Consider the following 72,089-nt stretch of genomic DNA (forward strand, 5'->3'; position numbering starts at 1 on the left):
CTGGTGTTAGAGGCACTTTATTCCAGCAGCATATTTGGAGCGTTTTTTACATGTGTGCAGAGGTAGACTGACCATTGGGGAACTCAGGCACTGTCTGAGGGCCCGGGGTCAGTAGGGGGCCCCATGGGATGTCCCTGGTACCTTTCATAGGCGTTTTTGGGTGTGGTTTGAGTGTGGGCAAGGACACAGGGGCCCCATGATCCCCTATTGCCCCCTTCTACTACTACCCTACCTACCCCTACTACTACCCTACCTACCCCTACTACTACCCTTCTATCTTATGCCAACCCCCTCCTTCTACCACTACCCTACCTACCCCTACTACTTTATGCCCCCCCTTCTTCTACTACCCTACCTACCCCTACTACTACCCTTCTACTTTATGCCCCCCCCTTCTTCTACTACCCTACCTACCCCTACTACTACCCTTCTACTTTATGCCCCCCCCTTCTATTTTTTGACACTTTGGCTACCTGGGTTTGACAGGTACCTGCTCCCACTTCTGGTTGAGTTACCACAGTGAATCCACCAGAAGTTCTAGATGGCCCCCCTCCTCCTTTTTGCGGCTTGTGCCCCCCCTCCTCCTTTTTGCGGCTTGTGCCCCCCCTCCTCCTTTTTGCAGCTTGTGCCCCCCTCCTTTTTTTTTTTTGCGGCTTGTGCCCCCCTCCTTCTGGGACAAATGACAAATCCCAGAAGGCTGCAGGACCATTCACAAAGCGCGAGTGCTTCCTCAATGGGAAGCTGGCTGTGAAGTAGCATGGAATCACAGCTGGTTTCCCACAGTAAACCTGCCAGGGACCCAAAGTCTGGTGAAGAAGCAGTACAGGTAAGTGTCCTTTTATTAAATGTCAGCAGCTACAGTATTTGTAGCTACTGGCTTTTAAAGCGGTAGTAAATCACGCGAAAACAAAACACAATGGGCCCCTACAGGTCTAGGTCATCATGTACTGGTATGCACCGCACCACAAACATTATGACTTATCTGTACACAGAACCCTCCAGCGCTTCGCTGTCACAGCTCACCGGCACAATTTTCATCCGGTTTTACTTCCAGGTTCATGAGCTCCTGCGGTATGAATGGCCGGAGCCGCTATGACGTCTCTCTTGTGCATGTGTGTAGAAGACCTCAGTTGCAGCACAGAGCTCTCTGAAGGTCTACCATGCTGTGCCGGCCCGTATGCCCCAGTGCCATCACCAGCTGCATGGGGTGTGAATATCTCCTAAACCGTGCACCTGTGGGAGATATTCACCCTACCTTATTATAGGCTTACCTGTAGGTACAACTTGCAAAGTGGACTTTACTTCCACATTCATTTCTTGGAACAAGATGAAGAACCAATTTACATGTACATATAATAGGGCCATAATGATAGATATAGTATGTGCGTATTTATAGTTTATGGCCATAATGAGGCCCTAATGCACTGCACACTAGTACATTATTTATTTCAGGTACTTGTATAGCGCCATCAATTTACACAGCGCTTTACATACATACACATATATATATATATATATATAGTACATTCACGTCAGTCCCTGACCCTCAAGGGGCGTACAATCTAAAGTCCCTAACTCACATTCATACATACACGTACTAGGGCCAATTTAGACAGGATCCAATTAACCTACCAGCATGTCTTTGGAGTGTGGGAGGAAACCGGAGTAACCGGAGGAAACCTACGCAGGCACAGGGAGAACATGCAAACTCCAGGCAGGTGGTGCTGTGGTTGGGATTCGAACCAGCGATCCTAGTACTGCCAGGCAGAAGTGCTAACCATTTAGCCATTGTGCTGCCCATTATGACACACTTCCCTTTATATCTCATGCACAGGTGAAAAAATGCTGCTGCTAAGGGTATCTGGCCTTCTAGGCCATAGAATGAGTTTATGCTCATGTGCATCTGAACGCAATATGGGTGTAAAAATGTGGCCTTAGTGGCATTATTTCTGGCAGTGTATTTGGAGCATTGTCATATGCCGTGTGCATGAGGCCTTAAAATGGAGCTCTCCAGCCCTGAGATGTCACCGGTCTTGGCACTAACATCTTGGCCTCCCCCAAATCGTCAAACTACCTTTTTTTTTTTTTTTTTGGTCCAGCTTCCTCTTAAAGGGTGGCTATGTTCATTCTCCATGGTCCCACTGCATGGAGGGACATAGTCACCCTCGCTTGCTGATGGGATGGACTATGACGGGCCTTACTAAATGGCGGACCGCAGTCCGAATACAGACCGAGTGACAGTCCTGTCCGGACCACAGCCACACCACTTAGCAGCCTGAGTGGACTCCTCTCCTCCTCCCGTTGCTGCAGCTATTAGTAATTGGGAGGAATGGCAGGGTGGACTCCTGTTCTGTATGTACTCTTCTGCTGCGGGTGTCATTGCAGCTACTGTTGAATTCCAACAGGGAAGAGGGCAGGAGGTATGGAAGGAAGGACTCCTCATCTGAATGTACCTGCTGAACTCAGACCAGGGAGGAGGGTGGGAAACACAGCAGGTCTACAGAGGAGCGGGGAAGTGGAGCGAACCTTTCATGCGGGTCACTTGATTTTTACCAAGAAGAGTTGGGAAGCTCCCACCCTCAGTGGAAACCTATGCCTGACATCTTCCCACCTGCTCTGAGTTCAGCAGCGGCAGGCCAGTACATTTCCTTCCATTCCTCCTGCCCTCTTCCCTACTGCGACTTCAACAGCAGCGGCGGCAGATGAGTACATACAGAACAGGAGTCCACCCCGCCATTCCTCCAGCCCTCCACAATGTGTTAAGGTTTGGGAAAGATTATGGGGTAGAGGGGGCTGTGATATGGGGGGGCTATGAAGTGAGAGGTGGTAGCTGTGATATGGGGGACTCTGATGTGAGAGGTGGTAGCTGTGATATGGGGGACTCTGATGTGAGAGGAGGGAGCTGTGATGTCAGGAGAGGGGGAGCTGTGATGTGGCGGTGTTGTGATTGTAAAGGGGGCTGTGATGGAAGTGGGGTTATGTTGTGGGGCTCTGATGTGAAAGGGAATTGTGATGTATGGGGGGCTGAGGACATTAATATGAAGGGGGCTGTGATGTGAAAGACTTGAGTAATAGAAGAAAAATTAGTTTTGGACCTCTGCAGAAAGAAAATGTTACCAACCGGACCTCCAAGAATCTTATTTCAGTACCCCTGGACTATGGGATCTGTAGTGTGTAGAGGAGTGCATATGATCCTAAATATTGTGCACTGGTGGTTTCAAATGTAAGTGAGGGGGAGGAGAAGAGGCTCAGGATCTCATAGAGGAAGTTACAAGTGGGCAGGGAAACCACAGTAAACTGATTTCATGAAAAACAGTTTAGAGGGCAATTGTTTACTGTCAGAGGGACAGATTTCTTTTTCTTTTTCCCTCAATCAAGTTGATGGTGCTGCTGTCTGGATATAATGTCCTAGTGGGGAAGGGGTAGATGTATGGGTATCTACCACTTTAATAACTGCAGTAAAATACCTCTTCTTTTCTTTCTTTCTTTCTTCCTTTTTTTTTTTTTTTTTTAACTAGCATTTAAAAACAAAAACAGCATGCCCCCCCTTTCCCAAATCCATACCAGGTCCTTATCTGAGCATGCTGCTTGGCAGGCCAGCAAAGGAAGGGACAGAGGAGCGAGCACCCCCCTCTTAAACCATACCAGTCCATGCCCTCAGCATGGGGTGGGATCTGGGTGTTAAAGAGGGCTTCCAGATTCTGATATGCACCTTCCCATATTGAAGGCCTGCAGTCTGTTATGGTTCGGGGGGGGGCTTGCTAATCTGTCTCGCCTTTCCTGATCTACTGGGCTGCATGCTTGGTTAAGGGTCTGGTATGGATTTTTGGGGGGACCCCACACTTAAGTTTTTGGGTGTTTTTTTGTTTTTATTAATCAATAAGTGTAGCGCTCTGTGAGAACAAACTAAATCTCAACATAAAAAATATGTGACATAATAGTAGAACAAACGGTGAATCCTAATGATATAAATGAATGCTACAACAGTGCAACGTCCCAAGATACTGTGCATATGGTGGAAGTGACTGATATTAAGCCCCCTACTACGGGGGATATACCCTATAAAACAAGTGCTCAGTGTCAACACACTATTCATAACCATGAATAAACCGCTAAAATCAGAAAAAATGCATATGTAACAAGTGAATATGGATGAACAGATCACTCAAAATTATATCTTCTATAACAAAACGTGCCACCAGTGTCCACAACAATAAATGCAATCATGCAGGTGAGTCTTGTGCGTTAGCAGGCTCCGGTGATGACCCCACACACAGCTAGATTGACTCCTCACCTCCTTGTTGCGACCCTAAGAGGGCCTAAATGCCTTATGGATCACTCCTGGATCCCCCTGGGTTAAAGCGTGTCCTCACGGAATATCCTAAATGGCTCTTATTCAGAAAAATCCGCTCCCACATGGTCCACAAAGAGAAAAGCCTCCATAGTGTATTATCATTTTATTAACGCAGTAATTAAAATTATATACACACAGGACACTCGCATGATACATCTTCTTGTATACAGCATTAAGAACCTCATGTATGGGTGTACTTGCATGGGTTCTTTAGGGAGTCCAAAGATGGTGTCCACGCCGGAAATGACGTTCCCCCACAACAGTAAAATCGGTTTTATATGCAGTAAAGCATGCTTGATATATTCACTGTGAAACCTAACCTTCATTGTGTGAAAAGGTTGTTTGATCCGGACTTCTCTGATATTCCCCTTCTGTTACTGTGACAACTCTGCACATGCTCTGTCTGGTGTGTATTGCTAGATTTTTTTTTTTTTTTTGGGGGGGTGCATATGATTGGCACAGGGCCAATCGGCACTGTCCTGACAGAGGGTCAGGGGTCATGCAGCCTCATAGGACAGTCGGAGGAGAATGAGACCACCTTCTACTGCTCGGCTGGACACCGATAAAGTCGCAAGACAGCTATATACTGCTAATGAGAAAAGATATTTAGCAGTTTATATTTTGACAGTTACCCGCTTCCACCTCCAGCTCAGTTTTGCAGCAGCGAAGTGATCCGGAAGTTCGACCCCCCCCCCTTACTCCTGCAGTCTCCTGAGAACTTTCACAGGGCCCAGAAGACTGCCGCAACAGTCAGGAGGCGCAACTCACTCATGTAGTGGGCACCAGGCTGTAAAGCCACACATCGTGGAGGACAGAAGGAGAGAAAGGAAAGCGCGGTTGAGAACATTGCTGGACCCTGGGACAGGTAAGTGTGTGTTTATTAAAAGTCACCAGCTACAGTTTTTGTAGCTGCTGACTTTTAATAAACACAAAAACGACCAAAACTTTGCTCTAACACTGTTTTTTTTGTGGTGTTTACCAAGAACATTTGCTTTTTGAGGTAAATGCTGCATAAAGTGATAGTGAATTGACCTTTTCAGCTTCGCATGTGGTATTTGGGGAAAAATGTGTCAGATCACCTAAATAGTGCATGCGATATGCTTTAGTAATTTGAGCCCCTAATGAGAATAAGGAACATATGGAAGGCTGTACAGTCACATTGCCACTAAGTAAAAGACCCCCAACAAGGTAAAACAATACTTTCCATTTATACATTTATGGGGCCAAACACTTGCTTTACAACTCTGTCCTTTAGGCAGTGTTCATAGATACTAAAACCTTTTTTTCTTTCTTCCAGGAAGTTACGGAGATCAACAGACATGGATGAGTATGCAAAAATAGAAAAAATTGGAGAGGGTAATTTTTTTTTTTTTTTTAAAAACGAAAAATCGGTCGTTCAATCAGCCGACATTACCACTATTGGTAAGAAAAGGTCGGCTGATTTTCGTCCCGTCTACGGCCGGCAATTATATAGAATATATGCAGAAGAAGGAGAAATAGAATATGAAGAAAAAGTAGAAATAGAATATGCAAAAGAAAAAGTTGCAACATTGTATCTATTTGTATCTATTTTGTATACAGATGTTTATATTTGGATACAAATAGATACAGTGCTGCTATACTTTTTTAAATGTCAAATATAATATCGGACTGAAATTCTTTTTTTTTTTCTTCTCATTCATATTCTATTTTTTTCCTTTTCTCCTTTTCCTTCTTTCATGTCACTGCTCATGCGCATTTTTAAATATCGTAAAAAGATCAGCAAATTTGTCCATCATTGCCGTGAAAATCGGCAGAACGACAAATTTGTCCGATTTTTATTTTCCAGCAGAACCAATATTCTAAAAGATCAAAAAATGACCGACCGATTACCGCACTAACGATCCAAAAATCGGCCGCTTTTTTTTCTTTTTTTTTCGGTCGTCTCTCATCTCGTCTATGGCCCACATTAGAGAGAAGCAGTCAGAAGTGTAAAGGGCAGGGGATGGTGGTGGGTGGAGTCAACCATGGGGTTTCAATATTTAAAAGTCTGGATATGCAAAAGCGGGAGCCGTCACGACTCCAGTAGGTGGCGGACAAAGACTTGTGGGGAGGTATTTAAGATCCATGGTTCCCAGACTCAACAAAATGTAGGCATGTTGCCCTGAAATGTAGCCGTCAATTTCTCATTAATCAAATCCCAATAGAATCGGGGTGTAACCTCAGACACCGATCTTTGTTTAGAAAGCCAGGCTTTGGTGGTAGTGAGGAAGATTAAATTACGATATCAACAACTCAGGTTTATGATTGAGAAGAGCTTGAAGTGGATTCATTGGCATTGCTTTCTAGAAAGAGTGTGCAGAAATCTATATACTTGCTGCCAAAGAAGCTGTACCATCAGTGAGGACCACCAGCTGTGGTAATTGGAACCAGCTTCCTAACAGTTATAAAGCAATGAATAAAGGAACCAGGGCATTTTTTTTCCAAAATCAGGCTTGGGGGGGGGGGGGGGGTATATTAGTAATGTGATCCACCTGCTGAAGTGAAGATTGTAAGTAATAGGTTGCAATCTGGAGACACTGCATTTTCAAAGGGCTGAGGACTCCCTGAAAGCACTGGGTGCCTGATTGGCCAGATGTAAAAAGGAGGGAGGGGAGTCACATGTCTACCATACCCATACGTACTAGGTACTTCTCTTCACTCCTGGCAGCTGAATGGTGGTGCTGGGAGTGATTGCTGCTAGAGGGGCCCCATGAAAGTGAAGATTTTGCTTTACCCTGCTTACATTTATAAGCCTGAATGTTTGATCACCCCTTTGCATTGGGCTATTTTCTGTTTTAGTTGTAGGGCCAATTCCCACTATGTGCGGTGACAGACGTTTTACCACATGGGACACACAAAAGCTGGTTTCTTTTGTGTCCCTAATACACTGCAAAGCAACCTAGTGCTGCAGGATGCAGTGGTAAAATGCAGACATAATACATTTTCACAATGCACTATCAACAATTGCACTGTAATATTGGGCAGCGCATCGCACTGCCCAACATTGCAGTCAGTGTATGTTTTGTATGCTTCAAATAAAGCTCATACAAAACAAAGGAGCTGTGTGATGCGTTGAATTGCCCACCACACTGCTCCCTAACACAGCTGGTAACCTAGAGCTATTGCAGTGGTAAAACGCTGTGACAGCTCCCCATATACTGTGCATTTTCTCTTAAAAGCTTATTTGGACATACTTTTTATGTGGATCACAAGAGTGCACTTTTGCTTTCCTGTGACCCATAATCGGCCAACAGCAGGCTAAAACTGATGCCACAGACCCGTGCCAGACTCTGGAGGGATCCCAACAATATCTGAATCCACTCAGATGCCTTACAGGCAGTTAGCTCAGCCTCTCAGCATGCTGCCAAAAGCCCCAAGCCGGCCGCTCCCACCCTCTCTCCTGCCTGAAGCTCCGGTGAGCATTGCAGAGCCAGAGCAAAGTCAGCGCTCTCTGCTCAGTGAAGACCAAGAACTGAGTTATCAGCAGTCACCTGATTGCTTAGTTCCTGGGCTTAGAGCTGGTGGGAGACAGCTTGCGGCATCGGATCGATTCATGCTGCGTCTTGTGAATGGTCTTGCAATCTGTGACGACCTGTGACATGTCTGAAAAGATTGCTGTGGGAGTGGGGAAGAGAAATTCTGGTAGATCGTTGCAGCAAACCAACCAGAAGTTGGAGCAGGTACCTGTCAAAATCAGGTGCTCTTTCCCAAACCAACCCCCACCATCCTCAAAGAAGTTCCAAAAATAGGAGGGCATAAAGTGGAACGTCTCCTTTTGAGGTACAAACTTGTACGAGGAGTTTTCATTCTCCTCTCACTGCCCTATGAGATTGTATAACCTCTGTCTGGACGGTGCTGATCACATGCACTCTCCCAAGATTAAAAAAATAAAAACCCTCCTTAGCAATACACACCAAACTGATGATGTGCAGAGTGACTCCACACATTGTCTTATTAGGAGATAAGAGGGGGACATTGGAAGAAGGGGAGGATCAGAGAAGTCTGGATCAAACCGTTTTTACAAATTGCAGAGGAATAAACCCTTAGGTTCCACAGTGAGTATAACAGTAACACTTTAACCCCTTGCTTACAGGGCACTTATACCCCCTTCCTGCCCAGGCCAATTTTCAGCTTTCAGTGCTATCACACTTTGAATAACAATTGAACGGTCATGCAACACTGTACCCACATGAACTTTTTATAATTTTTTTGGGACAGCTTTTTTTTTTTTATGGAATTTAATTGCCTCCTAGGTTTTTTATTTTTTGCTAAACAAACCAAACACACCTGAAAATTTTGGGAAAAAAACATTTTTTCTTAGTTTCTGTTCTAAAATTTTGTAAATAAGTGATTTTTCTCCTTCACTGATAGGCGGCACTGTCTGGCATTGCTAGGTGGCACCGAAAGTCAGCTCAGATGGGCACTGATATGTGGCATTGTGCACTGGTAGGCACTAATATGTGGCACTGATGGGCGGCGCTGACTGGCATTGCTAAGTGGCACTGAAAGTCAGCTTAGATGGGCACTGATATGTGGCATTGATGAGCACTGAAAGCTGGCATTGATGGGACTACACTGATCATCAGTGCCCTGATAGTCAGTGTACATGTCCCTTCTGAGGAATGCCAATTACTGGTTCTCCTCTCCTCTGTCAGCGTGACAGCTCGTGAGGGGAGAAATGCCGATAACCGGCATTTCCTTATTTACATGTGATCAGCTGTGATTGGACACAGCTGATCACATGATCGAGCTGATTTCTTTGGCTCTTTCCGCTGATCGGTGATCCGCTGTGTCCGAGGGACACAGCGCACCACCGATTGCAACGCTGCGCGCCCCTGGAGCCATGCATGTGTGGTTAGTTAGTGGGAGGACGTCCTATGACATCCTCCCAGATCGAGAGAACCGCCTTGCACCCGTCATTTGCTTATATGGTGGGTGGAAAGCTGAGCAGGTTTTTCACTCCCTCACAAGTCTATGGGAATGCAAAACCTGCTTAACCTCCCTAGCGGTATTCTCGAGTGTAGCTCGGGGTAAAGTTTCAGTACCAAAAGCGGTAACCCCGAGCTACACTCGGGCTTACCATGCAGCGCTGCACAGGGATTCCCTGCAGCGCTTACCTTGTCCTTCGCTCCTGCGATGCGTCCCCTGCAGCGTCCCCAGCCATCTCCTCTGGCCGATGCTGGCTTCCGTGTTCCGGTCCCTGTGATGTCGGGACGTACGGGCGCGGAACCGGTGGCTAATTTTAAAATTTAAAAAAATGAAATTTTTTTGAAAACTATTATTACATAGTAAAACATTGCTGTTTCAAAGCATTTCACATACATTTTGTCCCTACTGCTTTGTCCGGCGCCCTGCCTGCATTTTTACTGTTGTTTCTGCCTGGAAACTTAGAAAAGTCCATGGCGTCCAAAAAGCGTCCCTTTTATGTCAAAATCGGTTTTAGACCGGCTAGAGAACAGCGATAGTAAATTAGAACTACTTGCAGAATTGAGTGATAATGATTTGTGGGGAAATTGGTCATCAGACACTGAAAACGATTCTGCGACTTTGCTCAGTGATGTGCAAATTTGGCACTATATTTCAAATTTCATTGTTTTTGGTTTGATTATATTATTGAATTAAATTTATTATAATATTTTTTAGGATTATTTATTAAATTATAATTTATGATTTTGTGTTTCAAGTTTTATCATACCCGGGATGTTTACTAGACTCTTGTTCGGACAGATTTCAGTGAGTTATTCCTAAATTACAGGCCTACAATAAAAAAACTACATATTTCCATGCAAAAACAATGTACCGCTTTCAGCACCAAAAATCTGAAATAATCATACCGCTAGGGAGGTTAAGGAAGTATGGGTTTTTATAACAACAAACCCATGCTCACCTCTATGCTGCAGCAGTCCCACACCAGCTCCAAGAACAAAGTGATCACATGACCACTGATTGCCCAGTTCTCTGTCCGCCTGGAGTGGTGAAAAATTACTGTCACTGCTCTCAGATCTGCTCCTCAAGTGCTTACTGAAGCACAAGGCTGGGGGGGGGGGGGCAATAGTCAGTTATCACTGACAACGGGTCACAGAATGCAGGCAAGTGCACTCGTGACGAGACATATGGCCAAAAAAGCTTTATTCAGACTCTTGAGGGATAGGTTACACTATATGCAGCATGACTGCATATCCAAGAAGAAAAAGTATTTCCCTGAGCCCAGTGCTTTCATTAATACAGCAGGCTGCGTGGTGGTTTTTTTTTTTTTTTCCTGTTTTCATTGGAAAGTAAATGCGACCCTGTAAAAATTAAAATGCTGTTTGCACTGCAATTGCAGTATGAATACTGTAATAAAAGTCAGTGTGCATGGATTCTCAAACTGATGCCGTCAACACAAGCCCAAAGTCTATAGACACAGGCTGTAACCGTCGCTTCCCTGTCAACTGCCTTACCTTGCACACTTGTCAACCTTCAGTATGCCGTGTTTCAATCTACAGGATATGGTGTTTGAATCCTGAGATGCTGAACTTTGGCTGCTCCTCAAGTAAACATGTAGTTGCCATTGTAAATTATATAGTGTTGTAAACATTAGCACATTATCTGTATTGTTTTAAAATGTTTCATAAATGACCGTACCATTCTCTTTTCTAGGTACTTATGGGGTCGTATATAAATAGGGCGACACAAAGCAACTGGTCAGATTGTTGCAATGAAGAAAATTTGTTTGGAAAATGAAGAGGGAGGAGTTCCAAGCACAGCCATTAGAGAAATCTCTCTTCTTAAGGAACTTCAACACCCCAATATTGTATGGTAAGGGGCTGCTTCCAATTACAGCTGAAATTGTATCACAATAAGGTCAGGCATATGAAAATGATATAAGGCTACATGCATACGTGCAGAGAAAAATGCTGCTTTTAAAAGGTGTTGGTGTGTGTGTGTGTGTTTTTTTTTTTTTTCCCCCCCGTTTTCTAAACTTAGATCCGTATTAGTCAATGTGTCCATGCACATTGTAGCATTTTTATATTCATATTTTAAAGCAGTGTTTAGGGGTATGAGATGGCTAGAGCAAATGAACATAGGCTTCTTTTACTGACCAGAACATGCAACAAGTGAACTTTCTTTTTGTCAAGAAGTAATGATGCTAACTAAAATTGGCATGGCAGCCAGACTACTGTCATTTAAGAAAAAAAAAATTGTTTTTGTTATGCTACCCTAAAATGATGGTAAACCTTCAGATTTTTTTTTTGAGCACTTTCAACGGCTGATCAATCACTTGCTGAGCCTGCAGCTTATTAATCTTTTATTCCTTTCCTATGTTTGTTTAATCTGGTGCCATGATTGCTGCTCCCAGGTTCAGGGTGGCCCTTTTTTGTTTTTGAGCTACGTCTCCCTGCACGATGTGCATCAATAGAGCTCCCCTTCCTCGACCTGGTATACATTTTTATTTAGGGGTTAGGTGCTTGACTGTAGCCAAAATATATTGTAGCGTGTACAAGCTGGGTGGACGAACCATGACGTGTTGTGGGGGAGCCTAGGAAAATACATGCAGCAGCCAGAGGTCAGGAACATGAAGCAGCTTTTAACAGGGAAATACACTTTTGTTTTTGTATTGTATAGTGCTTTCCTGAGTTGAATATTGTACTATACAAGGGGTTGGAGATGGCATTACTGGTGTACATCCATTTATAGGTGAACTAGGGTGTGGGTTTTTTTTTTTTTCCACCTAGCCTTCTAGATGTTCCAATGCAGGATTCAAGACTATATCTTATATTTGAGTTTCTTTCCATGGATTTAAAAAGTATTTGGACTCCATCCCTAGTGGTCAGTACTTTGACACTATGCTTGTTAAGGTATGTCTCTGTTTATAATTATTGCAAAATATATTCTGTGCTATGTCAGGAATATGCCTTCTGTTATGTTGTGTGTTTTGTTTTTTTCTTCTGCAGAGTTACTTGTATCAGATTCTGCAAGTCATTATATTTTGTCATGCCAGAAGAGTTTTGCACCGGGACCTAAAGCCTCAGAATCTAATAGACAGCAAAGGTGTCATAAAACTAGCTGACTTTGGGCTTGCCCGAGCATTTGGAATCCCGGTCAGAGTTTACACACATGAGGTATGTTGAACATAACATGAATACAACTTTTTGCAATGCTTGATGTTTAAATTATTGGGTCTCAAAATAAAACTTTAAGACCTGCTAGCCCAGTTTCACCTTTTTTTTGGAGTAAGTTTCAACAGTCTGTTTGCAACGCTAACTTCCTCTCCAGCAGTCTCCACTACCAGTCCTGGCCACCACTTTTTTGATTTGTATGACACTCGGGGGTTTATTTACTAAAGCTTGAGAGTTCAAAATCAAGCTCACTTCTGCATAGAAACCAATTGGATTCAAGGTTTTATTGCCGAAGCTTAATTGAACAAGCTGAAGTTAGAAGCTGATTGGTTTCTATGCAGAAGTGAGCCTAATTTTGCACTCTTGCGTTAGTAAATAAACCCCTCAGCATCCAACCCACTTGAGCCATTGCTGATGTGCAAATGACCCGTTGTGGTTGCATCCTCACACTGGCCAGGATTCAAGGTGCTCACAGACAGTGCAGCACTTGCCCATCCTTACATGAATCTGTGAGAGAAGTATAGCTTTTTTGGCTTTTACTTCTCTACTGGGTCACAGGAGTGTACTTTTATTTCTGCACTCCTGTGACCCAGATTCAACAATCATTGTTGGTCTGGGTCTGGAAGGATCTGAACTTTGTTGAGATCCACCCAGATGCCTGATGGACATTTAGGCTCAGCCTCTCAGAATGCTGCTGAGAGCCTGAGCCAGCTGCTCTCACCCCTTCCACAGCCTGTCACTTCAATGAGCGCTGGAGGGGTACAGCAGTTGGTGACTGATGGTTGCAATTCTGGTCATAGAGGGCCGAGAGATCAAAACTCATGTGATCGCTCAGATCTCAGTCTTTTGAGGCGGTAGGGGACAGCCGCAGCATCAATGATACGGTCATATAGGTGAGAGTGTTTATTTTTATTTCTCAGGCTTCTTTTAAATGTGTCCAGTTTGTACCTCAGTTTGACGGGGGGGGGGGGTGTATCTACACAGCTGAGCTGGACTGAAGAAGGTTCAGTTTAGGCAACCATTAAGTGTTTTTTTTTTTTTGTTTTTTTTTTGTTTTTTTTGTTTTTTTTTTGTACGCTTACGAGTTGCATGGTGATGAGAGAGCAGAGTGAGATGAGCTCATTTGTGCTGCTTCTTTCACTATCTAGTCAGACTGTAGGTCAAGGGTGACCTGGACTCAGAAGTGGTCGTAAACGATGCTGGCCGTCAGTCTGAGGACTTCTACGGAAATGATTGGAGATAGAATGCAGTAAGGTGAAAAACCACCTTAATCATCTAATGTGTTTTATATTCAAATATTATTTATTGAAGGTTTTTCAAACATACAAAGAGAAAAAAAAAAAGGTAAACATGTTAACATGAAATTAAAGGTTTCACTTGAAGGGTCTTAGCACATGAAAGGTGAAACAGGAGTGGAGGATCCCCACCATTAGGCCGGGGATATTTTAGATTCCAGTTGCTTACATGAGAGGTATGCTCGTTGTCCGGTGAACCTTTCTAGAGGTCAATAGTTTATAGTTAGGGAAGAAATAGGAATTGGGAAGAGGGAAGGAAACAAGAGGAGAGGGCACCAAAGGAATAAGAGTTCCGTGTATTAGACTGGTTCGTATTAGTAATCATTTTACAGAGCAGTTTGGGTGTTTTAGCCATCGAGACCATTGGGTTTTAAATTTATGGAAAGATGAATTGTGGAAAGCTATTCTTCTTTCCATTTCACATTGGAGATTGAGGTCATGAAGGAGGCGAGACAGAGGAGGGGTAGTGGTAGAGCGCCATAATCTGGTAATATTGGTTTTTGCAGCTGCTAAAGTGTGTAGAATGATGATCCGTGTATTTATGGGAAATTTATCTATGCCAATGTGCAGGAGAGCCAAAGCGGGGTTTGGAGTTACTAAGGTACCTGTAATTGAGGAAATTATTTGAAAAACTTTGTTCCAGTAAGACTTAATTGACTTACAGTTCCAAAGTATATGGAGAAGTGAACCAGACTCTCCACAGTATCTCCAGCATGCTCGTGAATGTTATGGATAAAATAAAGATAGCTTAGTGGGAGTTAAATACCATTCATGTAGGATTTTTAGGTATGTTTCCCAATGGGCGGAACATTTCGAGGCCTTGTAGGTAATGGTGAATGTTTTTTCCCATATATTTGGGGATAAAGATTGGTGCAAATTTTTCTCCCAATTGGTTAAGGAGGACGTGTACGTTGTAAATTGCTTTTCGGTTATAAGAGTGTAGAATGTAGAAATTCCTTTCTTTGGGTAGGTGATTCTATGGAAGAAATGGTGAGCAGTTGCAGAAATTTCTATGGTATGCGAAATATTTGATTTGCGGAGTGCGTGGGCTATACGCATATAAGTAAATTGTTCGTTATCAGAAAGGTGGAATTTGCTTTGAGTGGTGTAGAAGGTATCTAATGTGTCTGAGGTATATATGTCTTGAATATGAAGTATGCCAAGAGCTGTCCATTTTATTAGGTTTAGATGGGGGATAATGTGATGTAGGAATGATAGTGGGGTAGGGGTTAGGACGTTGTGTTTCCCTGATTTTTTATAATCAACAAAATCATACCAGGCTATTAAGGAGGCCTGAATACATGGATGTTTGTGGGGCATTTGATTCTGAGTCACGCGGGGTAGAAACAGTATGTCCGTTATAGCGTGTGGATGATACAAAGATGTTTCCATGGTGGTCCATATTTTTTCAGGTGAGGGATGCCACCAGAAGAAGAGCTGGTCTAGTAGAACAGCTTGGTAGTAGGATTTCATATGTGGGAGGCCTGCTCCCCCTCTGGAGGTAGGGCGTATTAGGAGATTCGTGGTGCATCTGGGTTTTTTTGAATTCCATAGGAATTTATTTACTATCGCCTGGAGTTTGGCAAAAAAAGAGTAGGGGACTGGAATAGGAAGTGTTTGAAAAATGTATAGTATCTTAGGAAGTATGCACATTTTTATGGTTGCTATTCTACCTAATGTCGATAGAGTAGTAGTGCGAAAGCTTTTGAGATCTTGCGGGATGGTTTCGAGAAGCGGTTTGTAATTAGCTGTGTAGAGTTGATTAGTATTAGCGGTGAGTTTAATCCCCAAATATGGGATGCTATACTTTTCCCAAGTAAAAGGGAACTGTTTAGAAAGTAAGTCCTGTGTTATAGGTGGCGTGTACAAGTTTAATATTGATGATTTGGGTTCATTAAGTTTGTAGTATGAAACCGCTGCGTAGTCACTAATATGTGTACGTATCGTCTGAAGAGATTTATATGGATTCGTGACTATCAGTATAATGTCGTCTGCGAAGAGACTGATTTTGTGTTCAGTAGTACGGTATTTGACTCCCGTGAACTGTGGGTCATTTCTAAGCTTGGTCGCTAGTGGTTCTATTAGTAGGGCGAAGATTATGGGGGATAGGGGGCACCCTTGTCTAGTTCCATTGGATATGGAAAAGGGTTGTGAAAGCGTGCCGTTAGTTAATACTCTAGCAGAAGGTTTAGAATAAAGGGCGAGAATCGCCGACAACATCCAGCCAGTAATGCCAAATTTTTGTAGTGTAAGTGTCATAAATTGCCAATGAATTCTGTTGAAAGCCTTTTCCGCATCTAATGATAAAAAGAGGGAGGGTTGTTTGTCAGTTTCTAGGTGGTGTAGAAGAGATATAATTCGCCTAGTAGCATCGGGAGCCTGTCTACCGGGTATTAAACCCACTTGGTCTGGGTGTATCAGTGTAGGTAAATAGGGGAGTAATCTTTGGGCAATTAACTTGGCGTATATTTTTATGTCTATGTTGATTAACGAGATCGGTCTGTAGTTCTGAGTGAGTTGGGGGTCTTTACCCGGTTTCGGGATAGTGGTGATTATCGACTGCAGCATGTCAGGGGGGAATTTTTCCGTTGGATGCAGCGTGATTGTAAAGGGCAGATAGGTGTGATTTAAGGTCGGGTGCAAATGTTCTGTAGAATTCATTAGTGAATCCATTGTTCCCTGGTGATTTGTTTAAAGGTAGAGTGGATATAACTTTTTCAATTTCTATGGATGAGAATGGTGCCGATAGAGATTCAAGTTGAAAGGGAGTGATATGGGCGAGGTTGGAATTATGCAAGAAGCTTTCAATGATGGGGGTCGTTGGTTGGGTAGTGTAAGGGTCGTCTTTTATATTATATAGCTTTTGGTAATATGCTGCAAAAGCATTGGCTATATCTTGAGGGTTCGAAAGAGGAGATCGTGTGGTTGGGTGTTGTATCGTAGATATTTTGGTTTTAAGTCGTTTTTGTTTAATGGTCCTAGCAAGAAGAGAACTTGCTTTATTTCCAAGTGCATAAAATTTGGTCTTTGTTTTTTGGAGATTTGTGTCATATGAGTAGAGTAAAAGGGTGCGTAATTTGTTTCTTTCTTGATTTAGCGTCGCGGAAGTGGAGGGGTTAGGGTTTTTTTTATTAATTTCCTCATTTAAATTAATGGAGGTTAGGATTCGGTCAATTTGTTGGGAACGCTGTCTTTTTATGCGAGAGTTTAATTGTATGAGGATACCTCTCATGTAGGCTTTGTATGTTTGCCAAAGTGTAGTGATTGAGATATCCGGAGTGGTGTCGGTAGCAAAAAATAGGTTATGTGCTTCCAGGATACGCTTTTGATTGTCCGGGAATTTCAGGAGTGAAGAATTGAGTCTCCAAATCGGCGGGAGCGCCGAGCGTCGATCGTCATCCAGGGATAGGCTGATTGGTGCGTGGTCTGACCAGGATATGATTCCAATGTTGGAGGAGGTCGCTTGCTGTAGTGTCCATTTATCAGTGATAAACATATCTATTCTGGAATATGAAAGATGTGCGGGGGAGTAGTAAGTATAGTCTCTCTCGGAACCGTGATGGCATCTCCAAATGTCATATAAGTCGTGGTCGTGTAGAAATTGGTTGAAGGTGTATTTAGTAGAATGTTTTTTGGAAGATGAATCCACAAGTGGGTTGCTCATAATATTGAGATCTCCGCCAATTATGAGTCTGCCTTGTTTGTGGGTAGAGATGGTCTTGTGGCAGATTAAGTGTATTAATCTGCCAAATGAGGATGAGAAATCGTCCAAATGGGTCAGCTAATTTCGAAATGATGCGGAAAGGGAGAGAGTCGCTAATGGCTGTAATAACCCCATTTTTCTTCTTGGGGTTGGTTGCCATAAATACTTGTGAGAAATGGTGGAGGTGTAGTTTAGGCGCTTTTTCAGTGGCGAAATGGGTTTCTTGTATGAAGAGATGTTATAGTAATCATTTGTGAGGAATTTTTCGCTGAGAGTAAAGCGTCGGTTTGTTGTTTAAGAGGATCGAGACTCGGTAATCTCCTGGAACGGGAAAGTGGTAGTTTGGTTGTGGTACCAGTAGGGCTCGAATGGAGGCTGTGGAATTAGTGTTCCATATTGACTCTAGGAATGTGCGAGTAGAAGTAAAAAGGAGTAGCTGGTGGTGCCGTAGAAAAGGGGAGGTGGAGACAAACAGGGTAGTAAAAATAGTTCTGCAGAAAATGCAGGTAGGCCAAGTAGCCAACATCGCTACTTTAGAACTGGGGGGTATAAGTAGGCTATGACCACGGAGAGGGCCATGCCAAGCAAAAATATGTAAAACAAATATCATCAAATGTGGGCCGATCGCCAGACATTTGGACGTTGCAAAAAGGCCCCTGGGGGTGTAGGACAGACATCTGCACTTGGAATGCTTCAGGTAGCCGCTTATGTTGCTTCCATATGTTGGGCAGAGTTAGCAGTAGGGTCCCGTGTGTCTGCAGGAAGGATGTTCCAAGTTTTAAGCAGATCAATGCCTGCTTCCAGGCTCTTGACGGTAAATATTCTGCCTTGTCGCCGCACTATTAGTTTGGTTGGGAAGCCCCATTGGTAGGCTATGTCATGATTCCTTAGGGCCTTGGTGATGGAAATCATTTTTTTCCTGTTGAGGAGCGTGGCTTTGGATAAGTCCGCATAGAGGCGGAGGTTTGCGTGTGATGGCGGAAGAGGTGGTGGGTTTCTGGCCGCCGTCATAATATTTTCCTTAACGTGGTAGAAGTGTACTCTAATTAGTACATCTCTTGGAATAGATGCCGACAAAAACGCTGGCTTGGGCAGTCGGTGGGCTCGGTCAATCGCGAGTTCTATGTCCGGAAGTGTTGGGAGGAGTAGTTTGACGTATTGTTGTATGTAGGGTAGTAGATTCTCGTTCGTCACTGATTCAGGGATCCCTCTGAATTTAATGTTGTTGCGTCGTGAGCGATCTTCTAGGTCGGCTAATTTTAAGTTGATTTGCTCGATGTCAGACGAATGATCCGCATGCGCATCTATCAAATCGTTATGTGCTGTTATTATGTCGCCCAAGCTGTTTTCAATGTGGCCTATTCTGCGTTCTTGGTGCTGTACCACGTTAGTTATTTGGTTTAAAGATGAAAGGTGTCATTTTGCAGAGATTGGCGCAGGGACCTCAGCATGTGTTTCATTGACACCTCTGTTAGCGGTTGGTCCGCCGCAGGGAATGCGCCTATATCAGGGAGGGCTATGGTAGGGGGTAGAGGCGGGAGATTTATGGCTTGGCAGGAGAGTTCAGGGTCCCGGTCCAGACGTGGTCTGGATTTGGCAGGGCTGCAAGTCGTGGGGGACAAGGGGGGTGACAACTCACCAGGGTCCCCTGGATACAGCGATGCCTGGAGCCTCGGATCTCCGTGCTGGGCTCTGTAGTCCTCCTCCTCGTGTCTGCTGTCTCCCTTCACAGTGCTGCTGCGGCTGCCATCTTGACTTCCCATAACAGGGAAGAAATTAGTTAATTTCCCGGGGTGATCCGGGGCTCTCCTCCTGCGTGGCATAGTGACTGAGGTGCAGGCAGAGGTCAGTAATGATGTGGGGTGTTTTGTTACCCACGGAGCCGGTGCGTGCCGGTTTACAGCTGGCGGGTGGACGGAGCGGTACTCAGAACGCGTCCATCGCGTAGCTGGCCGCGCATGCGCCCCCCATCTAATGTGTTTTGAGGGGTCTTGATCTAAAATTTCTAAAAACAAATGTGTTGTACAGTTATTTGTCATAACACAACTAACTGGACTGTAATGCATACCATTGCTGTAGGTGGTGACCTTGTGGTACAGAGCACCAGAGGTCCTTTCGGGATCTGTGAGATATTCTACACCAGTTGATGTGTGGAGCATAGGTACAATAATCGCAGAAATTGCAACGAAGAAACCACTCTTCCATGGAGATTCTGAGATAGACCAGCTTTTCCGAATATTCAGGTATGTGTATCTAATCTGCCTCCTTGTATTCCTTACATTCAAAACTATTCTTCAAGCAAGTGTGTGCTGGAGAATTGCTGGTTGCATTGTATGTAACTGGGATAAAAAGCAAGGAGTCATTGTTTGGTAAATTGGATCATAACAGTAGTAAAGGTCAGTCACCTGAATATTTAAATCTAATGTTAGACTTTGGTGATTATTATTATACAGGATTTATATAGCGCCAACAGTTTGCGCAGCACTTTACAAAATGAAGGTAGACATTACAGTTACAATACAATTTGGCACAAGAGGAAACAGACGGCCCTGCTCGTTAGAGCTTACAATCTAGGAGGAAGGGTTGAGTGATGCAAAAGTTAATGGCTGTGGGGGGATGAGCTGATGGAGGAAATAAATGGCGGTTTACTAGGCAGAAGCAGGATAAACTTCTTTAAAGAGGTTTTCAGGGATCGTCTAAAGGTGGATAGATTAGGAGACAGCTGGACAGATTGGGGTAGTGAGTTCCATAGGATGTGAGAAGTCCTGGAGGCGAGCTTGGGAGGAGATGACACGTGAACAAGAGAGCAGAAGGTCTTGGGAGGATCGACAAGAGCGGTTCGATATTTTGAGACAAGGTTGGTGATGTAGCTGGGGGCAGAGTTGTGGATGGCTTTGTAAGTTGTTAGTATTTTATTTGTTGAGCGAGTGGAAGCCAGTGGAGGGATTGGCAGAGAGGGGTAGCAGACACTGAACGGTTGGTAAGGTGGATGAACCTGGCAGCAGTATTCATGATAGACTGGGGGGGGGGGGGGGGAATAGCCTATGTAAAGGTAAGCCAATGAGGAGGGAGTTGCAGTAGTCGAGGCAAGAGATAACCAGGGAGTGAATAGGGAGCTTTGTGGTATAATTGGTTAAAGGGCGTATTCTGGAGATGTTGCATAGGTTGAGGCAGCATGATTTGGACATGGATTGGATGTGGGCCTGAAAGGATGGCTCAGACTCCAGGGTTACTCCTAGCACCCTGGCATGCAGGGATGGGTTGATACAGTTGTGACCAAAATTATTCAACCCCCACTGAAATTGAGTGTTTTGGCCAGTTTGACATTGCTTTTGATCATTCAGTCATCTTGCTTACATTTACATTAAAGAGGCACTTGTAGGTCAGACAAATATAACATAACAGTTATAATGAAATAACCACAAATGTCTTTTCTGTGCTCACAGCATTATCAGTTTTATTCAACCCCCAAGTGACATTCAATCTTAGTACTTAGTACAGCATCCTTTTACAGTTATAACAGCTTTTAAACGTGAAGCATAGCTTGACACAAGTGTCTTGCAGCGATCTACGGGTATCTTCGCCCATTCTTCATGGGCAAAGGCCTCCAGTTCAGTCACATTCTTAGGCTTGCGCACTGCAACTGCTTTCTTTAAGTCCCACCAGAGGTTCTCAATCGGATTTAAGTCTGGTGACTGCGATGGCCACTCCAAAATGTTCCAGCCTTTCCTCTGCAACCATGCTCTAGTGGACTTGGAGGTATGCTTGGGATCATTGTCCTGTTGAAAGGTCCAACGTCTCCCAAGCCTCAGGTGTGTGACGGACTGCATCACGTTTCCATCCAATATCTCCTGGTACTGAAGAGAATTCATGGTACCTTGCACACGCTGAAGCTTCCCTGTACCTGCAGAAGCAAAACAGCCCCAAAGCATGATTGACCCTCCACCATGCTTCACAGTAGGCAAGGTGTTCTTTTCATCATAGGCCTTGTTCTTCCTCCTCCAAACATAGCGTTGATCCATGGGCCCAAACAGTTCTAATTTTGTTTCATCAGTCCACAGAACACTATCCCACAACTTTTGTGGTTTGTCCACATGGCTTTTGGCATACTGCAGTCGACTCTTCTTATTCTTTGGAGACAGCAAGGGGGTACGCCTGGGAGTTCTGGCACGGAGGCCTTCATTACGCAGTGTGCGTCTTATTGTCTGGGCTGAAACTTCTGTACCCACATCTGACAAATCTTTTCTCAGTTCCTCAGCAGTCACACGGGGACTTCTCTCCACTCTACGCTTCAGGTAGCGCACAGCAGTCGAAGTCAGCATCTTCTTTCTGCCACGACCAGGTAGCGTTTCAACAGTGCCCTTTGCCTTGAATTTGCGAATGATGCTTCCTAAGGTGTCTCTTGGTATGTTTAACATCTTTGCAATCTTCTTATAGCCATTGCCCTTCCTGTGAAGAGAAATCACCTCTTCTCTTGTCTTCCTGGACCATTCTCTTGCCTTCACCATGTTTGTAACCACACCAGTAAATGTCTAGAAGGAGCTGAGTATCACAGTCATTTTAAAGCTGCCTAATTGGTGCTTATTATGCTTGATTGCTGCTCGGTGACATCCACAGGTGTTTTCAATACCTGATGGAAAGCACCTGTATGAACCTCTGTTCTTCAGAGTGGTAGTCTTTAAGGGGTTGAATAATTGTGGCAATGAAGAAACCACATAAGAACCATTTACTACTGTATTACATAAACAATTGATGTCATTTTAGTTGCATTTGGGTAGTTACAACGTCCTTGTAGGATTTGATTCTGAATACAATTCCAAATGTACACTATAGTCCCTAAACCCCTTTACAGCATTGGGGGTTGAATAATTTTGGTCACAACTGTAGTGGTGCTATTGATCCTGACTGAGAAATCAGGAGGAGGCATGTGAGGGAGAAAATATTATGAGCTCCGTTTTGGATAGAATGAGTTTTAGGAAGTGGTGTGACATCCAGTCTGATATGTCTGTTAGTAAATCTGTGATACGTGAGGAAATAATTGGGGTGAGCTGAGGAGTAAAGAGATTTGTGTCATCAGCATTGGAATGGTATTGGAAACCATGGGAAGCTGACCCAAGGAAGGAGTGTATATTGAGAATAGAAGTCCAAGGACAGAACCTTGGGGGACCCCGACAGTAAGAGGAGTAGGAGAGGAGGAAGTAGAGTTGTAAGTGACAGCGAAGGTGCGGTGAGATAAGTAAGATTCAAACCAACAGAGTATAGTCACGGAGACCAAGTAAGTAGTTTTTGGAGGAGGGGGTGGTCAACTGTGTCAAAGGCAGCCGAGAGGTCCGAGAGCAAGAGTATGGAATAGTGACCATTAGTGTTAGCGGTTAGTAAGTTGTTTGTGAGTTTTAGGAGAACAGTTTCTGTGGAGTGTTGTGGGCGAAATCTTGACTGAAGGGGATTGAGAAGGTTATTTTTCAATAAGGTGGTGGCTCAGCCGGTTGTAGACTAGACGTTCAAGGATTCTGGAGGCTAAAAGGAGTAAGGAGATGGGTCTTGGGTTGCCAAGATTGGCAGGATCCAGTGAGGCTTTTTAAGTATTGGGGTGACTAGCACATGTTTTAGAGAGCTGGGGAAGATGCCAGTAGAAAGAGATTGAAGATATGAGTTAAAGAATGAAGGATAGAGCCAGAGGGTGACAGTACTATTTGCAAGGGAAAAGGGGCAGGTGGTTAGGTGGGCTTTAGAAAACAGTTTACCAACCTCCTCTATAGTAGCTGGGTTTGACAAGGGAAGTATAGATTGTGCAGGTAGACAAGGAATGTAGGGTGTGGGAGAGATCTGTACAGGGGAGATCTCGTCACGAATTGTATCAATCTTATTTTTGAAGTGCTTTGCGATCTCCTGGGCAGTAAATGGGTGGAGGTAAAGAAGGTTGAAGTAGAGAGTTAAAGGTAGAAAAGAGCTGATGGGGATTGCGTGAGAGGGTGTTAATGAGAGTGATAAAATAGGTCTGTTTTGGCAGTGTGGAGACAAGAATTGTATTTTTGAAGGGCAGATTTGATTTTTATTGATCGAAGTCTTGCTGGGTCTTAGTCTTACGCCATAAACTCTCAAGAGCACGGCTAAATCTTTTGAAGCATCTGGTATTGTCTGTTTGCCAGGGCTGTAGCAGTTGGGGCCTAATTCTGTGTGTGGTGAGGGGGGCCAATGTGTCCAGGGTGGAAGACAATGAACTGTTGTAGACAGAAGTGGCCAGGTTGAGGCAGGACAGGGCTGAGATTTTGTCATAGAGACAATCTGTTGCCGAAAAAAGAAAAGGGTTAAGATAACGAAGGGTTCTACGAGTAACTGTTTGTTAGTTGGAAGACAAGGAGGAGGAAGTTGAGGAGAGAGTGAAGCTAATAAGGGAGTGATCAGAGAGGAAGAGGAAAGTTGGTGAGGTTGCAAGGAGTGCATAGGTAGGAGAATGCAAGGTCAAAGGCAGTTACCATTTGAGTGAATAGAAGCATGCGTCCATTTTTAGGTCAAAAGAAGTGGTTAGGCTCAGAAGTTTAGAGGTAGCAGAAGTGTTAAGATTAACAGGGATGTTGAAGTCACCAAGAATGATAGTGGGAATTTCAGAAGAGAAAGTAAGGCAGCCAGGCAGAGACGTCATCAAGGAAGCTTGATACCGGTCCAGGAGGCCGCACAGCAATTTTTAAAAACTGGAGTGAACAGATGAATACAGTTGACTTCAAATGAGCAGAGGGAGGTGAATGGAGGACCTGAAAAGTGCTTTGAGGGGATAGGATTCCTACTCCACCTCCTTTCCATCCACTATGTGGGCATTCCAGAGGGCACAGGAAAAGGGTTCTAGGAAGAAGAGGAATAGTAACTAGATTGTGTGGATTGCTGCTGTTGGTGGATAGGGGATGCTCGGTGTGTTGATTAAAGGAAAAAGATGGTGTCCCAGGATTTGGGGAAATCCAGATGTTAGGAGAAGCAGAAGGATGAGGGAGGTAATATGGGAGCATGACTTATATGAAGGGATAGGTTCCAGTGTCCTGGAGGTTTTATTAGTGTGTGGGTTCAGAATTAGCAGGAGTTGATGCAGAGCCATACAAAGCAGTGTGCAGGAGTTGACAGGGGAGAGATCTGTGTTTACATACAAGGATTAACTGTATGCCGTTTTACTATTTTATTTGTTTTTTACTGTGTAAGCACACTTTTGTATTGCTGTGCTATGCATGCTGGGGCTGATGGGGGTGAGATCTGTATTGTTTACGTACAGACCTCTCCTCTGTTAATGTTCCTTTGTGATTGCTGTGTGCCAGCAAGGAATCTCCGGCCGGGAACCGGTGATCGACAGCTGTAGCCGCCAATGGCATCCAGCATTTTAGACTGTGTGTTTTTGAGGGGTCAGCAAATTTACACTGTTATACAAGCTGTACACTCACTGCTTTTACGTTGTAACAGTGTCATTTCTTCTGTGTTGTCACATGAAGATATAATAATCTATTTACAAAAATGTGAGGAGTGTACTCCCTTATTATTATTATTATTATACAGTATTTATATAGCGCCAACAGTTTTCTCAGCGTTTTACAATATAACGGGAGACAATACAGTTACATACAAGAGGGATTTGAGGGCCCTGCTCCTTGGAGCTTACAATCTAGGAGGGAGGGGCTAGTGGTACAAAAGGTAACTGTGGGGGATGGACTGGTTGGAAGAGTGGTAGAATCCATTACTAGCTGAGGGCAGGATAGGCTTCCCTGGAGAGAGAGGTTTTCAGAGATCGCCTATAAGTGAGCAGAGTAGGCGATAGTCTAATAAAGTGGAGTAGAGAGTTCCAGAGGATGGGGGAAGCTCTGGAAAAGTCCTGGAGACGAGCATGGGAGGAGGAGACAAGGGAGCTGGAGAGTAGGAGGTCTTGCGAGGAGCGGAGAGTACGGTTTGGGTGATATTTAGAGACAAGATTGGTGATGTAATTTGGGGCAGAGTTATAAATGGCTGTTTACGTTATTAGTGTTTTGAATTTTATCCGTTGGGCAATGGGAAGCCAGTGGAGGGATTGGCAGAGAGGGGTGGCAGACACAGAACGGTTAGTAAGGTGAATAAGCCTGACAGCATTCATGATAGACTGAAGAGGGGATAGTCTGCGATGAGGTCGGCCAATGAGGAGGGAGTTACAATAGTCAAGGCGAGATATAACAAGAGTGAATAAGTTGCTTAGTGGTTTCCGAGGTTAGGAACGGGCGTATCTTGGAGATGTTGGAGGTGCAGTCTACAAGATTTGGACAGTGATTGGATTTGGGGCTGAAAGGACAGATGGGAGTCTAGGATTACACCTAGTACCCTGGCATGAAGGGAGGGACTGATGATTGTGTTATTGATCTTGATGGAGAAGTCATGGGAGGGGGCACGGGCTGGGGGGAATACTAAGAGCTCAGTTTTGGAAAGATTGAGTTTGAGGAAGTGGAGTGACATCCATGCCGATATGTCTCTTAGTAATGCGAGAGGAGACTGAAGGGGTGAGGTGAGGGGTAGATAGATTTGTGTGTCACCAGCATAGAGATGGTACTTAAAGCTGTGGGAGTTTATCAAGTGACCAAGGGAGGAGGTGTAGATGGAGAAGAGAAGGGGTCCAAGGACAGAACCTTGAGGGACCCCTACGGAAAGAGGGAGTGAAGAGGAGGCAGCGTTATAGGTAACACTGAAGGAGCGCTGCAATAGTTAGGAGGAGAACCAGGAGAGAGCAGAGTCTGAGGCCAAGAGGAGTTTTTTTGAGGAGGAGGGGATGGTCTACCGTGTCAAAAGCTGCAGTAGGGCAGTTTCAGTGGAGTGTAGAGGGCGAAAGCCAAACTGTAAAGGGTCAAGAAGGTTGTGGTCGGTGAGGTGGGAGCTCAGGCGATTGACTAAGCGTTCTAAGAGTTAAGAGGTAAATGGCAGCAGGGAGATGGGTCTTAAGTTGTTCAGGTTGGTGGTGTCCAGGGAGGGCTTTTTAAGTATGGGAGTGATGTGTGCATGTTTTAGAGGGGAGAGAAGGGCACCAGTAGAGAGGGAAAGATTGAAGATGTGAGTGAGGGAGCATAGGATGGAAGAAGAGGGTGACCATAGTAGTTATGGGGGGACAGGATCCAGGGGGCAGGTAGTGAGATGGGCTTCTGAGAACCTTAGTGACCTCTTCGGTAGTAGCGAGGTCAAAAGAGGAAAGTGTTGAGGGAGGTTTAGTATAAGGTATGCTAAGTGGGATGGATGTCTGTGCAGTGGCGATGCCCCTACAAATTACGTCAATAGTCTTGAAATGATTTGCAATCTCGTGAGCAGTGAGTGAGGTACTGGGTGGAGGTGGAGAAAGTAGAGTTAAAAGTAGAGAAGAAACGATGAGTACTGGATGAGAAGGAATTAATCAGAGTGACAAAGTAGGCTTGTTTGGCAGCATGAAGGGAGGACTTGTATGTTAAGAAAGCAGATTTATATCGGGTGAATGCTTGCTGGGATTTGGTTCTACACCACAACCACTCCAGCGCACGACTATGTCGTTTAATTTTTCTGGTGTGGTCAGTCTGCCAAGGTTGTAATGGTCGGGGCCTGATGCTTCGTGTTAGAGGAGCAAGTGAGTCTAATGCGGATGAAAGCGAACTGTTATAGACAGCAGTGGCCAGGGCAGGACGGGAGAGATTCTGTCAGTTGCAGAGTGGAAAGGAGCAGGGTTCAGGTTGTGAAGGTTTCTGCGGGTAATTGTTTGCTGCTTGGAGGGATAGGTGTTTGAAGACTAGACTGTGCAGGTGATGAGGTTGTGATCAGAGAGAGGAAAGGGGGTGTTTATGAGGTTGTAGGGAGTGCAAAGATGGGAGAAAGCAAGGTCTAATGTATTCCCATCAGAGTGAGTGGAGGACTGTATACATTGTGCTAATGCAAAAAATGGTTAGGTTGAAGAGTTGGGATGTAGCCGGGTTGTTGACATTAATAGGGATGTTACTATCTCCGAGAATGATAGCGGGTAGTTCAGAGGAGAGAAAGTAGGGTAGCCAGGCAGAGAAATCAAAGCGGGACACCGGTGCAGGAGACCGATAGATCACTGCAATCCTCAGAGAAATGGGAGAAAACAGCCAGGTGCAGTGAGTCTCAAAAGAAGAGAAGGATAGAGAGGGAGGGTTAGGGAGGACTTGAAAGGTGCTCAGTGGGGATAAAAGCAAACCAACCCCACCACCTTTCCGACCACTGGGTCTGGGTGAGTGGGTCCAGATGAGTTCTCCATAGGAAAGTGCTGCGGGGGAAGCAGAATCTGCTGCTTTGAGCCAGATTTCTGTAATTGCTAGTAGGTTAAGGGAGCAAAAAGGTCATGGACAGAGGTGAGCTTATTACAGACAGAGCGGGCATTCCAGAGCACACATGAAAAAGGGAGGGCGGTTTTTTGGACACTTCTGTGAGATACTGTAGGTATGCTTCAGTACATGTTGGCATTCATGGTTCCCTCAACGAACGGTATGTGCCGGTAGCACTCATGCAGCCCCAGACCACCACCATGCTTGACTGTAGGCAAGACACACGTGTGTGTTTTTTGTTTTTTTTTTCCCCAAATCCTTTTATTAAACTTTTATTCTCACAAAAGCACGTCAAAATAACATTTACGTCCAAAATACAATCATGCCCCAGAGATTTTGCTTTCCCATCCCCCCCCCCCATCCAAAACCCCCTAATTTACCCTGGTTAAATATCTATAATTCATTTCAACCATGTTCATATTAATCGACCCTATGTGTTTAATTTAAACATGTTACATTTCTGAAGACACACTTGTCTTTGTACGCCACACACACACTTGACACCTTCTGAACCAAATAAGTTTATCTTGCTCTCATTAGACCACAGGACATGGTTTCTGTTTGCAGGCTCTCTTGTGCATCATCTGCAGACCAATTTGATGCAGTGTGCGGCATATGGTCTGAGCACTGACAGGTTGACCCCCACCCTTTAACCTCTGCAGCAATGCTGGCAGGACTTGTACGTCTATTTCCCATAGACAACCTCTGAATATGACACTGAGCACGTGCACTCAACTTCTTTGGTCGACCATGGCAGGGCCTGTTCTGAGTGGAACCTGTCCTGTTAAACCGCTGTATGGTCTTAGCCACTGTGCTGCAGCTCATTTTCATGGTCTAGGCCAGGGGTCTGCAACCTTTAAGACATAAAGAGCCACTTGGACCCGTTTCCGAAAGGGAAAAAAAGACTGGGAGCCGCAAAACCATTGCAACATTTAAAACAAATCCGACACTGCATATATTGCAAAAAGCGCTCTGGTCATGAAGGGGGTTTAAGGGCCCAGTAAGCAAAGGGTTAATCAGGGCCACAGTGTATCGTCATAATCACAATCATAGCCTTAGGTCAGTGGTGGGCAACCTTTTTTTTCAACTGAGCCAAATCTCGCCAAAACCACGATTGAAATTTATTTTGAGAGCCACATTTTTAAAACTGAAAATACATCCCCCATATAGTAATTCATCCCCCATATAGTAATTCATCCCCCATATAGTAATTCATTCCCCATATTGTGTCAATTCACTTACCTTTGCTTCGCGCGTTCCTCTCGCCGTGTTCCCGCGCCGTTCCGGTCTTCAGGGCGGACTGTGAGAGGAGAGGAGTTCGTCACGCTGCCCCGCCTACATCCTGACAGCCAATGTTTGCCACGCTCCGCGGGCCGGATTAAAAGATCCGCCGGGCCGTAGTTTGCCCATTGCTGGGCTAGCTGCAGAGTCCTGACTTTTGGGGCGGCCGCCCGAGAGGAGGGAGGGGAGCAGGTGCCCGGCACACAGAAGACCCTATTGCCTGTCACCTGGTGGGCAGTGTGCTCCGGAGCCGCAGCCAAGGTGAAAAAGAGCCGCGGGTTGCAGACACCCGGTCTAGGCCATCTTTATGTAGAGAAACAATTCTTTTTTTTTTTTTTCAGATCCTCAAGAGTTCTTTGCCATGAGGTGCCATGTTGAATTTCCAGTGACCAGTATGAGAGAGTGAGAGCACCAAATTTACCACACCTGCTTCCCATTCACACGTGAGACCTTGTAACACTGAGTCACATGACACTGGGGAGGGAAAGTGGCTAATTGGGCCCAATTTGGTGTACTCACGTTTTGTTGCCAGCGGTTTAGACATTAATGACTGTGTGAGTTATTTTGAGGGGACAACAAATTTACACTGTTATACAAGCTGTACACTCACTACTTTACATTGTACATTGTGGAGGGAAGTAAACATAAACTAAAATAATATGGTTGCATAAGTGTGCACACCCTTAAACTAATACTTTGTTGAAGCACCTTTTCATTTGATTCCAGCACTGTCTTTTTGGGTATGAGTCTATCAGCATGGCACATCTTGACTTGGCAAGATTTGCCCACTCTTCCTTGCAAAAAACACTCAAAATCTTTCAGATTGCTGTGAGGGCATCTCCTGTGCACAGCCCTCTTCAGATCACCCAACAGATTTTCCGTCTGATTCAGGTCTGGGCTCTAGCTGGGCCATTCCAAAGCTTGAATCTTCTGGTGAAATCATTCCTTTGATTTGGATGTATGCTGTAGGTCGTTGTCATGCTGAAAGTTGAAGTTCCTATTCATATTCAGTTTTCTAGCAGATGCCTGAAGTTTTTGTGCCAATATTGACTGGTATTTGGAACTGTTCATAATTCCCTCTACCTTGATTAAGGCCCCAGTTCCAGCTGAAGAAAAACAGCCCCAAAGCATGATACTTCCACCACCATGCTTCACTGTGTGTATGGTGTTCTTTTGATTTTGTTTAGTGTGTGTGTGTGTGTGTGTTTTTGTGCCAAACATATTGGAAATATGGTCTGATAAAACCAAGGTTGAACTTTTTAGCCATAACACATTTTCCCACATGCTTTTGGGAGACTTCAGATGTGTTTTTTACAAAATTTTTAGGCGGGCTTGGATGTTTTTCTTAAGAACAAGCTTTCATCTTGCCACTCAACCCCATAGCCCAGACGTATGAAAAATACGTGAGTTTGTTGTCACATGTACCACACGGCCAGTACTTGCCAGATATTCCTGCAGCTCCTTTAATGTTGCAGTAGGCCTTTTAGCAGCCTCCCAGAACAGTTTTCTTGTCTTCATCAATTTTGGAGGGACATCCAGTGTAACAGAAACTGGACCCCAGACCGCACTTGGGTATTTTCCGTTATACTGCAGCTTCCCTGTCCGAACACAAATCCCTGGACACCACCCGCTGATCATGCAGGAAATTAAGACAGCACCAGACGCTTCTTAAGACAGGAAGTAAACTCTTTTATTCTTACACACACACAACCAGGGACAGGAAACACATCATCAGCCTGCCCCATCAGTGGGAAGGGCTTCAGGAAACGCACCCCCACACACACACACACACACACAACCAAGACACAACAATGGGATGCAGCACATGGCAGAGGACAATGGACAGCCACATGTCAGAGAACAAAGCACAACACACCAATACACATTCCCATTCACACCCTGTACCCCTTAACAGGCACAGGGTGTGTTAAACATAAGAATTTGGGAAGATGATACAGGGGTCCCCCCACTCCCAAAAGTCACTCACGTCACATCCAGTTCTTGGTAATGTCACTGTTGCGCCATATCTTCTCCGCTTGATGACTGTCTTCGCTGTGTTCCATGGTATATCTAATGCCTTTGAAATTCTTATGTACCCTTCTCCTGACTGATATCTTTTAACAATCCGATCCCTATGATGCTTTGGAAGCTCTCTGTGGACCATGACAATTGAGTTGTACAGTTTTTATAGGTCACATTAAAGGTGGAAAACGTTCTGACATGATTTCTTTGTCTCCTTCTTTTTTCTACATTACAGAAACTGGACATTTTAACAGGGGTGTTGTGATGAACCGTCCCTTTGTGATAACATTTTGCCCTTTCTGTTCTGGTTTTCTCCCCTTTGTAAAGCTGTTATGTAGACAGACGTTCTACACTGTCTATTTAGGGTAATTTGAACTTGTAATAGAGTTCATACTGTATTGTTGGTTGTAGGGTTTGTTGTGGGTGGGGAAAACCCCATGCCAGGCTGTCTAGTGGGGTTCAAGCTGTATATTTAATAAAGAGTCATTCATTTTCACCCTACAGGAAGTTCCAACTCGTGGTTTGGGGAAAGATTGTTTTTGAGCTATAATACCTGCCTTGGCAAAGAGCTGCAAGACTTGCCGAAAAAGGGGACCATTGGGTGTGACGCATCGCTCCGCACGTGGAAGCCCTTTCCTCATTGCGGAGAAAGTCCAAACCACCAACCATCCATGGTGTGGCAGCCCAAGACTGGGTCCCTAATTTGAGCAGCAAGCTAACCGGTCGGGCTGCAGACGCATTCAGGACTGTACCTGACAGCTGCTGCTTGGATTATGATTTTGCTAAGGAACACTTGCTGGCCCGCTACGCTCTCACCGCAGAGGCGTACCGCTTAAATTTCCGGGCACTCGAGGAAACCCGAGGACACCTTCACTGAATGGGGACATCCGTTACAACACACTGCCCGCAGCTGGGTCTGAGGGTGTCAGATCACCAAACTAGAGGAACTGTTACAACTGCTGTTACTGGAGCAGTTTTACAATGGACTTCCAGGGGATGTTAGACATTGGGTCTGGGACAAACGCCCCCTAATCTTAGCCGACGCTAGTCGCTGGGCAGATGAGTACCTGGATAACAGGAGGCTAACCAAGCCTGCCATTCCACCTGCACCTCGTCCACAACCAGTGGTGCCCACTCCGGTCACCCGAGAATGCCTCAGACCACCCACACCTTCTGATCCAAAGCAGTCTGGCCCACGCTCTTATGGTTGCAACCAAACAGGGCACATCTGCATTCATTGCCCCCGGAGTCCACTAAGGCCCCAGAGCAGCCAACCCCCTCGGGGCACTTTCAACCGACCCACCACTCCCTATGGCCGAGCCTCTGTCTACTCCCTACAGAACCGCCCGAGTGACACCGCCTCTTCATAGAGGAATTTTACCACTGAGGATGAGGACATCGGGGTCTTTCATGAGGCTAACCTTCTCCAGGCTGCCACCCCGGACAATGGCCAACATCACCAACAGGTTGTCCATGTTAACGGCCATCGGGCCCAAGGATTACGGGACACTGTGGCCACACTCACCCTAGTCCAACCCCAAATGGTACCAGACTGGGCCAAGACCAGGCAGTCTGTGGCCGTACGGGTAGCGGGAGGCCATGTCTACCGGATTCCTATCGCAAGGGTTCATCTTGATGGGGGGGCCGGGGCCAGGGACGTTGAAATTGGAGTAATGCAGAGCTTGCCAGCTGAGGTTCTCCTTTGGAAATGATCTGGGAGTCCTGGTCTCCACTTTTGGCACCGAGACCCCTGAGAGCATGAGAGAGCATGCTGCCGCTCCACCTGCCGAGGTTCCGGTAAGAGTTGAATACCCACCCCCTGCTGAGCTTGGCCCTGACCTGGGATTCCCCCGCTGATTTCGCTAAAACAGCCAGTGACCAGACCTTAGACCCCTAGTACGAGACAACCTTGAGGCCACCCGGAGCCAACAGGAATGGTGGTACGACCGGTCTGCCTGAGACCGAACGTTTCACTTAGGACAGAAAGTGTTGGCCTTGAAACCAGTCAGGCATGACAAATTACAGGCTGCCTGGCAGGTCCCGTACCAAGTGGTGGAGCGACTCTGTGATACCAGGTACATTGTAGCTCGCTGTTCGGATGGAAGGATCCGGCGAACCTTCCATGTGAATATGCTGAAACCATTCATCGAACGACAGGAAGAGAGTATAGCTGCTATTTGCGCTCCGGCTACCGATGATGCTTTTTCTGCCGGGGGACGGACAGTCCCAGCTGAGTGTAGCAGATGTAGATATCAGCACACGGCTGCCTCCCAAGGCCCAGGAACAGGCACGCCAACTGCTCCAAGAGGGCTGTTCTTGTCTCTGCCCGGTTACACCACTACAACTGCCCACCGGGTAGACACGCAGGGTCAGGCCCCCCTGAAGCAGGCGGCCTACCGAATGCCCATCAGAGAAGGGATAAGAAGAGAGATTAAGGAAATGTTAGATTTAGGTGTGATAGAACCCTCGGACAGTTCCTGGGCCTCCCCAGTAGTCCTGGTACCCAAGAAGGACGGAACCGTCCGGTTCTGTGTGGACTACCGCAGGCTCAGTGACTAATGCATATCCCATGCCCTGGATAGATGAGCTGCTGGGCCAGATGGCGAGAGGTAATTTTCTTACCACTATCCATCTCTGCAAGGGGTACTGGCCGATTCCACTGGTTCGGACGCAGTACCAAAGTCGGCATTCGTCACCCCGTTCGACTTGTACCAGTCCAGGGTCATGCCGTTTGGGATGAAGAATGCCCCGGTTACCTTTCAGAGAATGGCAGATAAACTGCTGGATGGACTGCAGGACTTCTCCTGCGCCTATCTAGATGATACAGCTATCTACAGTGATAGTTGGGAGGATCACCTCCGGGAAGTGCTTGATTGCATTGGGCAAGCAGGGCTGACCATCCGACCAGACAAATGCCATGTTGGGGTGTCCGAGGTCCAATATCTAGGACATTGGGTAGGATGTGGGAAGCGACGACCGGAACTGGCAAAAGTGGCAGAGGTAGAAAATTGGCCCACTCCCCAAACCAAGACCCAGGTCCTTGCCTTCCTAGGCACTGCGGGGTACTACCGTAAATTCATCCCCAACTACAGCGCCATTGCTAAACCCCTAACGGATCTGACCCGGATGAATCTGCCCCGACAGGTTGTGTGGTCCCCAGAGTGTGAAACGGCTTTCCAAAAGCTCAAACATGATCTGATCCATGCTCCTGTTTTGACTGCTCCTGACCCATTGGTGTCAGTGGGAGGAATAGTGCCCTATCGTTGGTGTCAGTGGGGGGGAGGAATAGTGCCCCATCGTTGGTGTCAGTGGGGGGGAGGAATAGTGCCCCATCGTTGGTGTCAGTGGGGGGGGGGAATAGTGCCCCATCGTTGGTGTCAGTGGGGGGGGAGGAATAGTGCCCCATCGTTGGTGTCAGTGGGGGGGGAGGAATAGTGCCCCATCGTTGGTGTCAGTGGGGGGGGAGGAATAGTGCCCCATCGTTGGTGTCAGTGGGGGGGAGGAATAGTGCCCCATCGTTGGTGTCAGTGGGGGGGGGAGCAATAGTGCCCCATCGTTGGTGTCAGTGACACCAACGATGGGGCACTAATCCTCCCACTGACACCAATGACACTTAACTTGCTGACCCCTGTTCCAGTGCCAGGCTGTCAGGTGGGGTTGAAGCTGTATATACTGAGCTGTGTTTAATGGAGTCATTTTCATTTTTACCCTACAGGAAGTTCCGAATCGTGGTTAGGGGAAGGATTGTTTTTTAGCTCTAATACCTGCCTTGGCAGAGTGCTGGAAGACTTGCCGAAAAAGGTGACCATTGGGTGTGACGCATTGCTCTGCACGTGGAAGCCCAGGTGGATCGGTTCCGCCACAGGTGTGCTTTTTTTTTTGTGTGTCTACTGTTAGGTTGTACGGGGCCCCGTGACATCTGACAGGCGCGCACCCGCCACCCACCCACCAGAGAAAATATCAATTATATTTATGTTAAAAATACACAAACTTTATTAATGGACACAATCTCAACCACATTCCTATTAAATCCAAATTCTAAAACTGTATTGAGTTAAGAAATTGTGTGTAATTGAGGTCTTGGGGCTCATTCACATGGGTGCTGTGGAGTGTGCATCAGTGGTTTATGTGGCTGGAGCCACTTGGAGCAACCTAAGTTACACTATGGAAATGCTGCAGGTCGTAATTTGACAGGCATATGGGTGCAGGTGTACAGCCCTGAACACAGTGAGCATTCAGGGCCACTTCCCCATACCACTCATTCATGTGATCCAGGCCAGGGGACCTGTGTGAATGTGGTGTTTTTTTTTCCTTTTTTTTTTTTTTTCCCCTCAGCCCATTTAATTCAATGGGCTGCCTAATGTGTGGGTACATGCAAAAATACTGCAGTCGTATTTTAATTGTCACCTAACCATACAGTACTTTTATTTATTATTTTATTTCCGGTACTTGTATAACGCCGTCAATTTACGCAGCGCTTTACATATATAGTACATTCGCATCAGTCCCTAACCCTCAAGGGGTGTACAATCTAAGGTCCCTAACTCACATTCATACATACACATACTAGGGACAATTTAGACAGGAGCCAATTCACCTCCCAGCATGTCTTTGGAGTGTGGGAGGAAACCAGAGGACCCGGAGGAAACCCACGCAGGCACAGGGAGAACATGCAAACTCCAGGCAGGTGGTGCAATGGTTGGGATACAAACCAACGGCCCTAGTACTGCCAGGCAGAAGTGCTAACCATTTAGCCACTGTGCTGCCCAGTACTTTGGTTTGTGTTTTGGTGGCTGTGAATGCATCTGTTTACTTGATGTGTGGAGGTGCAATTAAGTATTCATGGTGCCTGCACTCCTGCAATGGGAATTGCGTTTCTTTGCTGTGCTCTTGCATGCCTTTCTGCACCACAAATGGTGTGAACAAATTCCTAATGGCCAGCTCACACTATAGAAACAGTCTAGATGCATTTTTGCATGTGCATTATTTTTTTTTACATGTTCTGGTGCATTTTTGATGGATTTTCGACTATCCGTTCATTTTTCCCCCTCTTTCTCTATTTAATTAGGGACGTGTACTTTCCGTTGCATTTTTGATGCGTTTTTACCATGTTACAGTACAGTTCTGTGCAGAAAAAAATGCAGCCTGGTCTTTTTTTTTTTTTTTTATCTCCTGCATTCAGAAAGCACTGGAACTGCAAGAGCTGATGTGAACTATGACATTGACAACCATATCCCCTACTTTCTGTGTGTTTTGGATGCAGAAAAAACAACTCAAACGCATGTCCTGTGAACTGGCCCTCAAGGTTATTATACACAAGGCAATGGAACTGACCAGGAATTGTGAATGCAATCAGACTGGCGGTGAGATACAATCAGGAATCTTATAATAATGCTAGATTTGAGCTGTAGGTGATTGGAAATTGGACACATTAACTATTTATTTACTGATCTAGTTAAACAAAGAGTTGAGCAGTGATATATAGATTTGCAGAGGGAATAGGTGATGACAGTGTGGGGGGAGGGGGTCAAGTTGTATAAGGAAAGAGATTTGTAGCAGTGAACAGAAAGGGATCAGCAGTCTAGGGGAGAGAAACAAAGTTGCAATCAAATGTACACAAGAAAAGTTGAAGTGTCAAACCTGTGGAGCAGAGCAGGAGCGCCTCCTAACATTCACAACACTGAGCCGCTGTGTCATAGAATGACAGGGGGCCAGGGGCAGACTGACAACTCATGGAGCCCCCGGGCAATAGGGGATCATGGGGCCCATGTGTCCTCTCCCACACTCAAACCACACCCAAAAAGGCCTATGAAAGGTACCAGGGGCGTCTCATGGGGCCCCCTACTGACCCCAGGCCCTCGGGCAGTGCCCGAGTTCCCAAATGGTCAGTCTGCCCCTGCAGGGGGCTAACAATGGGATTTAGCAGCTGCACATGGGCTTGTCACCTAATAATGTATAATAGAAGTAGCTGGAACAGGGGCGGACTGACTACTCATGGGGCCCCGGGGCAATAGGGGATCATGGGGCCCCTGTGTCCTTGCCCAAAGTCAAAAAAGCCTATGAAAAAGGTACCGGGGCATCTCATGGGGCCCCCTACTGACCCTGGGTCCTCGGGCAGTGCCCGAGTTCCCAAATGGTCAGTCTGCCCCTGCAGGGGGCTAACAATGGTATTTAGCAGCTGCACATGGGCTTGTCACCTAATGATGATGATTATTATTAATATACAGTATTTATAAAGCGCCAATAGTTCGCTCAGCGCTGTACATTACAAAGGGGGACAGAACATGTGACAGAACAATACCAATACAATGCAAAGGATGAGGGGATCGAGGGCCCTACTCTTTCGAGCTTACAATCTAGGAGATAATGATGATATAATAATGATGATGTATAATAGAAGTAGCTGGAACACAAATGTGCGAAGGAACAGGACATTGTGACAGGGAAGCTTGCTGTTGTGTTGGCACACAGGGAAGCTAGAGGCTAACTGCTAAAATATCAACATTAGGTGTTCTAACTCTTAACCACTGCTGTACATTTTGGAAAATGTATCTGTTTAATCGCTTTTAAAACTTATATGCATACATTGGTTAACACACCTTTTCCACAAAGCTTTAGGAACACCCAACAATGAAGTCTGGCCAGATGTGGATTCGCTACAAGAATACATTTCCAAAATGGAAAGGAGGCAACTTGGCTGCTAATGTGAAAAACATTGATAAAGATGGCCTGGACTTGCTTGCTGTAAGTAATATATTCTCATGTGCAGGAGCATGTCTTGTAGACAATGCAGTCTGACCAGATAGCAGTTTCAAGTTAATGTTCTATAAAGGGACAAATGGGACACTTCATAATCAGCAGAACATACATGTTAGTGAAAATCCAGTTCTGCACGCTGGACATTATAAACCTCGTCTTTAAAAACAAATGCAAAGTCAATAGTAAAATTTTGTCTTAAAGTTCTCTATCCCCAGGCATTGTTAGCAAAAATGTCCTATGAGGCATGAATAGTATTCCAGGTGATTCCCCTCATATACACTGAGTATTTCTATTGTTCTTTACAAAATATGGACCTAGGTATGTCTTTTCCAATATGGCTGAGGAACTTAAACTTTTATATTTCAGCTGTATCCTGTAAATGTTTTACTGTTAAGTAGTAATTGAGAATTCTTTAAGGTACCGACTTTATATCCCTGATGCCCTTTATCACTCTTGGAGATCATTTAAACGAGTTTATCATGACACACAGATTTCAGTGTAGAAATTAGTCTGTTTTTTTTTTTTTTATCTTGAGACCTTTTGAGGCCTTCCCTACTCCATTCAAGGAAACTTGTCTTAATCCATAGTTGGATTGCAACACTCTTAGTTTATATATCCTTTTTTTTTTTGACAGAAAATGCTCAACTATGATCTGGCAAAAAAGAATTTCTGCTAGAAAAGCCTTACTTCATCCATACTTTGGTGACTTGGATAAGTCAAGCCTTCCTGCCAACCAGATAAGGAATTAACCTTGTGATGCTCATTCTGGACTCTAAAAAAAAAACAAATAAACAAAAACAAGAAAAAAACAAACAAGAAAAAAAACAAAAAATAAAAAAATAACACAGCAGTGGTGATCCATAGTATTTTTACAGTGTATGTATTTGTATGTATTTGTATGTGTCTTTTCTGTGTTTGTCTTTTTCCCCTCCCTGCAGCTGCAGGCTTTGCAGTTGCTTACAGTACTTACATGTAAACCTTGTCTTTAACACTTGCAAATATTGACCCCAGAGCTGTGTAGAGATGAGAAAATCAAAGTAATGATTTAATAAAGCTCTTTATTCACCAATAATTCTACATATGTGCAGGTGTTTTTTTTTTTTTCCTCCATACAGGATTTATATAGCACCAACAGTTTGCTCAGCGCTTTACAATATAACGGGAGACAATACAGCTCAATACAAGAGGGATAGGAGGGCCCTTCTCCATGGAGCTTACAATCTAGGAGGGAGGGGCTAGTGGTACAAAAGTTAGTAACTGTGGGGATGGACTGGTTGGAAGAGTAGAAGATGCCAGTATTAGCTGAGGGCAGGATAGGTTTCCCTGAAGAGAGGTTTTCAGAGATCGGCTAAAAGTGAGCAGAGTAGGCAATAGTCTGATAAATTGGGATAGAGAGTTCGAGGATGGGGGAAGCTCTGGAGAAGTCCTGGAGACAAGTGTGGGAGGAGGAGACAAGGGAGCTAGAGAGTAGGAGGTCTAGCGAGGAGCGGAGAGTACGGTTTGGGTGATATTTAGAGATCAGATCGGTGATGTAATTTGGGGCAGAGTTATAAATGGCTTTATACGTTATTGTTAATGTTTTGAATTTTATCTGTTGGGCAACGGGAAGCCAGTGGAGGGATTGGCAGAGAGGGGTGGCAGATACAGAACGGTTAGTAAGGTGGATGAGTCTGGCAGCAGCATTCATGATAGACTGAAGAGGGGATAGCCTGCGATGAGGTAGGCCAATGAGGAGGGAGTTACAATAGTCAAGGCGAGATATAACAAGAGAGTGAATAAGTTGCTTAGTGGTTTCCGAGGTTAGGAACGGGCGTATCTTGGAGATGTTACGGAGGTGAAGTCTACAAGATTTGGACAGTGAATGGATTTGGGGCTGAAAGGACAGATGGGAGTCTAGGAATACACCTAGTACTCTGGCATGAGGGAAGGGACTGATGATTGTGTTATTGATCTTGATGGAGAAGTCATGGGAGGGGGCACGGGCTGGAGGGAATACGAAGAGCTCAGTTTTGGAAAGATTGAGTTTGAGGAAGTGGAGTGACATCCATGCCAATATGTCACTTAGTAGGTTAGTAATGCGATAGGAGACTGAAGGGGTGAGGTGAGGGGTAGAAAGATTTGTGTGTCATCAGCATAGAGATGGTACTTAAAGCCATGGGAGTTTATCAAGTGACCAAGGGAGGAGGTGTAGATGGAGAAGAGAAGGGGTCCAAGGACAGAACCTTGAGGGACCCCTACAGAAAGTGAGTGAAGAGGAGGAGGCAGCGTTATAGGTAACGCTGAAGGAGCACTGCGATAGGTAGGAGAACCAGGAGAGAGCAGAGTCTCAGAGGCAAAGAGTGGATTTTTTGAGGAGGGGATGGTCAACCGTGTCAAAAGCCGCAGAGAGGTCAAGAAGTAGGAGTACGGAGTAGTGGCCATTGGTTTTAGCTGTTAGTAGATCATTTAGTGAGTTTTAGTAGGGCAGTTTCAGTGGAGTGGAGTGAGCGAAAGCCAGACTGTAAAGCAGTGGTTCTTAACCTTTTTGGAGGTACTGAACCCCACCAGTTTCATATGCGCATTCACCGAACCCTTCTTAATTGGAAAAATAAAATATGATTTTTAAAATTCAAAACATAGGTATATATTTATACATAGGTGCACAAAATGAACAAAACCATTAAGAACAAAGAACAAAACCATTAAAACATGATTTTCACACAAAAACAAAATAATGAATATTTACCGCAAATCAGTGTGACTTCTGCTGTTGTCTTTCAGAGGCCAGTTCAGAAATGCGCGGCATTACCTTGGCAAGTGCCACTCTCATGTCATTTACGCAACAAAGTCTGTTCCTTTTCTTCGTCTTTATGTCCAGCATCCTCGAAAAGGATTGCTCGCAAAGATATGTTGTAACAAACGGTATGAAAATTCATCCCCCATAGTAATTCATCCCCCATATAGTAATTCATCCCCCATATAGTAATTCATCCCCCATATAGTAATTCATCCCCCATAGTAATTCATCCCCCATATAGTAATTCATCCCCCATATAGTAATTCATCCCCCATAGTAATTCATCCCCCCATATAGTAATTCATCCCCCATATAGTAATTCATCCCCCCTATAGTAATTCCTTCCCCATATAGTAATTCATCCCCCATATAGTAATTCATCCCCCATAGTAATACATCCCCCATATAGTAATTCATCCCCCATATAGTAATTCATCCCCCATATAGTAATACATCCCCCATATAGTAATTCATCCCCCATATAATAATTCATCCCCCATATAGTAATTCATCCCCCCTATAGTAATTCATTCCCCATATTAATTCATCCCCCATATTAAGTCCCCAAGTCCCCCCTGTGTCAATTCACTTACCTTTGCTCCGCGCGTTCCTCTCGCTGTATTCCCGCGCCGTTCCGGTCTTCAGGGCGGACTGTGAGAGGAGCCTAGCTCCTCTCACGTTCGTCACGCTGCCCCGCCTACACACATCCTGACAGCCAATCACTGGCTATCAGGATGTGAGTGGCAGCGAGACTGGCCAATCATTGCATTTGAGTCCCTGCCGCCCGAGAGGAGGGAGGGGAGCGGGCGCCTGGCACACAAGAGCCGCGGCTTGCCGACCACTGGGCTAAGCAATGTTGCGTGACCACCTGCAGCCAATGATGGACAAGCGGGGCATGTCATCACAAATCATATGAGTCGGGTGTGGGTCACCTCCGCCGAACCCCCGAGACTGACTCACCGAACCCCTGGGGTTCGATCGAACCCAGGTTAAGAACCACTGCTGTAAAGGGTCAAAAAGATTGTTGTCAGTGAGGTAGGAGCTCAGGCGATTGTTGAATAATCGTTCTTAGAGTTTAGAGGTAAATGGCAGCAGGGAGGTGGGTCTTAAGTTGTTCAGGTTGGTGGGGTCCAGGGAGGGCTTTTTAAGTATAGAGTGATGTGTGCGTGCTTTAGAGGGGAGGGGAAGACACGAGTAGAGGGAAAGATTGAAGATGTGAGTGAGGGAGCATAGGATGGCAGAAGAAGATGATCGTAGGAGTTGTGAGGGGGCAGGTGGTGAGATGGGCTTCTGAGAAAACCTTAGTTACCTCTTTGGTAGTAGCAAGATCAAAAGAGGAAAGTGTTGAGGGAGGTTTAGTATAAGGTATGTTAAGTGGGATGGATGTCTGTGCAGATTGTACAAATTGCATCAATCTTGTTTTTGAAATGATTTGCAATCTCGTGAGCAGTGAGTGAGGTATTGGGTGGAGGTGGAAAAAGTAGAGCGTTAAAAGTAGAGAAGAGACGGCGAGGACTGGATGACAAGGTATTCATAAGAGTGGCAAAGTAGGCTTGTTTGGCAGCATGAAGGGAGGAATTGTATGTTAAGAAAGCAGATTTATATAGGGTGAATGCTTGTTGAGATTTGCTTTTATGCCACAATCGCTCCAGTTGTTTAAGATTTCTGGTGTCGTCAGTCTTCCAAGGTTGTAACGGTCGGGGCCTGATGCTTCGTGTAGTTAGGGGAGCAAGTGAGTCTAATGTGGATGAAAGTGAACTGTTGTAGACAGCAGTGGCCAGGGCAGGACAGGGGAGAGATTCTGTCAGAGTTGGTCAGTTGCAGAGTGGAAAGGAGCAGGGTTCAAGTAGTGAAGGTTTCTGTGGGTAATTATTTGCTGCTTTTGAGGGATAGGTGTTTCAAGATGAGGACACTGTGAAGGTGATGAGATTGTGATCAGAGAGAGGAAAGGGGGTGTTTGTGAGGTTGCAGGGAGTGCAAAGATGAGAGAAAACAAGGTCTAATGTATTCCCATCAGAGTGAGTGGAGGACTGTATACATTGTGCTAATGCAAAAGATGAGGTTGAGTTGAAGAGTTGGGATGTAGCCGGGTTGTTGACATTAATAGGGATGTTAAAATCTCAGAGAATGATAGTGGGTAGTTCAGAGGAAAGAAAGTAGGGTAGCCAGGAAGAAAAATCATCAAGAAAGTGAGACACCGGTCCAGGAGGCTGATAGATCACTGCAATCCTCAGAGAAATGGGAGAAAACAGCCGGGTGCAGTGAGTCTCGAAAGAAGAGAAGGATAGAGACTGAAGGATAGTGAGGACTTCAAAGGTGGTCAGTGGGGATAGGAGCAAACTAACGCCACCTCTTTTCTGATCACTGGGTCTGGGTGAGTGGGTCCAGAGAAGGTCTCCATAGGAAAGTGCTGCAGGAGAAGCAAAATCTGCTGCTTGAAGCCAGATTTCTGTAAATGCTAGTAAGTTAAGGGAGTGGGAGACAAAAAGGTCATGGACAGAGGTGAGCTTATTACAGACAGAGCGGGCATTCCAGAGCGCACATGAAAAAGGGGAGTGTGGTTTTTGGGAGCATGGGGACTGATGTTAGATTGAGGGGATTGCGGCTATTCCTGGGAGAGAAGATGCCTGGTGTGGGGGTGAAATACTGGAGGACCAGGGTTTGGGGAGATATCCCCAGAGGTTAGGAGAAGGGTGAGGAAAGTAACATGGGAGCGGGATGTACACGAGCACACATGCATTCCAGTCCTGGTGTTTGGGTGTGGCAGAACCGTTCCGTCTAGGCTTCCTTGTACGGCGCAGTGCGTCTCAGCCAATGGTCCCCTTTTCCAGCAAGGCTTCCAATGCTCTGCCAAGGCAGGTATTGGAGCTCAAAGGCAATCCTTCCCCAAACCATGAGTCGGAACTTCGTGTAGGGTGAAAATGAATGACTCTTTATTAAACACAGCTCAGTATATACAACTTCATCCCCACCCCCACCAGACAGCCTGGCACTGGGTTTTCCCCACCCACAACAAAACCCTACAACCAACAATACAGTATGAACTCTATTAGAAGTGAGACTACAAGTTCAAATTACCCTAAACAAACAGTGTAGAATGTCTGTGAAACATATACAGCTTTACAAAGGGGGGAAAACTGGAACAGAAAGGGCAAAATGTTATCACAAAGGGACAGTTCATCACAAGGCTCCCCCCGTTGTGTAACACCCACCAGACCTGGCGAGACCTTCAAATGGGTCCGCTTAGGGCTGGTCTGTTCTGGGGATCACTTCTCCAACTCGGCTTGCAGGGACAACCCATTCACATTGGCGTTTTGCTTCCCTGGTCGGTACTGGATTGTAAAGTTGGAGGGCCAAGCTCCACCGCAGAAAACGACCATTGGGACAATTGGAGACCTGGTTTAGCCATACCAGGGGGTTGTGATCGGTGAATACGGTGAAGTAGCACCCGTACAGGTAGGGCTGCAATTTCTTGAGGGTCCATACCAAGGCAAGACACTCTTTCTCCACAGCAGCGTTGGCCACCTCCTGGGGTAACCACTTTCTACTTAGGTAGACCACTGGATGGTCGTTCCTGTCGTCCCTGATTTGGCTCAGAACAGCGACCAATCCAAAGGTGGAGGCATCTGTGAACACAAAACCGTTTAGAAGGATCAGGAGCAGCCAAAACAGGAGCATGGATCAGATCATGTTTGAGCTTTTGGAAAGCTGTTTCACACTGGGGACCACACAACCTGTCGGGGCAGATCTGTTAGGGGTTTAGCAATGGTGCTGTAGTTGGGGAGGAATTTACGGTAGTACCCTGCAGTGCCTAGGAAGGCAAGGACCTGGGTCTTGGTTTGGGGAGTGGGCCAATTTGCTACCGCTGCCACTTGTGCCAGTCGTTGCTTCACACATCCTACCCGATGTCCTAGATATTGGACCTCGGACACCCCAACATGGCATTTGTCTGGTCGGATGGTCAGCCCTGTTTGCCCAATGCGATTAAGCGCTTCCTGGAGGTAATCCTCCCAACTATCAGTGTAGATAGCTATATTGTCTAGATAAGCTGCTGGATGGATTGCAGGACTTCTCCTGCACCTATCTGCCATTCTCTGAAAGGTAGCCGGGGCATTCTTCATCCCAAACGGCATGACCCTGGACTGGTACAAGCCAAAGGGGGTGATGAATGCCGACTGGTACTGCGTCCGAACCAGCGGAATCTGCCAGTACCCCTTGCAGAGATCAATAGTGGTAAGAAAATTATCTCTGGCCATCCGGTCCAGCAGCTCGTCTATCCGGGGCATGGAGTATGCATCGGTCACGGTCCGGTCATTGAGCCTGCGGTAGTCCACACAAAACCGGTTCCGTCCTTCTTGGGTACCAGGACTACTGGGGAGGCCCAGGGACTGTCCGAGGGTTCTATCACACCTAAATCTAACATTTCCTTAATCTCTCTTCTCATCCCTTCTCTGATGGACTCGGGCATTTGGTAGGCCCCCTGCATGTCTACCTGGTGGGCAGTTGTGGTGGTGTAACCGGGCAGAGATGAGAACAGCCCTCGGTGCTCTTGGAACAGTTGGCGTGCCTGTTCCTGGGCCTTGGGAGGCAGCCGTGTGCTGATATCTACATCCGCTACACTCAGCTGGGACTGTCCGTTCCCCCGGCAGAAGAAGCGTCATCGGTAGCCGGAACGCAAATAGCAGCTATACTCTCCTCCTGTCGTTTGATGAACGGTTTCAGCATATTCACATGGAAGGTTTTCCCGGATCCTTCCATTCGAACAGCGAGCTACAATGTACCTGGTATCACAGAGTTGCTCCACCACTTGGTACGGGCCCTGTCAGGCAGCCTGTAATTTGTCATGCCTGACTGGTTTCAAGGCCAACACTTTCTGTCCTAAGTGAAACGTTCGGTCTCGGGCAGACCAGTCATACCACCATTTCTGTCGGCTCTGGGCGGCCTCAAGGTTGACTCGTACTAGGGTCATCAACCGTTGTAGCCTCTCCCTGAGCTCCAGCGCATAGGCCACCACCGAGGTCCTCTCCTCGGCTACTGCTCCCTCCCAGTATTCGCGTAGGAGATGCAGGGGTCCCCAAATCCTTCGGCCGTACATCAGTTCGAAGGGAGAGAGCCCAGTGGACTCCTGCAGTACCTCTCGGTAGGTGAACAGGAGGTGGGGGAGATGCTGCTCCCAGTCCTTATGGGACATGGTGAACGGTCAGAGGAGCTGTTTCAGCGTACCGTTAAACCGTTCGCAGAGCCCATTGGTCTGGGGTGGTAGGGAGAGCTGTACAGCGGTCTGATACCACACAACTTCCAAAGTTGTTGGGTAAGCTCGGCTTGGTCGGTCAGGATCTCCCGAGGAAATCTTACCCGAGTAAAGATCTGCAGCAGGGCTTGAGCAACTGTTTCTGCCTGCACATATCTCAGCGCTATGGCCTTTGGGTACCGGGTGGTGTAGTCCACAATGGTGAAGATATAATTCTTGCCTGTGGGACTATGCCATTTCAGGGGCCCCACTAGGTCCACGGTGATATGACTGAAAGGTTCCCCGACTATGGGTAGGGGCCTCAGAGTGGCCCTGGGCCTGTCTCTCTGCTTCCCTACCTTCTGGCAGACCTCACAAGACCAACAGTAGTCCCGAACGTCCCCCAATACTCCTGGCCAGAAGAAACTCTGGGTTAGGCGATGCAGGATCCGTCGCTTGCCCAAATGCCCACCAAGGGGAATATCATGCGCAATCTGGAGAAGGTCACGCTGATACTTCCTCGGTACTTGGTATTTGGGCAGCGCCCACCCCTGCTCCTCCGTGGACCCTGTACAACTTGCCCTGGTCCCACTCATACCTCACATCTCCCAATCCCCCAGGATCACTTCCAGCCCTCCGTCTATAGTGGTCTAAGGTTCGGTCACTAGCTGTTTCTTTAGCGAAATCAGCGGGGGAATACCAGGTCAGGGCAGGGACAAGCTTAGCAGGGGGTGGGTACTCGACTCTTACCAGAACCTCGACAGGTGGAGCTGCAGCATGCTCTCTAGCTTGGTGGCGAGTGGTGACTGGATGAGTTTCAGCAGGGGTCTCAGTGCCAAAAGTGGAGACCAGGACTCCCAGATCATTTCCAAGGAGAACCTCAGCTGGCAATTTCTGCATTACTCCAATTTCAACGTCCCTGGCCCCAGCCCCCCAATCCAAATGAAACCTTGCGGTAGGAATCCGGTAGACATGGCCTCCCGCTACCCGTACGGCCACAGACCGCCCAGTCTGGTACCATTTGGGGTTGGACTAGGGTGAGTGTGGTCCCAGTGTCCCGTAATCCTTGGGCCCAATGACCGTTAACATGGACAACCTGTTGGTGATGTTGGCGATTGTTTGGGGTGGCAGCCTGGAGAGGGTTAGCCTCGTGAAAGACCCCGATGTCTTCATCCTCAGTGGTAAAATTCCTTCATGAAGAGGCGGTGTCACTCAGGTGGTCCTATAGGGAGTGGTAGGTCGGTTGGAATTGCCCCGAGGGGGTTGGCTGCTCTGGGGCCTTGGTGGATTCTGGGGGCAATGAATGCGGATGTGCGCTGTTTGGTTGCAGCCATAACAGTGTGGGCCAGACCGCTTTGGGTCAGAAGCTGTGGGTGGTCTGAGGCATTCTCGGGTGACCGGAGTGGGCACCACTGGTTGTGGACAAGGTGCAGGGGGAATGGCAGGCTTGGTTAGCCTCCTGTTGTCCAGGTACTCATCTGCCCAGCGACTAGTGTCGGCTAAGGTTAGGGGGTGTTTGTCCCAGACCCAATGTCTAACATCCCCTGGAAGTCCATTGTAAAACTGCTCCAGTAACAGCAGTTGCAACAGTTCCTCTAGCTTGGTGATCTGGCACCCTCGGACCCAGCTGCGTGCAGCGTGTTGTAATTGATATCCCCATTCAGTGAAGGTGTCCTGGGGTTTCTTTTTGAGTGCCGAAACTCTAAGCGGTACGCCTCTGCGGTGAGAGCGTAGCGGGCCAGCAAGTGTTCCTTAACATAATCATAATCCAAACAGTAGCTGTCGGGTACAGTCCTGAATGCGTCTGCAGCCCGACCGGTTAGTTTGCTGCTCAAAATAGGGACCCAGTCTTGGGCTGCCACACCATGAATGGTGCACAACCGTTCAAAGTCCTGAAGGAAGCTGTCAATGTCCCCATCCTCCTCCGAGAAAGTTTTAAAAGCAGCGTAGGGAATTTTCTTTGGTCTGGTTGCAGTTTGGAGAAGGCGGGAGGTAATCCCCTCCCAAACCAAGCCCTCGGTTGATGACCGGGAGTGACAAAGCCGCAGTTGGGTGGCATCGTCCAGGGCCTTGGAAATCTGTTCAGAGGTGGGAGCGCTGCCAAACGCCACTCCACCTCTTGTCGTAAATCCGAATGGTATAGGGGTCTCCATACGGTGCTAAGTGGGCCTGGCGTTTCAGGGCCGATGAGCTGCTCTGTTCCTCCAACTCCCCCTGTGAAGCAGAGTTCACTTCTGGCGGAGCAGTGTTTGCTTTCAGTGTAGCGCAGTGTGCATCAGGTGAAGTGGAATGCAAATCCGCTTGGTCCAGGGCCCTAATCTCGTCCAACAGTTCCTTCCTGGTCTTGGAGCCAGCGATACCTCCCCAAGCGACAAGCAGGCTTTGGAGGGTTGGCTTCCGGAGGTCCCGTATATCCATCTGGCTGAGCAGGGACGTCTCCATGAAAAGAATGGGGTCCCAGTTGTTGGTTTGGACTTTCTCGCAATGAGGAAAGATCCCACCGCTGCCAACCAATTGTGGCGTAACCGTTCCCCCTGGGCTTCCTCGTGCGGAGCAGTGCTTCTCAGCCAATGGTCCCCTTTTCCAGCAAGGCTTCCAGTGCTCTGCCAAGGCAGGTATTAGAGCTCAAAGGCAATCCTTCCCCAAACCAGGAGTCTGAACTTTGTGTAGGGTGAAAATGAATGACTTTATTAAACACAGCTCAGTATATACAACTTCATCCCCACCCCCACCAGACAGCCTGGCTCCGGGTTTTCCCCACCCACAACAAAACCCTACACCCAACAATACAGTATGAACTGTACTAGAAGTGAAAGACTACAAGTTCAAATTACCCTAAACAAACAGTGTAGAATGTCTGTGAAACATATACAGCTTTACAAAGGGGGGAAAACTGGAACAGAAAGGGCAAAATGTTATCACAAAGGGACGGTTCATCACATTGGGTCAGCAGGAGAGTGAAGTATCAGCAGGTGATGAGGGCAGTAGTAGGGAGATGGTAGCAGTGAGGGTGAGATGTACAAGTTTTGGGGTGGAGCAGAAGGGTAAAGAAGTGAGATTTTGGGAAAGCAGGAAAGTAATATGAAAAGGAGGAGTAGAGGGGACATATTAAAAGGTACACTGAGTGGGACTCAGACTTGTAAGAGATGTTTCCCAGGGTGTTTGCTTGAAGTCTGTCCAACATGCAGTAGAGTTTCTTGTATCTTCCTGCTGCTTGAGTTATTCTGCTTTAAACTGCTGTGTTCAACTGCTCCTTAGCACTCTATCACAAACAGCACTTATGCAGAAACAGCACCCCATCTGTGACTATATGCCCCGATTTGTGATCACCCCCCATGAGCTGATCTAAATTTATAGGGAGATGGTCAAATGAGCACTCTTCTCCACCCCAGTTAGGAACTGATCACATGAATAGGGGGGATGTTTCTCACAGACCAGACACAGGCCACAGTCAAAAAGAGTGCAACAGGAGGTGAGAACTAATCAACATAGACCAAAAAAAAAATATATATACTATTTGCTCTGAAATCAACAGGAGTCTATGCGTTGTAGTTTAGAGTGGAGTGGAAAAGCATTTACCCAGAAATAGCAGGAGTCTATGCGTTGTTGTAATTTAGAGTGGAAACTTAGGTGCTCCATAAGACTTCACTATTTCCTTTTTGTGGCCCTTATAAAGCTCTAAATTATGCCAACAGCACATTTGGAATGAGGGGGAAATCTAAGCGAGACATTGGTATAATTCAATTTAAAGGGCAATTAAATCTGCTGCAGGTTCCTGAAGCTCTTGCTACAAAAAACAAGTAGAACATGCATGGTCTATTGTGGCACCCTTGACCTTGTGGGCCTTTCTCTTTGGTATGTGCACAGCATATCTGCCACTGGACAGCCACAGAGAGGTAACTACTGTGTATGCATGCATGTATGCATTGTCCCAGCCCCCCATGAGAGACGGTTTTTGTCCTTTAGTGCCCAATCCTCCTGTAGGTTGCAGTATAACCAAAGAGCATAAGCTGGTCTTTAATATTAGCACTTACTAGACAACTGTCTTTAAAAAAATTTGTATGTAACAGCAATTCTGCATGTTGTCCACCAAGCCTTGGATTTCACTGCATCTGGACCTCAGTGGACTGGGTGTTGCAGGGCTAGGCTGGAAGTGACATCTGGGCACAGGGTTCCAATTAAACTGGAGTTCCAGTCATTTTTTTTGTGTTTAACCACTTGCCCTCCAGAGGATTTACCCCCCCCCCCCCTGACATGCCATTTTTTGTGACACGGTGCTGCATTACTTTAAGAGACAATTGCGCGGTCATGGAGTGTCAAATTTTTCCCCACAGATAGAGCTTTCTTTCAGTGGTATTTGATCACCTGTGTGTGCTTTTTTTATTTTTTGGGGGGTTTTTTGCACTATAAACAAAACAAAATACCAACAATTTTGAAAACATATTTGACTTTTTTTATTTAAAAAAAAAAAAAAAAAAACTTAAAAGAATTAAAATAAATCAAATTTCTTCATAATTAATTTCATTCATTTATAAATTTGCAAAATAAATAAATAAATAAATCCCCTTAAGTGTATATTAACCACTTGCCTACCGGGCACTTATACCCACTTCCTGCCCAGGCCAATCTTCAGCTTTCAGCGCTGTTGCACTTTGACAATTGCACGGTCATGCAACATTGTACCCATAAAAAAATTTTATCTTTTTTTTTTTTTCTCACAAATTTGAGCTTTGTTTTGGTGCTATTTACTCATCATTGGGTGTTTATTTTTTGTGCTATAAACAAAAAAAAGCAAAACATTTGAGAAAAGTTTCTTTTTTCTATTATAACATTTTGCAAATTTGTGCAGCTGGGCCATCCTGTAGCAGTACTGCTGTAGAGCGGAGGGCAAGTGGTTAAAAGTCAGCAGCTACAAAAACTGCAGCTGCTGACTTGTAATAAACAAACACACACTCGCCTGTCCCAGGGTCCAGCAATGTGCTCACCTGCGCCGTCCCTTTTCTCCCTGTTCTGGCATCTCAACTGTGGGCACCAGGCTGTGACAGCTTGTGGCTTCACAGTTGGGTGCCCACTGCGCGTCCTGATTGGTCCGGCAGTCTTCTGGGACCTGTGAAGCATCTGACAGGTACCCACTCCCATTTCCACTGCAATCGACCAGGCAGTCTGAAGCAGAAGTTGTCCTACCTAGTTGAGTGCATCCAAAACTGCCCTCTCCACACTGCTGTCCAAAGGTGTCTCTGTTCCTGATCCAGAATGAATAAAGGGGAAAGCCTAAAAAGAAAATGGATGCAGCCATCATTTTTAAAGTGATACTAAAGACTTGTTTAAAAAAAAAAAAAGTCACTTGCATCCCCTGTGCAGTAGTTTAGCACAGAGCAGCCCAGATCCTCTTTTTGTGTCCCCCCCGACACTCCTGTCCCCTCCCTCCTGTTGGGTGCCCCCATAGCAAGCCTCAGCCAATCAGGAGTGAGTCCCCAGAGAACTGAGGCTCTTGTGGACTTCACTGGATCGGGATGGGGCTCGGGTAAATGTTTGTGGGTGCTGCTACACACTGAAGATTTTGTTTTACATTCATGCACACAATGCATGAAGGTAATAAAAAAACGAGCCTTCAGAACCGCTTTGCGGACTGGTAAGCTGCAATATATTTAAATTGGTTTTGGGGTTTATTACTGCTTTCAGTTGGCTGTAGAGTGAAGTCCAGGGCTGTTGGCATTGTCTCTATGCTTGCTGTCAATAGGCTGGTCAGCCTCAGCACAATTGGTTTAGTGTTGGAAGGGCTTAACACTGGGAGACAGAGTGGTGATGGCCATTTGGTTGAAGTGTTTAGCTCCATGCTTTTACTGCTTCTCCTTGCAAGAGCCGCATGAAACTTCAATCTGTTCATGCTGCCCATCTACAGTGACTGGTCACCTCTGATCATCTGACCTTCACCTGCTACGGCTGTCAGTTTTTTGAGTACTCAAGGCCTTGCATCCTACTCTTGAGCCTATGTCCATTGCTTTTTTTAATCTGTAGCTGCAACTTGTCTGATTGTAGACATGGTTTAGGACATTCCCCCTGTGCAGAGTGGCTGCAGCTCATTGTCCACCTTAGAATGAGTGTTGTAGAGCACCTGCTAATATCTGGAGTCATCCTGCCACTGCTTCTTAAATCTCTTGCCTGTTGGGAGTCCTTTGAAGTTTTTACCATGGTTGTGCAAGGCTTTATGTAAAGAACCCTTTTTTGGGGGGATAATGGTGGTATTGAGGTCCTTGTTAAAGGTAGTTTCTGCCTCCCACCTCACCATGGCATTCTTTTTTTTTTTTTTTCTCTTTCCTCTTTTATTTATCTCCCCCGCCCCCCCCCCCCCCCCCTGCCACCCGCCGTCTTCTGTTCCCACATTCTCTACTAGGTAAATGTTTCTGCCTCTGATGCTAGTTTTTGGTGTAAGGTCTTTCGGGCAGCTCTTTGAGCTGCTAGCAGTTCCTTTTTACATTGGGCCTGTTAGCAGTTGTGGTGTTCACTCCCATTTAAGAATAGCTCTCTTCTCAAACAAAGAAAATTGGGTTGTTCTTGAGTGCAGGTGGCAGTATTATTATTATTATTATACAGTATTTATAAAGCGCCAATGGTTCGCTCAGCGCTGTACATTACAAAGGGGGACAGAACACGTGACAGAACAATACCAATACAATGCAAAACATGAGGGGATTGAGGGCCCTGCTCTTTCAAAAATCTAGTATAACATGAGTTCTGTCTCTCTTGATTCCAAGAAAAATTTTCTGGTGCATGCAAAAATCCACTTTTTTCAAGAGACAGTCCCCTACGAATGTGTGCCAGGTGGTTATAATCTACATGCTCCTATTCAGGAAATAGTTTGGAAAAGACTTGGTAAACCAAACCTCTTCTTCAGAACAGAATAAAAGATATAACGGGACTACTGAGCTACCGAGTTTAAATTCCTCAGAAGCTACACTGATCCTTCAGGGTTTTTTTTTTCCCCTTGACAAAAGTCAGTTACACTTTAAGAACTCCTCTGTAGATGGTGGCTGTCACTTCTTCATTTCAATAATTTTTTTATTGAAAGTTAAGTGTATGTTCAGTTTAACACATCGCCTTTACAATTGTCATTACAATATAGAAAAATAAACTGCTATTGAAGTTATCTGCTTCATTGAGGATTTATTTACAGCTTCATATCATAATCACTCAGTTTATCCTAACCGTTGGAGTCAGTAGACTAAAAGTGTCATTGTAACTCAGATTCTCAGAGCCACTGTAGTCAGTGTGCCTGGATGTGCAAAAAGGTGCCAGCGAAGGAGGAAGCAGAAGAGGACGAGGTCAGGGTGGAGGAGCCCGCCCGCTCTTTTGCCGCCGGAGATCCTGGGGGAGAAGGGAGACAGGCAGCCGTCCTGGAGTGATGCTGACACCATCTGGAGGAGCCGTTGCTGGACAGGTAAGTGCTTGGAGGACTGGTGCTTCCCCACTCCTGTCTCACTGTCAATCCGATACACTGCCCCCCACCTGTTCCACTTCCCCCCTCCTGTCCCCCACATTGTCTCACTACCCCCCATCTGTCCCCACTGCCCCCCACCTGTCCCTCTGCGCTCCTCCTGTCCAGCTGCCCCTCACCTGTCCCTCTGCACTCCTCCTGTCCAGCTGCCCCGATCCTGTCCCATGCCCACTGTCCCACTGCCCCTCACCTATCCCTCTGTGCTCCTCCTGTCCCTCTGTGCTCCTTCACCTGTCCCACTGCTCTCCTCCTGTCCCACTGCCCCTCACCTGTCCCACTGTGCTACTCCTGTCCCACTGCGCTCCTCCTCCTGTCCCACTGCTCCTCACCTGTCCCACTGCCCGGATCCTGTCCCATGCCCCCCCGTCACGCTGCCCCCCATCTGTCCCTCTACGCTCCTCCGGTCCCACTGCCCCTCACCTGTCCTCTGTGCTCCTCCTGTCCCACTGCCCCTCATCTGTCCCTCTGTGCTCCTCCTGTCCCATTGCCCCTCACCTGTCCCTCTGTGCTCCTCCTGTCCCTTTGCGCTCCTCCTGTCCCACTGCCTCGATGCTGTCCCTTTGTGCTCCTCCTGTTCCACTGCCCCGATCCTGTTCCATCATGCCCCCTGTCATGCTGCCCCCCACCTGTCCCTCTGCGCTCCTCCTGTCCCACTGCCCCTCACCTATCCTTCTGCACTTCTCCTGTCCCAATGCGCTTTTCCTGTCCCGCTGCCCCGATAATGTCCCATGCCCCCCTGTCACGCTGCCCCGTACCTGTCCCTCTGCGCTCGTCCTGTCCCACTGACCCTCACCTGTTCCTTTGCACTCCTCCTGTCCCACTGCCCCGATCCTGTCCCTTTGCGCTCCTCCTGTCCCATGCCCCCTGTCACTCTGCCCCCCACCTTTCCCTCTGCTCTCCTCATGTCCCACTGCCCCTCACCTTTCCTTCTGCGCTTCTCCTGTGCCAGCAAAGGAGGAAGCAGAAGAGGACGAGGTCAGGGTGGAGGAACCCGCCCGCTCTTTTGCCGCCGGAGATCTTGGGGGAGAAGGGACACAGGCAGCCATCCTGGAGTGATGCTGACACCATCTGGAATAACCGCTGCTGGACAGGTAAGTGCTTGGAGGACTGGTGCTTTCCCACTCCTGTCTCACTGTTCCCCGATACACTGCCCCCCACCTGTTCCACTTCCCCCGTCCTGTCCCCCACATTGTCTCACTACCCCCCATCTGTCCCCACTGCCCCTCACTTATCCTTCTGTGCTCCTTCACCTGTCCCACTGCCCCTCACCTATCCCACTGTGCTACTCCTGTCCCACTGCGCTCCTCCTGTCCTACTGCGCTCCTCCTGTCCCACTGCCTTCACCTGTCCCACTGCCCCTCACCTGTCCCGCTGCCCGGATCCTGTCCCATGCCCCCCGTCACGCTGCCCCCATCTGTCCCTCTATGCTCCTCCTGCCCCACTGCCCCTATCCTGTCCCTTTGTGCTCCTCCTGTCCCAATGCCCCGATCCTGTTCCATCATGCCCCCTGTCATGCTGCCCCCCACCTGTCCCTCTGTGCTCCTCCTGTCCCACTGCCCCTCACCTATCCTTCTGCACTTCTCCTGTCCCACTGCGCTTTTCCTGTCCCACAGCCCCGATCCTGTCCCATGAACCCTGTCACGCTGCCCCGTACCTGTCCCTCTGCACTCCTCCTGTCCCATTGCCCTTCACCTGTCCCTTTGCGCTCCTCCTGTCCTGCTGCCCGATCCTGTCCCATGCCCCCTTTTACTCTGCCCCCACCTTTCCCTCTGCACTCCTCATGTCCCACTGCCCCTCATCTATCCTTCTGCGCTTCTCCTGTGCCAGCGAAGGAGGAAGCAGAAGAGGACGAGGTCAGGGTGGAGGAACCCGCCCGCTCTTTTGCCGCCAGAGATCCTGGGGGAGAAGGGACACAGGCAGCCGTCCTGGAGTGATGCTGACACAATCTGGAGGAACCCCTGCTGGACAGGTAAGTGCTTGGAGGACTGGTGCTTCCCCACTCCTGTCTCACTGTCCCCAATACACTGCCCCCCACCTGTTCCACTTCCCCCCTCCTGTCCCCCACATTGTCTCACTACCCCCCATCTGTCCCCACTGCCCCCTACCTGTCCCTCTGCGCTCCTCCTGTCCAGCTGCCCCTCACCTGTCCCTCTGCACTCCTCCTGTCCAGCTGCCCCAATCCTGTCCCATGCCCCCTGTCACGCTGCCCCCCATCTATCCTTCTGCGCTCCTCCTGTCCCACTGCGCTCCTTCTGTACCACTGCCCCTCATCTGTCCCACTGCACTCCTCCTGTACAGCTGCCCCGATCCTGTCCCATGCCTCCTGTCCCACTGCCCCCCACCTGTCCTTCTGCGCTCCTCCTGTCCCGCTGTGCTCCTTCACCTGTCCCACTGCACTCCCCCTGTCCAACTGCCCCTCACCTATCCTTCTGCGCTCCTCCTGTCCCTCTGTGCTCCTTCTCCTTTCTCACTGCCCCTCACCTGTCCCACTGCACTCCTCCTGTCCAGCTGCCCCGATCCTGTCCCTCTGCACTCCTCCTGTCCAGCTGCCCTGATCCTTTCCCATGCCCCCTGTCACGCTGCCCCCCCACCTATCCTTCTGCGCTCCTCCTGTCCCTCTGCGCTCCTCCTGTCCCACTGTGCTCCTCCTGTCCCACTGCCCCTCACCTGTCCCACTGCGCTACTCCTGTTCCACATTGTCCCACTACCCCCATCTGTCCCCACTGCTCCCCAACTGTCCTTCTGCACTCCTCCTGTCCAGCTGCCCCTCACCTGTCCCACTGCCCCTCACCTGTACCACTGCGTTTCTCCTGTCCCGCTGCCCCGATCCTGTCCCATGCCCCCCATCATGCTGCCCCTCATCTGTCCCTCTATGCTCCTCCTGTCCCACTGCCCCTCACCTATCCCTCTGTGCTCCTTCTGTCCCACTGCCCCTCACCTGTCCCCTTGCACTCCTCCTGTCCCACTGCCCCTCACCAGTCCCTCTGCACTCCTCCTGTCCCACTGACCCTCACCTGTCCCTTTGCACTCCTCCTGTCCGCTGCCCCGATATACCAATGATGGGACACTATTCCTCCAACTGACACCAAAGACGGGGCACTTTTCCTCCCACTGAAACCAATGATGGGGCACTATTCCTCCCACTGACACCTATGATGGGGCACTATTCCTCCCACTGACACCAATGATGGAGCACTATTCCTCCCACTGATACCATTCATGGGGCACTATTCCTCCCACTGACACCAATGATGGGGCACTAATACTCCCACTGACACCAATGATGGGACACTATTCCTCCCACTGACACCAATGATGGGACACTATTCCTCCCACTGACACCAATGATGGGACACTATTCCTCCCACTGACACCAATGATGGGACACTATTCCTCCCACTGACACCAATGATGGGGCACTATTCCTCCCACTGAAACCAATGATGGGGCACTATTCCCCCCCCCCGACACCAATGATGTGGCACTTCCTCCCAATGACACTATAGATGGGGAACTTCCTCCCACTGATACCAACGATGGGGCTCTGTTACTCCCCCTGACACCAATGATGGGGCACGATTCTTCCCACTGACACTAATGATGGAGTACTATTCCTCCCACTGACACTAATGATGGAGTACTATTCCTCCCACTGACACCAATGATGGGGCACTAATCCTCCCACTGACACCAATGATGGGACACTATTCCTCCCACTGACACCAATGATGGGACACTATTCCTCCCACTGACACCAATGATGGGACACTATTTCTTCCACTGACACCAATGATGGGACACTATTCCTCCCACTGACACCAATGATGGGGCTCTGTTACTCCCCCTGACACCAATGCTGGGGCACGATTCTTCCCACTGACACTAATGATGGAGTACTATTCCTCCCACTGACACCAATGATGGGGCACTATTCCTCCCACTGATACCAATGATGGGGCACTATTCCTCCCACTGATACCAATGAAGGGGCACTATTCCTCCCACTGACACCAATGATGGGGCACTATTCCTCCCACTGATACCAATGATGGGGTACTATTCCTCCCACTGACACAAATGATGGGACACTATTCCTCCCACTGATACCAAAGATGGGGCACTATTCCCCCCCCCCGACACCAATGATGTGGCACTTCCTCCCACTGACACTATAGATGGGGAACTTCCTCCCACTGATACCAACGATGGGACTCTGTTACTCCCCCTGACACCAATGATGGGGCACGATTCTTCCCACTGACACTAATGATGGAGTACTATTCCTCCCACTGACACCAATGATGGGGCACTATTCCTCCCACTGACACCAATGATGGGGCACTATTCCTCCCACTGATACCAATGATGGGGCACTATTCCTCCCACTGACACCAATGATGGGGCACTATTCCTCCCACTGATACCAATGATGGGCACTATTCCTCCCACTGACACCAATGATGGAGCACTATTCCTCCCACTGATACCATTGATGGGGCACTATTCCTCCCACTGACACCAATGATGGGGCACTAATCATCCCACTGACACCAATGATGGGATACTATTCCTCCCACTAACACCAATGATGGGACACTATTCCTCCCACTGACACCAACGATGGGACACTATTTCTTCCACTGACACCAATGATGGGACACTATTCCTCCCACTGACACCAATGATGGGGCACTATTCCTCCCACTGATAACAATGATGGGGTACTATTCCTCCCACTGACACAAATGATGGGACACTATTCCTCCCACTGACACAAATGATGGGACACTATTCCTCCCACTGATACCAAGGATGGAGCCCTATTCCTCCCAATGAACCAAGGATGGAGCACTATTCCTCCCACTGACACTAATGATGGGGCACTATTCCTCCCACTGAAATCAATGATGGGGCACTATTCCTCCCACTGACACCAATGATGGCGCTCAAGTCCACCCACTGAAACCAATGATGGGACACGATTCCACCCACTGACACCAATGATGGGGCACGATTCTTCCCACTGACACTAATGATGGGGCACTATTCCTCCCACTCATACCAAGGATGGAGCCCTATTCCTCCCAATGACACCAAGGATGGAGCACTATTCCTCCCACTGACACTAATGATGGCGGCACTATTCCTCCCACTGAAACCAATGATGGGGCAGTATTCCTCCCACTGATACCAATGATGGGGCACAATTCCTCCAACTGACACCAATGATGGGGCACTATTCCTCCCACTGATACCAATGATGTGGCACTTCCTCCCACTGACACTATTGATGGGGAACTTCCTCCCACTGATACCAACAATGGAGCTCTGTTACTCCCACTGACACCAATGATGGGGCACAATTCTTCCCACTGACACTAATGATGGAGTACTATTCCTCCCACTGATACCAATGATGGGGCACTATTCCTCCCACTGACACCAATGATGGGGCACTATTCCTCCCACTGACACCAATGATGGGGCACTATTCCTCCCACTGACACTAATGATGGGGCACAATTCCATCCACTGACACTATTGATGGGGCACTATTCCTCCCACTGATACCAACGATGGGGCTCTATTTCTCCCACTGACACCAATGATGGGGCACGATTCCACCCACTGAAACCAATGATGGGGCACTAATCCTCCCACTGACACCAATGATGGGGCACTATTCCTCCCACTGACACTATTGATGGGGCACTTCCTCCCACTGATACCAACGATGGGGCTCTATTTCTCCCCCTGAAACCAATGATGGGGCACAATTCCACCCACTGATACCAATAATGGGGCACTATTCCTCCCACTGAAACCAATGATGGGGCACTATTCCTCCCACTGACACCAATGCTGGGGCACGATTCTTCCCACAGACACCAATGATGGGGCACGATTCTTCCCACTGACACTAATGATGGGGCACTATCCTCCCACTGATACCAATGATGGGGCACTATTCCTCCCACTGATACCAATGATGGGGCACTATTCCTCCCACTGATACCAATGATGGGGTACTATTCCTCCCACTGACACAAATGATGGGACACTATTCCTCCCACTGAAACCAATAATGGGGCACTATTCCCCCCGACACCAATGATGTGGCACTTCCTCCCACTGACACTATAGATGGGGAACTTCCTCCCACTGATACCAACGATGGGGCTCTGTTACTCCCCCTGATACCAATGATGGGGCACGATTCTTCCCACTGACACTAATGATGGAGTACTATTCCTCCCACTGACACCAATGATGGGGCACTATTCCTCCCACTGATACCAATGATGGGGCACTATTCCTCCCACTGATACCAATGATGGGGCACTATTCCTCCCACTGACATCAATGATGGGGCATTATTCCTCCCACTGATACCAATGATGGGGCACTATTCCTCCCACTGACACCAATGATGGGGCACTAATCCTCCCACTGACACCAATGATGGGACACTAATCCTCCCACTGACACCAATGATGGGACACTATTCCTCCCACTGACACCAATGATGGGACACTATTTCTTCCACTGACACCAATGATGGGACACTATTCCTCCCACTGACACCAATGATGGGGCACTATTCCTCCCACTGACACTAATGATGGAGTACTATTCCTCCCACTGACACCAATGATGGGGCACTATTCCTCCCACTGATACCAATGATGGGGCACTATTCCTCCCACTGATACCAATGATGGGGCACTATTCCTCCCACTGACATCAATGATGGGGCATTATTCCTCCCACTGACACCAATGATGGGGCACTAATCCTCCCACTGACACCAATGATGGGACACTAATCCTCCCACTGACACCAATGATGGGACACTATTCCTCCCACTGACACCAATGATGGGACACTATTTCTTCCACTGACACCAATGATGGGACACTATTCCTCCCACTGACACCAATGATGGGGCACTATTCCTCCCACTGATACCAAGGATGGAGCCCTATTCCTCCCAATGACACCAAGGATGGGGTACTATTTCTTCCACTGACACCAATGATGGGACACTAAATCCTCCCACTGACACCAATGATGGGGCACTATTCCTCCCACTGAAACCAATGATGGGGCACTATCCCCCCCCCCTGTCACCAATGATGTGGCACTTCCTCCCACTGACACTATTGATGGGGCACTTCCTCCCCCTGACACCAATGATGGGGCACGATTCCTCCCACTGACACCAATGATGGGGCACGATTCTTCCCAATGACACCAATGATGGGGTAAAATTCTTCCCACTGACACTAATGATGGGACACTATTCCTCCCACTGATACCAAGGATGGAGCCCTATTCATCCCAATGACACCAAGGATGGAACACTATTCCTCCCACTGACACTAATGATGGGTCACTATTCCTCCCACTGAAACCAATGATGGGGCACTATTCCTTCCACTGATACCAATGATGGGACACTATTCCTCCCACTGACACCAATGATGGAGCACTATTCCTCCCACTGATACCAATGATGGGGCACTATTCCTCCCACTGACACCAATGATGGGGCACTATTCCTCCCACTGACACTATTGATGGGGCACTTCCTCCCACTGATACAAACGATGGGGCTCTATTTCTCCCCCTGACACCAATGATGGCGCACGATTCCACCCACTGACACCAATGATGAGGCACTATTCCTCCCACTGACACCTATGATGGGGCACTATTCCTCCCACTGACACTAATGATGGGGCATTTCCTCCCACTGAAACCAATGATGGGGCACTATTCCTCCCACTGATACCGATGATGGGACACTATTCCTCCACACCGACACCGATGATGGGGCACGATTCCTTCCACTGATACCAATGATGGGGCACAATTGCTCCCACTGACACCAATGATGGGTCACTATTCCTCCCACTGACACTATTGATGGGGCACGATTCCTCGCACTGACACCAATGATGGGGCATGATTCTTCCCACTGACACTAATGATGGGGCACTATTCCTCTCACTGATACCAAAGATGGAGCCCTATTCCTCCCAATGACACCAAGGATGGAGCACTATTCCTCCCACTGACACCAATGATGGGGAACTATTCCTCCCACTGACACTATTGATGGGGCACTTCCTCCTACTGATACCAACGATGGGGCTCTATTTCTCCCCCTGACACCAATGATGGGGCACAATTCAACCCACTGATACCAATGATGGGGCACGATTCCTCCCACTGACACCAATGATGGGGCACTATTCCTCCCACTGACACTAATGATGTGGCACAATTCCTTCCACTGACACTATTGATGGGGCACTATTCCTCCCACTGATACCAACGATGGGGCTCTATTTCTCCCACTGACACCAACGATGGGGTACGATTCCACCCGCTGAAACCAATGATAGGGCACAATTCCTCCAACTGACACCAATGATGGGGCACTATTCCTCCCACTGACACTATTGATGGGGCACTTCCTCCCACTGATACCAATAATGGGGCACTACTCCTCCCACTGAAACAAATGATGGGGCACAATTCCTCCCACTGACACCAATGCTGGGGCACGATTCTTCCCACAGACACCAATGATGGGGCACGATTCTTCCCACTGACACTAATGATGGGGCACAATTCCTCCCACTGATACCAAGGATTGAGCCCTATTCCTCCCAATGACACCAAGGATGGAGCACTATTCCTCCCACTGACATTAATGATGGGGCACTATTCCTCCCACTGAAACCAATGATGGGGCACTATTCCTCCCACTGACACCAATGATGGGGCACTATTCCTCCCACTGAAACCAATGATGGGGCACTATCCCCCCCCCTGTCACCAATGATGTGGCACTTCCTCCCACTGACACTATTGATGGGGCACTTCCTCCCCTGACACCAATGATGGGGCACGATTCCTCCCTCTGACACCAATGATGGGGCACGATTCTTCCCAATGACACCAATGATGGGGTAAAATTCTTCCCACTGACACTAATGATGGGACACTATTCCTCCCACTGACACCAAGGATGGAGCACTATTCCTCCCACTGACACTAATGATGGGGCACTATTCCTCCCACTGAAACCAATGATGGGGCACTATTCCTTCCACTGATACCAATGATGGGGCACTATTCCTCCCACTGACACTATTGATGGGGCACTTCCTCCCACTGATACAAACGATGGGGCTCTATTTCTCCCCCTGACACCAATGATGGCGCACGATTCCACCCACTGACACCAATGATGAGGCACTATTCCTCCCACTGACACCTATGATGGGGCACTATTCCTCCCACTGACACTAATGATGGGGCATTTCCTCCCACTGAAACCAATGATGGGGCACTATTCCTCCCACTGATACCGATGATGGGACACTATTCCTCCACACCGACACCGATGATGGGGCACGATTCCTTCCACTGATACCAATGATGGGGCACAATTGCTCCCACTGACACCAATGATGGGTCACTATTCCTCCCACTGACACTATTGATGGGGCACGATTCCTCGCACTGACACCAATGATGGGGCATGATTCTTCCCACTGACACTAATGATGGGGCACTATTCCTCTCACTGATACCAAAGATGGAGCCCTATTCCTCCCAATGACACCAAGGATGGAGCACTATTCCTCCCACTGACACCAATGATGGGGAACTATTCCTCCCACTGACACTATTGATGGGGCACTTCCTCCTACTGATACCAACGATGGGGCTCTATTTCTCCCCCTGACACCAATGATGGGGCACAATTCAACCCACTGATACCAATGATGGGGCACGATTCCTCCCACTGACACCAATGATGGGGCACTATTCCTCCCACTGACACTAATGATGTGGCACAATTCCTTCCACTGACACTATTGATGGGGCACTATTCCTCCCACTGATACCAACGATGGGGCTCTATTTCTCCCACTGACACCAACGATGGGGTACGATTCCACCCGCTGAAACCAATGATAGGGCACAATTCCTCCAACTGACACCAATGATGGGGCACTATTCCTCCCACTGACACTATTGATGGGGCACTTCCTCCCACTGATACCAATAATGGGGCACTACTCCTCCCACTGAAACAAATGATGGGGCACAATTCCTCCCACTGACACCAATGCTGGGGCACGATTCTTCCCACAGACACCAATGATGGGGCACGATTCTTCCCACTGACACTAATGATGGGGCACAATTCCTCCCACTGATACCAAGGATTGAGCCCTATTCCTCCCAATGACACCAAGGATGGAGCACTATTCCTCCCACTGACATTAATGATGGGGCACTATTCCTCCCACTGAAACCAATGATGGGGCACTATTCCTCCCACTGACACCAATGATGGGGCACTATTCCTCCCACTGAAACCAATGATGGGGCACTATCCCCCCCCCTGTCACCAATGATGTGGCACTTCCTCCCACTGACACTATTGATGGGGCACTTCCTCCCCTGACACCAATGATGGGGCACGATTCCTCCCTCTGACACCAATGATGGGGCACGATTCTTCCCAATGACACCAATGATGGGGTAAAATTCTTCCCACTGACACTAATGATGGGACACTATTCCTCCCACTGACACCAAGGATGGAGCACTATTCCTCCCACTGACACTAATGATGGGGCACTATTCCTCCCACTGAAACCAATGATGGGGCACTATTCCTTCCACTGATACCAATGATGGGACACTATTCCTCCCACTGACACCAATGATGGGGCACTATTCCTCCCACTGATACCAATGATGGGGCACTATTCCTCCCACTGACACCAATGATGGGGCACTATTCCTCCCACTGACACTATTGATGGGGCACTTCCTCCCACTGATACAAACGATGGGGCTCTATTTCTCCCCCTGACACCAATGATGGCGCACGATTCCACCCACTGACACCAATGATGAGGCACTATTCCTCCCACTGACACCTATGATGGGGCACTATTCCTCCCACTGACACTAATGATGGGGCATTTCCTCCCACTGAAACCAATGATGGGGCACTATTCCTCCCACTGATACCAAAGATGGGGCACGATTCCTTCCACTGATACCAATGATGGGGCACAATTGCTCCCACTGACACCAATGATGGGTCACTATTCCTCGCACTGACACCAATGATGGGGCATGATTCTTCCCACTGACACTAATGATGGGGCACTATTCCTCCCACTGATACCAAAGATGGAGCCCTATTCCTCCCAATGACACCAAGGATGGAGCACTATTCCTCCCACTGACACCAATGATGGGGAACTATTCCTCCCACTGACACTATTGATGGGGCACTTCCTCCCACTGATACCAACGATGGGGCTCTATTTCTCCCCCTGACATCAATGATGGGGCACAATTCATCCCACTGACACCAATGATGGGGCACGATTCCTCCCACTGACACCAATGATGGGGCACTATTCCTCCCACTGACACTAATGATGGGGCACAATTCCTTCCACTGACACTATTGATGGGGCACTATTCCTCCCACTGATACCAACGATGGGGCTCTATTTCTCCCACTGACACCAATGATGGGGCACGATTCCACCCACTGAAACCAATGATGGGGCACAATTCCTCCCACTGACACCAATGATGGGGCACTATTCCTCCCACTGACACTATTGATGGGGCACTTCCTCCCACTGATACCAATAATGGGGCACTATTCCTCCCACTGAAACCAATGATGGGGCACTATTCCTCCCACTGACACCAATGCTGGGGCACGATTCTTCCCACAGACACCAATGATGGGGCACGATTCTTCCCACTGACACTAATGATGGGGCACAATTCCTCCCACTGATACCAAGGATTGAGCCCTATTCCTCCCAATGACACCAAGGATGGAGCACTATTCCTCCCACTGACATTAATGATGGGGCACTATTCCTCCCACTGAAACCAATTATGGGGCACTATTCCTCCCACTGACACCAATGATGGGGCACAATTCCACCCACTGAAACCAATTATGGGGAACTATTCCTCCCACTGACACCAATGATGGGGCACAATTCCTCCCACTGACACCAATGATGGGGCACTATTCCTCCCACTGACACTATTGATGGGGCACTATTCCTCCCACTGACAAAAATGATGGGGCACTATTCCTCCCACTGATACCAATGATGGGGCACTATTCCTCCCACTGACACCAATGATGGGACACTATTTCTTCCACTGACACCAATGATGGGACACTATTCCTCCCACTGACACCAATGATGGGGCACTATTCCTCCCACTGACACCAATGATGGGGCACGATTCCTCGCACTGACACCAATAATGGGGCACTATTCCTCCCACTGATACCAACGATGGGGCTCTATTTCTCCCCCTGACACCAATGATGGGGCACGATTCTTTCCACTGACACTAATGATGGGGCACTATTCCTCCCACTGATACCAACGATAGGGCTCTATTTCTCCCCCTGACACCAATGATGGGGCACGATTCTTCCCACTGACGCCAATGATGGGGCACGATTCTTTCCACTGACACTAATGATGGGTCACTATTCCTCCCACTGATACCAACGATGGAGCCCTATTCCTCCCACTGACACTATTGATGGGGCACTTCCTCCCACTGATACCAACGATGGGCCTCTTTTTCTCCCCCTGACACCAATGATGGGGCACAATTTTACCCACTGACACCAATGATGGGGCACAATTCCTTCCACTGACACTATTGATGGGGCAGTATTCCTCCCACTGATACCAACGATGGGGCTCTATTTCTCCCACTGACACCAATGATGGGGCACGATTCCACCCACTGAAACCAATGATGGGGCACTACTCCTCCCACTGACACCAATGATGGGGCACTATTCCTCCCACTGACACCAATGATGGGACACTATTCCTCCCACTGACACCAATGATGGGACACTATTTCTTCCACTAACACCAATGATGGGACACTATTCCTCCCACTGACACCAATGATGGGACACTATTCCTCCCACTGACACCAATGATGGGGCACTATTCCTCCCACTGAAACTAATGATGGGGCACTATTCCCCCCTGACACCAATGATGTGGCACTATTCCTCCCACTGATACCAACGATGGGGCTCTATTACTCTTCCTGACACCAATGATGGGGCACTATTCCACCCATTGACACCAATGATGGGGCACGATTCCTCCCACTGACACCAATGATGGGGCACTATTCCTCCCATTGACACTAATGATGGGGCACTATTCCTCCCACTGATACCAACGATGGGGCTCTATTTCTCCCCTGACACCAATGATGGGGCACAATTCCACCCACTGACACCAATGATGGGGCATGATTCCGCCCACTGACACCAATGATAGGGCACAATTCCTCCCACTGACACCAATGATGGGGCACAATTCCTCCCACTGACACCCATGATGGGGCACTATTCCTCCCACTGACACCAATGATGGGGCACTATTCCTCCCACTGACACTACTGATGGGGCACTTCCTCCCACTGATACCAACAATGGGACTCTATTTCTCCCCCTGAAACCAATGATGGGGCACAATTCCACCCACTGATACCAATAATGGGGCACTATTCCTCCCACTGAAACCAATGATAGGGCACGATTCTTCCCACAGACACCAATGATGGGGCACGATTCTTCCCACTGACACTAATGATGGGGCACAATTCCTCCCACTGATACCAAGGATTGAGCCCTATTCCTCCCAATGACACCAAGGATGGAGCACTATTCCTCCCACTGACATTAATGATGAGGCACTATTCCTCCCACTGAAACCAATGATGGGGCACTATTCCTCCCACTGACACCAATGATGGGGCACAATTCCACCCACTGAAACCAATTATGGGGAACTATTCCTCCCACTGACACCTATGATGGGGCACAATTCCTCCCACTGACACCAATGATGGGGCACTTTTCCTCCCACTGACACTATTGATGGGGCACTATTCCTCCCACTGACACCAATGATGGGGCACTATTCCTCCCACTGATACCAATGATGGGATACTATTCCTCCCACTGACACCAATAATGGGACACTATCCCTCCCACTGATACCAATGATGGGATACTATTCCTCCCACTGAAACCAATGATGGAGTAATATTCCTCACACACTGACACTAATGATGGGGCCATCACAAAACCAAAATACACCATTGTATGTGAGGGTGGCTATCATTTTTACTCATCACTTTTGTATGATAAAGTGCTTCCTTTATAATGGATTTATATTCTTTTAATATATCAGTCATTTTGCCATAATCCTTCCTGTGCCCAAACACTTTTTTTGTTTGTTCCTCATACTGATCTAAACATGATCACACACAGTAACAGGCTTTTTTGTTTTTTTTTGTCTCGCTTCAGAAGATTACAATAAAGCTGCCTGAAGCATCGCTCTGCGTAGGACCGTGCTTGTCCAAGAGTGGAGTGCTGCGGGGTGGAGGAGACGATGGACCATTGCTTGCTTCAGTGCCCCTTCAATATAGATGTCTAGAAGCGGGTGGGTATGGATCCCTTTCCTTTCCCACTTGAGTTACGCGGAGTAGTCTTACAGTGCCTTTCAAAGTCATCGGGACTTTGATTTTGAGACACTTTTTCTATTCAGCTTAGTAGTTACTACACGTGGAATGCACGGTGTCAGGTTTCCATTCGCAAAAAAGTCCTTCCTGTTGAGGTGGTAGTGAACAACATTTTGGGTGAGGTTGGGAAGATTCGGGGTCTTGAGAAGGACGGGTGGCGGCCATGAGCCTGGACAAAGGCGTGGAGGAATGTCAGGTCCCCGTAGCTGCTGTCTGTCAGTCTCTGGGGGTGTGGCTTCACTTTCTGTCTTTTCACGTCCCCTAGATTTTTGTAACATCAGATTTTTGAAGAAAGGCTGCATGCATGGGATCAATGTTTCATCGTTTCTTAGGCTGAGGGTGTGTTTAGGTGACGGTCAGGATTTGTTAGTACTTTGCTGGAGTAAGCTGGTTTTGTTTAATTATATATATTTTATTCTGTATATATGTAAATATGATTTTTATTGTGTTGTTTGCAAGATTTTAATAAACAAAAAATTTACAATAAAGCTGCCCTAATGTCAATGGGTTAAAGGAAATTGGTGTTTGGCAACTAAGCCTGAATGTACATAAATATAGAAAATATCACATAGCCCAATACGATGTTAAGTGTCATGATAAGTAATGTGCAGCTTTGTGTTTCTCTATGATTACATAAATACTCTGATTAAATTTAGCGGCCTATGTTATATTGTAGATCAGGATTCTGCATGATTACAATATGAGATTGGTCGTGTTTATGCAGGTGCACTGCAAGCTCAGCTCTCAGATAACAGGCCTAGTGTAAGAGGCACAATACTACTTGACATCATATTACAAGGAATAGCAGGTCTTCAGCATGTAAAATGCTCCAACAAGAGAACGACTATGTCATAGCGCAGTAAACGATGCCTTTGTTGGTTATGTGTTATAGAAGACACTGGTAGTGATGACAGAATTCAGGCTTTACTTGTGTGGCTTAAGTTACAAACATACAGAGCACATTTCTCAGCAGACAGATTACTTCCTGAAGATGATAGAGAGAGAGAGGAACAAACAAGTTTTCAGATATACACAACTAGTAACCTTTAGTGTATAGTGCCATCTACTGGTCAAGTGATATTAACACACAATACTATATATAGTACATTATAGTACATGCTGTTGTATCTCCAACACCCCTTCTCAACGGCATGTGCATAATTATATGACATTTAGTCTCTTTTGTAGAAAACAATGACGTTCCCTTGTTTTTGGATAATCTGGTTCCATTGGTGTTTTCACTTCATTTGCATCTTGCATATGAAACTGTTCTAACATTTCTGTAATATTCTGACTTTGGTTAAGAAGATAGCTTCCATCCTCTTCCCACTCTATTTGAATTCCTAGGTAGTGAGTAATGTTCCCCAACTCTTTAATTTCAAAATTTTGTTTCAGTTTGTGAACTATTTGGTCATAGTCCCCTTCTTGTTCAAAACACGTCAAGATGTCATCGACGTATATTAGGATGTATGTCCATTTGTTCTATTGATTCTTTGAATACAGACATGGATCTGCTTTACTTTTTGAGAACCCTTCTTTTCTGAGTATTTCGTTCACTTTTTCATTCCATGCTCTCGCCGCTTGCTTGAGCCCGTAGATGCTCTTTTGCAGTTTGCATACAAGGTTCTTTTCTTTCTCAAATCCTGGTGGCTGTTCCATGTACAGATCCTCCTTGATGTCTCCATACAAAAAGGCAGTTTTGACATCTAGATGCTTTACTTGCATTCCCTTTCCGGCAGCAATACTAAGGAGTGTTCTTATGGTAGAATGTTTCACAACTGGAGCAAATGTCTCATCGTAATCTTCTCCAAATTTCTGGGAGTATCCCTTGGCAACTAATCTTGCTTTGTATCTATAGATGTTTCCTTCTGTATCATATTTCACTTTAAAAGTCCATATGCTTCCGATGGTTTTGCGACCAGGAGGGAGTTCTGTTAGTGACCAAGTTTTATTTTCTTGAAGTGATTTTATTTCTTCTTCAGCTGCTTTTCTCCACTGATCGGCTTCCCTTCTCTGCAAAGTTTCTATGTCTTCCCAGAATGTTGGCTCCTGTGTTTGATGTGTTTTAGCAGCGTATGATAACCTACGGGGTGGTATCCCTTTTGTCAATCGTGAGGATCTTCTGATTTCTTGTTGTTCAGTGGGTTCTATTGGCTCGTTGATTGTAAGTTCCACTTCTTCTTGTTCTGGCTCTTGTCCTGCTTCGCATAAATCAGTGTCTCTTGCCGATTCAGTGTGTAAATCCTCTCCGCATTTTTCAAAAATTGTATTATCTGGTGCTTCACTTTCATTAAAATAAACACTGCGGCTTACTGTGACCTTGTTGGTCTTTGGACAAAGGATTCTATATCCCTTACTCTGCTCACTGTAGCCCACCAGAATGCCTTCTATGGCTTTGTTCTCCAACTTGGAGCATTTCTGACTTGGAATGTGGGCATATGCTTTACAGCCAAATACTCTGATATGTCCTACGTTAGGTTTTGATCCATTCCACATTTCATAAGGTGTACTCTCAATAGCTTTTGATGGGAGCTTGTTTTGTAGGTATGTTGCAGTCATTATTGCTTCTCCCCAGTATTTGTTAGGTAAGGCAGCGTCCGTAATCATACATCTTGTCATTTCTACAAGAGTGCGATTCTTTCTTTCCGCTACACCGTTTTGCTCAGGAGTGTATGGTACAGTTGTTTGGTGTATAATACCTTGTTTCTTTAGGTATGATTCCATCTCTTTATTCATATATTCCCCTCCATTGTCAGTGCATATTATTCCAGGTTTCCTTTGAAACTTGTTGCTTGTCATAGCTACAAACTCTTGAAGTTTTTCTAATGTCTCACTTTTGTGCTTCATTAGATACGTTATTGTGTACCGGGAATAATCATCGATGAAAGTCAGTAAATATCTGTTCCCACCAGGTGTGATGGTTTTCATTGGTTCGCACACATCACTGTGTATCAGTTCCATGGGTTTAATGGTTTTACTCTGACTGGTCTGTGGAAGAGAGGTTCGGGTGGCCTTTGCTTTGATGCAACACATGCACTTGCTGAGTGTGTGGCAAGGCAATATTTTCATGTCTTCTGATAGACCTCTCTTTGCAAAGTCCTTTATAGCTTCTGGGTTTCGATGCCCCAGTCTTCTATGCCACAGGTGGATGCACTTGTCATGTGGGTTATGAGTTGCCGCATTAGCCTTCTCACTTTCAGTGATGAGTTTGTACAGATGTTCATTTAATCTTCCTCTTGCTAGAATTTGCTTTCCATTTTGAATTGTGCATTCATTACCTCTGAACTGGACAGTGAGTCCATTGCTTGCAGGGTTTTAACTGATAGGAGGCTTCCTTCTAGGCTTGGAACATATAGAACATTCTTTACAAGGATGCTCTGCTTGCCCCCTGATGGCGTTTTGCAGTTCAGAAATCCCTGACCTTTACCTTCTGCTGTAATACTTTTCCCATTTGCTAGGAAGACTTTATCTTTTACACTAAAATCAATTTCTGTGAAGAATGTCTCGTCGCTTGTCATGTGACTTGTTGCCCCTGAATCAATGTACCATCCATGTGAGGTACTATTCTGAGTCACTTTAAAAGTACCACTCCATGATGCACTTTCATTTTCTTTCATGACCGCTTTAGCTCTTTCTCTTGTGGGTAGCTCCCGCTTTCCCTGCTCAGCTTTCCAGATTGAACAGTTCCTTTTCAGGTGACCGGCCTTTTTGCAGCGAAAACATACCCTGCTTTCTTTGCTTTGTCTTATGTCTTCATGCACCTTTAGAGCTGCCTTTGGTCTCTCGTTCTCTTCACTATGCAAATTTTCCTTTCTTCTGCTGTATTCATCAATTAATTTTCCCTTAACATATTCTAGCGTCAGTTCAGTTTCCGGTCTAGTTTCTAGAGCATTTATAAGGGCACTGTATGATTCTGGAAGGCTGCACAGAAGTAGCGCCACAACATGGTTGCCTTTTATTTCTTCACCTATTGCACCCAGCTGGTCCACAATTTCTAGCATAGCATTTACATGTTCACCCATTTTCTGCCCTTTTTCCAGCCTCATCTTATACAGTTTGCGTAGCAGATATAGTTTACTGTTTAGGTTTGCACGTTCATGCAGT

At 47.0% G+C, this 72,089-nt stretch overlaps 1 protein-coding gene across 6 annotated transcripts; it reads left to right on the top strand.

Annotated features, from left to right (window-relative positions):
- Positions 1-5,648: 5,648 nt before the first annotated feature.
- Positions 5,649-53,259, top strand: LOC149469915 (cyclin-dependent kinase 1-A-like). 6 transcript variants are annotated; one of them, XR_016311462.1, is made up of 10 exons: positions 5,649-5,710; positions 11,015-11,173; positions 12,310-12,477; positions 13,623-13,728; positions 19,552-19,715; positions 31,578-32,870; positions 34,789-34,938; positions 36,256-36,436; positions 37,686-37,817; positions 38,467-38,904. XR_016311462.1 is itself a non-coding variant. In XM_089668375.1 (9 exons), the coding sequence occupies exons 2-5, from the start codon at positions 11,171-11,173 to the stop codon at positions 31,621-31,623; spliced, it is 381 nt and encodes a 126-aa protein (XP_089524501.1). In that variant the 5' UTR covers positions 5,649-5,710; positions 11,015-11,170; the 3' UTR covers positions 31,624-32,870; positions 34,789-34,938; positions 36,256-36,436; positions 37,686-37,817; positions 38,467-38,904. The 6 variants fall into 6 exon arrangements, 3 of the variants coding, with proteins under 3 accessions (XP_089524501.1, XP_089524502.1, XP_089524503.1); XM_089668375.1 differs by lacking the exon at positions 13,623-13,728; XR_016311463.1 differs by lacking the exons at positions 13,623-13,728; positions 19,552-19,715.
- The last annotated feature ends 18,830 nt before the right edge of the window (positions 53,260-72,089 follow it).

The sequence above is a fragment of the Staurois parvus genome, unplaced genomic scaffold (genome assembly GCF_062004578.1).
Source record: "Staurois parvus isolate SC_StPar_1 unplaced genomic scaffold, SC_StPar_1.0 ptg000057l, whole genome shotgun sequence".
In the NCBI taxonomy this organism is placed as follows: domain Eukaryota; kingdom Metazoa; phylum Chordata; class Amphibia; order Anura; family Ranidae; genus Staurois; species Staurois parvus.

Excerpts from the sequence above, each read along its gene's own strand:
- LOC149469915 (XM_089668375.1), top strand. Across the intron at positions 12,478-19,551 it reads TCAGAGTTTACACACATGAG|GTGGTGACCTTGTGGTACAG; the intron begins GTATGTTGAACA and ends CCATTGCTGTAG. Across the intron at positions 19,716-31,577 it reads CAGCTTTTCCGAATATTCAG|GAAGTTCCAACTCGTGGTTT; the intron begins GTATGTGTATCT and ends TTCACCCTACAG.